The following is a 72089-nucleotide window of genomic DNA, read 5'->3' on the forward strand; positions in this document are numbered from 1 at the left end:
CACCCATTGCCCATCCATTCACGATCTGTTTTTCCGTCATTCATTCAGCCACTCAGAGCCCCCATTCAGAGACCCCGCACACAATTTAGGAATTTCCAAATTAGCCTTGAAAGCAAATCATTGTTGACAAAGCAAACGGGAGTAAAAAAACGATCCCTGCTGACTGACCCCGGGTGGCCTCCACATTGCCCCTGATACTCGTGGTGAACCTGTGGGAATTATTAGAGGGGCTGTTTTTGGTAATGCACCGGCATTTCAGCAGGGTCACTTAAATTGGTCTCTCGTGATACACTTGCAGTCCAAACTGCTCCACTATCAGGGTCCTTAACTGTGATGCTAAAACACTCTAGTTGTAGTTACAAAGCTGTTTTTTTTTGTTACTGTTAGACTTTGTACACTTGTTCCAGATTTTTTCTTTGCAGCCCTCTCTCCCCTATTTTCTACACCAGCAATACTCATGAATAAAAATATTTTTTAAACATGTCTTTTACCAGTTCATAAATCAATGTTAGGATAGTTTTAAAGTAGTTGGTCAGTTTTAAAAGAATTCGGCTTTTATTATTATTTGGTCCATAGGGAATTTGTGTCAGATATCTACTGACACAGTACGGAGAGTTTGCTAAAGGACATGTTTTCATTTCAGACATTTCCTTAAACAAATACTACTGTTAAGTCTATGAATTAAAGCATATGGTGTTGTGCTCCAATTCCAGATGCTATCTCTTATTATTTATAATATCATCATTAATAATACCATCGGCGTCGAATCTCATGAAGCTGTTCCATTCGTATCCGCATTAATCAAGTCTCACATCAACATCATTCTTCTCCTTGAGGTCTGTTTTACCCCCCCAGGCCCATGAAGGCTGAAGACCTCATAACGTCACCTGGGACATTTGTTGTTGCTGTTGTTGGACCGAATATGACCTTTTTTACTGGGATTTAGTCAAACTTGAGACTGAAATGAGGATATAGTGGGATGTTACAGGAATTATTGTATAATTACATGGCTGTATTTTGCTGGTTTTCTAACTTCTATGTACATTTACTGTATGTGAGTTCATTCTTTTTTTCTTTTTTTCTGACAAGTTGATTGTCCAAGATAAGAGTTTTTAATTAAACTATTGGCTTTTTGCTACAGTCCACTGATGAACTAATTTAAGGACACTGAGAAGTCCAATCATAGGGTAATGATTCGTGATGCTTTACAGTGTATCAGCCCCCTCCCTCTGACTCCCACACATCGCTATCATTTACTGTTCATTGAGAAATTTCTCTTTCATCCTGCTCCCTCTCTCCGTCTCCTTCCACAGGGACTGTCCGGGTTCGCTGTCCGTGGTGCTGAAAGCCCCAAACAACTGTCCGTGGTGCTGAAACACTCAAACCAACAACCCTCAGGTATGACTTGTCCCTGTTCTGTGCACTGTTTAGACACTATCTATCTATCTATCTATCTGTGTTGATGTTAGTAGGCCTACTGCAGTGTTTTAGGCTCACATGGGTGGGGGTTAACTTTCAGTTGCAATACACGGCTATACTAAAGGCTAAAGTGAAAAATCTGCTAAACGTTGCAAAAACAGCGCGACTGTCTTGAACGCAGCCCGCCTGGAGTACTACAGTAACACTATCTACAGTTGCTTTCATTTTTTTCATTCTCTTCTCCTCTCTCGTCTCGCGATAGAGCGGCGGAGTGGTTTGACGGGCAGTCGAGGTTGCAGCAGGCAGAGGGAGACGGTGGAAGGTAAAGCAGGGAGGCAGCATCATGGCGGACAGAGACAGTGGCAGTGACCACGGAGGGCCCACCGCAGGCCCCGGCACGCTGCCCCCGGGTGCGATGGGCGCCATGTCCCGGCTGCAGCACGACACCGAGGAGCTCGCCTCCAAGCGCGTCGACATCCAGAACAAGCGCTTCTACCTTGACGTGAAGCAGAATGTTAAAGGCCGCTTCCTAAAGATAGCCGAGGTCGGGGCTGGGGGGAACAAGAGCCGCCTCACTCTCTCCATGTCGGTGGCCGTGGAGTTCCGCGATTATCTCGGGGACTTTATTGAACATTACGCCCAGCTGGGCCCGACCAACCCGGACATAGTGCAGGATGAGCCCCGGCGGGCGCTCAAGAGCGAATTCCTGGTGCGGGAGAATCGGAAATATTACATGGATCTGAAAGAGAACCAGAGGGGGCGGTTCCTGAGGATCCGGCAGACCGTTAATCGGGGGCCCGGATTGGGAAGCGCGCAAGGCCAGACTATCGCTCTGCCGGCGCAAGGTCTCATTGAGTTCCGCGACGCTTTGGCCAAACTCATCGACGACTACGGCGTGGACGAGGAGCCGGCAGAGCTCCCCGAGGGCACCTCGCTCACAGTCGACAACAAGCGCTTCTTCTTTGACGTGGGCTCCAATAAGTACGGGGTCTTCATGCGGGTCAGCGAGGTGAAGCCCACGTACCGGAACTCCATTACGGTTCCGTGCAAAGTGTGGTCCAAATTCGGCAACACCTTCTGTAAATACGCGGAGGAAATGAGAAAGATCCAGGAGAGGAGTAGAGAGAAACGGGCCTCCGAACTGCTACCTGAGGGCCCGCACGGCGGAGATGAGGGCGACGATGACTGACGCGGATTTTAAGAGAGCAGAAATGAAACAACAAAGACAAAACTGAACTCTGAGAGAAAACGAGACTTTGAACCGAAAATTGAAAGAGAATTTCCAAGGGAATCACCCCACACACAACCTCCACAGACATGGCAGCACCTCTGCTGTCTCCTCGCTCATTTTACTGGATGTCACCCCACTTACCACCCATGTGACAGTAAGCCGCTGCTATCAAGGATTGAACTGTAAGATATGAACTGTTTCCTACTTGATTTAAATGACAATGACCAGAGTGTTTATATCTCTATCAAATGACAGATTTTGCACACATCAAAGCTATTTCGAGAAAAAATGTTTAAATGTTTTCAAACTGGTCATATACTAAGATTTAATCAAAAATACAACCAGAGGTCTATTATATAAAATGACAGTCTTCATGTAGAACGAGCATTTGACATCAGCACAAAGAGAATATATTATGGACTTTATGAAACCAAAATCTGATACCAGATGTATAGTTTATTATAAAGGTACGCAGAATAAATATGAAAGCGCTCTAAAAGTGTATGAATTACAGAACGCTGCACTACAGGCCTGTAAACACCTGTCAGCATGCGTTTTGAAAAGAAGTTTGGCAAAGTAGGCTATAGTCTTCAATTTGACCTAAAACGTAGTAGGCTAATGAAAGCATTTCTATCATGCCATTATGGGAAGGTTGAGACTCAAATAAATAAATAAATAAATAGCCTATTTTGTGCTGCCTCAAACAAATGGGATAAATCTCTAAGCTACTATAATGAATATCAACCCTCTTGCACCATGTCCATATAAACGTAAATGAAAAAAGTGCTAACTTAGATGTACTAATTATGATTTTGTGAATCAGCTGTAAAAAATCCTTATTAAGATACCCACGTTTTCTGTGGGTTAAGTTTTTTCTTTGTTACTTTGTTGATTTTTTTCCTCTGGGAGGGTGGGGGATGCAAAAGGATAAGGTCCACTTGTGGGAGCGCAAGGCGTGGAAACAAAACAAAAAAAGACGCGTCAGCGCAGCGTGCGGTGAGGCAGCGCATCCTCTCTGACGTCATTACGACCCGTGCCTTATACACTCCACTCGTTTACGTGTTCTCACGTGGATGGTCTGTGACCTCGACCGCTGTACGTTTTCATTTACGAGTGCAGTTATGTAGGCCGAAATATATACTCACCAGGGCTGCAGGTTTCACACCCCTGTGGTGCATGGAGCATGGGTTGCAACAGCAAAAGTATGCTGAAAGGCTGCTGGGAGCTTGGAGGCCAACTATGGTAGTGGGCAGAAACAGATCGGGCCCTTCAGATAGAGGAAGTGTAATTGTGTGAAACAGGAGGGGGTTCAGTGTGTTATGGCACCCTGGAGCCCAGAATTTTTAGCTTCGCCCCTGGCCTGGTGGCCTCTCTCAGAGTAGAGATGCATCTCTGTGGACCAGGAGTACGACCCAGGATGTACTGCCTGTGGTAGCACTGGGTGTCACCATGGAGATTCATCTGGAGATGTTGCGCGTGGCTTTGCACACCATATGCACCATGATGTAAAAAAACAATAAACAATGAAAAAAACAGCAACAACAACAAAACTAAATCTGGAGCGGCTGGATGAGGCTATTCGTCAGAGCTGAGATGGATGCTGTTAAAGAGCCAGGCAGCCAGCCAGCCATGCAGGCCGGCCGGCCGGTCCCACGCCGTCAGTCTGAGTGCAGTCCAGTGGATGTAGAGGCCTATCAGTGCAGGGCCGAGGCAGTATCTATCTCTTTATGGTGCTACAGCCCCTTGATCGCTCCTTGGGGGCCTCGCCGCTCAGAATATGTCACTTTTATTTTTATTCTGATGCTCTTTTTTTTCCCTTCAAAGTTCTTTTCTCCACATTATGTTGTCCAAAACGTGTCAGGTTTCTCCCTCCCAGGCAGAGAGGAAGACACTGACTAGTGTAGGATGTTTCATATTAGTGTGCAATATTGTGTACGTGCCAATTGCGGCATTGTATCACATGTATAGACTATTAAAAGACGAAAAAATGTATAGGCTATGTGATCAGTAGATGTTCGAAAGCATGACAATGAGGTTGATGCATCTGCATTTTATTTCCGAAATGTGAAGACTTTCTTCTCAAGCACTTGCTCAAAGTGGAAAAAAAAAAAGTCAGACTAGTAGTGGGGTATTTTTCACGTATTTGTCACGTTCTGTAAACCAGTAGGCTGCCTTGTCTGTCATCAGTGCGCGTAGACTAGTTCGGGTGTTTTACGTCCCCCTACGGAGTCACCCCAGAGAAAAACCCTTCCCCTCCTAGTTCCTCCCCTAAGGCACACACACACACACACACACACACACACAACGAAGACAGTTAACACCCTCTAACTGTCTCCATGTCAGGCACTCTGCAGTGGCCTACACTAAGGTTGAATAGTATCTTGGGGCTTGGGTCCAGGGGTGGTTGACTCACACACACACACACACACACACACACACACACACACACACACACAGTCTCTCCCTGTCGAGGCCTCTTGTTGCTATCTGAGTGTTTGGGAGGCCACTAAAGTATTTTGAATGGTGTCTAGAACTGCACAAGGCCTCCCGTCATTAGAATCCAGGAAACTGTGTGTTTGGAGCCTCTCTCACCCGGGACTGCCGATCGCAAGACAGGTGAACTACATTTTGACTTTGGCAGTCACGGGTTTCACTTGAGTTAGGCGATAGGGATCAACTGCAGCAGACCCAAAGGACGGAGGAGTTTGTTGTTTTGACAATGAGGATCACTATGCTTCTTTCTAACATGGGCAGACTCGGATCTCAGGTCTGCTCCTCTCCCCCTCTCGGAATTCAAAGCATTAAAAAGGCCCTGGCTCATTGTCCATGCAGCAAAACATGCCCAAATACGCTCTGTCAGACACACAGTCCATTCCCTCTTTTTGACCCAGTCGACCTCTAGGCTGTCAGTGAAGTGCTAGTTAAAAATCAATATACTCCAAGTGGTTAGTTCACCTATCAGCTTTATTTAAAACAGGTTGGCCTGCCACAGCGGGTATGTCTGAGCCTGGTCCCAGGCCCTGTCAGAGTGGTGGCACTAAGGGGAAACACAGGCTGCATGGATTGCAGCTTTAGCTTCAGCTGGATAAAAGCTGCTAATGTAGTTACAGCCTGGGCCTACCAGACGTGGGATAGCTGAGGCTAGACTGAAGCAGAATTCCCCCAAAGCACACCTGGACTGAAACTGTATCAGAAGTCCCTTGTTTTTAAACGTAGAGCTGCGTTTGATTGGGCGTGCCTGTGGCAATAGAGCCAAGAAAAATGTTCCAGAAAATCCCATCTGTTCCACGCAGGACATTTTTGGCCCAGGTTTGTTTGTTGTTTGAGTGTTGGTGAAAGGCCTGATGAAGCCTGGCACTGCACTGTAGGAGCTTACCAGCGGCAGCCTACCATGACCTACTGACCCGGCTGTCAGTCAGATCCAGTTAGGACTTTTCTCTCTGCTTTGGCGAAGAGCAGGAAATTTCTTTGCCCTCTTGCGGAGATGACAATATTTCCTCACACTGCACAGTGAATTATAAAAAGCCCATTTCCATTAAACACACATAACAAGCCACCTATGACTATGTGCCCAGCAAAGCACATCTGAGGTCAGTCTGAGTTCATCTTGAGTTCAACATGAGTCTGGACTCTCTATTTTGATATAGCACTTGTTCCCTAAAGTGTTCTAGCCTCCAGGAGGCTCATGCTACATGAAGACTGGAAATACAACACTTCCTTTCTGTCTTTCTCTTACTCTGATGGCCAAATATAAGTCGAACCTGCTCGAATGCCTCACTCTGTAAAATGCACACATTTTCTTAAAGATTAAAAGAAGTGTTGATTTGTTTTGTTGTGTTTTGAGAGCAGAACGATCCCATTGTGAAACATGACTCGTCCATTTTGGGTCGTAGCTGTATCTGAGGTACAGAGGAGGAGGGCCACCTGTGATTTTGCTGAAAACAGTGTGATCGAGTCTGATTTCTCAGTTTATGAGAGCTCACCCAATGTCACAGCAAAACCCTGAGTGACCTTGCAGCCATGTTGTGCCCACATTCCACGGTCATCCATTTCTGGGACTCAAATGCAAAATGGTAGGCAGATGTTTTTCGTCTTGTGTTCTGTATAAGCGTCAGTGGTCAAGCTGTGCGCTGTCCCCAGCAGCACTGGCTAAGTTCAGTGTATATGGATGGCGATGCACCGAAGCTGTTAGCATTGACGAGAATTATGTTTTCATTTATTACACAGCGGTAGCCATCGTAGCAATCCCTAATCATGAAGTTATCCTGCCTTTTGTCTGTTACTACTGCAGTGTTCCTTTTGTCTAATTTTATTTAAAGTAGTTTATTTCTTTTGTTGCTTAAACAACAGATGACCAGATCATTCCTTAACATTTCAACTGATGGAAATATAAGATAAAAATATAAAATTACATTGTATACACAACCCAAAAGTAGCTACTTGTTGCATGTACTCAAATGCAGATTGCTATGATGGCTCCAGCTGTAGATGCTTCGTCTGCTTGTTCCTTCTGACAGCATTCAAACAGCCACATGTACATGACTTATAACAGCAAACTTCCACAATTGAAATGTGGGTGGTGGGTACCCGCCTCTACCAAACGGTACAAATACTGACTTAAAACAGACTGAACTTCCATAAAATATTCCAGACAACCAAATCTGCTCTGTTTCTGGTTTCAGTGTTGTAGTCTTTCATTGGCCATTCAGAGTTCCTGGTTAATCACACAGCCAATCGCAGCCTCTGGTCAAAGCCAAGCACTATATGACTCATCACAAACCACTGACAGAGGAGTCCATTCAGCACGTCTTCTGTTTGCACACGCACCGAGTAGTAGGGTCCATCATGTTTGCAGACTGTATAGGCTCCTGTTGTGTATAGTTATAAAGACATTCTTTCAAGATGTTGGGAAATGGATCCTGGATTTCAAGGGGTGGGGTCAATGCACAATGAACATATCCCATGTCACCGTTTGGTCTAAATCCCTTTACCATCCCCATATGAGATAATATGTTGTATCTTTCAAAACTATTTTATCTGTGGCGTGTGTGTGTATGTATATATATATATATATGGTTTGTTATATATGATGCTCCTCCTTTCAGAAAAATATAACATGTAAACAGGAAAAACATATTGCTGTTTTTTTCCTTTGTATTTTATACTTACAAAAGCATTGAATAAAAATGGATAAATACTTGCACTTTAGATATATTAAGAAAAATAAAAATCTGCATATTATTTTTGATAGGGATCTCACATTCAAAGAGTATAAATTACAGGCTTTGTGACTATTGCTGGACAGAGATGTATTGAGTTCTACTTATTGAAGTATATTTTGTCTGTGTGTCAGAAGGTTTACTAAAGTAAATTGCATGATAAAGTAGTGCTACACCGATATTGTTCTCTTTTTTTTTTTAGTTGGTAAAAATGTCTGAAAACTGTGATAACAACCCTCTTGTATCATGTTTAACCTCTCCTCACCCCTTCTAGAATATTTCTTACTGAAATATGGCCTTTCCTGACAACATGACGATGGTGCTTACTTTGGCTTTGACATCAAGCTCATCCTATACATCTCAACATCATCATAACTCGCGTCCTTACACTTCATTACTTTCTGTTATGTACTCTCACTACCTTATTAAATTTCCGTTGATGGCAAAAAAAAGGTGTGCTGTTTTGTACATTGCTGTTTGTTTTAATGTTGGGGGAGCCTTGTTGTCTGAAAAATGACTAATCGCGCAATAAAAAGTCATTCCACACGTCCCTGTCTCTGCACAACTGTCTCAACACTACAGTCAACCATGTTTAGCAGGGATGGACTTACTAAGTAAAATAAGACTGTTGACTTATTATATTGAAAATCTTAAATGTTGAAATAGCCTTTGCTATCTTTATGTAAATTAACATTGTTTAGCCCCGCGACCTGACCCCGGATAAATGGATGAAGATGGATGGAACATTGTTTAGATACTTATATTGATACGGTGTAGATACTGTAATGATGATAATTATTTTATGTTTAAAGGATTTATCTATCAGATGTCCTTGGAAAGCTTCTTTATTAATGAATAAAAAATGCACAGAGCACAATAGGAGGGCAAGAACAGATGGAAACAAAGATCAGATTTTAAACAGTGTACCAGACATCTGCTTTTGACTTCCATGTGGAAATCAAATTTAGAGTGCCGGATTGTTGCCACTGTGGGAAAGAGGACACGCTGTTGACAAAACAGTATTAACTGTTATCGGCCAGGTGAGGATTTTTCAGTTGGCAGTGTAGGCAACAGGTCAGCACACCAAAAGCAATAAAACCAATGGCAATTCACATTAAATTCACATTATAACCAGCAGATTTGGTGACGGTAATATGAAGAACAGAGGGAGCTATGGGAACAAACTGGTAATATATTAGGATGATTCATGTGGTATTTCAACCATAAAATGATTTAGTTCATATTATTAACAAGACACTGCTCAATAATGGACATGTTTTGTAGGAATTTGTGAAGTGCTGTAAACATTTCAAGGAGTGACTCTGACCCTTCCATTATTACATTGACAATAGAGTGGTCATATAGCCTACAGGGGTTTGGTATAGCCATTTCTTAACATTTTCAGAAGGTATCCATTTCATTTGAAAAATAAAGTGCCTGCTTTTTCAATTCTGAGGCCTCTTTGCACTCGTCTGTGCTATATCAAAATAATGCAATTACAGTCTAAGGGGAAGTGAAAGTCAAATTCAATTTAAGTACATTTTGGGTTCATGTATGTGGTCTAGTGTTTGGGCTCTGTTATAAACTAGCTGGGGTTATTTAAAAAGCTTTAAGAGCAGGAACATACTGGGTTCACCTTCCCCTTTAAACACCAAGCTGGCAAATTAACTTACACTTTATTTTGGCACGGTTACATGAAAACACATGCTTTTGACAAAAACCATGTGGATAATAAGACACACTTAAATAAAACAAGCTAGGCGGTCACAACATATTGTGTATCATATTGAATTAAAAAGATAAAGCAATAAAAAAAAACAATTACATTTGATTATTTTCTTAAATTTTTTCACATGATGCAGTTGTTTTTGTGATTTCCAAACGTTGCAGCTGAATAACGGCTCTTGCAACTGCTTTTAATTTTACTAACTATACTGCTACCCTTAAAAGGAACAGAGCCATTGTTAATTTTATTGGTAACATACCTGCAAAGTTTACTCAAGATAGAGTAACAGAGTAAAGCATAAATCTTACTTTCATGCTCTTCCAGCAATTTCGTGACCACAGAGTTATTTTGCTACTTCTTGTTGATAATGTAACGCTAGCTACTGACAGTCTTTTGTAATTGGGTGATAAGCCAGGGATCATCAAGTTTGTTTTGTTTTCTTTGCTTTTTAGGATCATCAAGTTTGTTTGATTCAAAACTGGTAACCAGTGACGTACGTAATGCGTCGCAGCCTGTACCCGACCCCGCCCTCCTACCCGAGCGAGTGAACTTTAATGAGTGGGCAGGTAGGTAAAGACCAAAGCCACGTTTCCACCAGAAGAACCCGGATATAAAACATGTAAAGAATAAACCCATCAGGCGCTGGAAAAGAAGATAGTTAATGAAGGAAAGAAACAACAAGCATAAGGTGTGTTAAGTAATGTAATCCTTACCAGATGATGAACTTCTAGCGACAAAACGCTTCAGTTTTTTAATAAGACCTTTTTAAAAGGTTGTAAACACATGTGGATGCAGGTGTATCCGGTATAGCCACGTCCCGTCTGTCTGTTGGCCTTTCCACAGGGAAAAGTAACGAGATCTTCTGCGTGTGTCCAAAAGCAACAAGGCTCAATAATTACATTTAGTTAGATTAGAAACTAAAACAAATACATACTAAGCATAAAGCTGAATAGATTTACCCCTAATTTACATTAATTAACGAAGCATTATTTTCTGTTTACAATAAATAAATAAAAAAACATATTCAGGAATGAAGTGGGGCTATTTTGGTGATGGTGGAAGAAATGATGAAAGCACTGGTAAGTGAAAATGTCCCCACTGCCTTCATTTTTATATAGTTAATATAATAATAGTTTTGTGTGCAGCCTGTACACTGTGTATTTGTACTCCAGCAAATAAAAATGTGTTTTAATTTTCAGAAATGTTGTTACTATACACTGCCCCTGTCAAATAAAGTAGTAAACTAAACTAAATCACAATTCACTGTTATCTTCTTGTACTTGGATACTGTTGCTGTTAAGTTAACTATAAGTTGCCAATTGTACATTATTAGCCCATGTGTTTATTTACAACAAATTGACCATATGTATGATTAAGATCTAATGATTAATGCTTTAATCTAATCTACCTCAAAATTAATAAACCAACAAATCACAACAAATGTTAATGTTTTTGTTTTATACCAGGCCCATCATCATACCACACTCAAGCTTTGTCCCTATTGACTGGTTCCAGTGATACAGTTGGTAAGCTTCCTGTTTCTTTATCGCTGATGGAAAATTATATTGCATGTGCACAAGTAGCTAAAAATGTTCAAAGTAATTTTACCCCACAGCTGGTAACTGCTGATGAATGCCAGCTGACGTCTGTTTCCGGGAACTTTGCTCCACCTCAAGTGATCCTTGTTCAGTGGCCGTCCAATCTGTCTGACCAAGTAAGGACTGCCTCGGTTTGCAGGGGTCCTTGATTTTAATATATTGCTGATTGAACCTTTTAAATCTTTGCGCGCAGTGTTCTCTTCAGGTTATTGGCCAATTACATTTATTGTGTACAGTAGTGATTTGTATTGTACAGAAGTTCTTTTGCACTTTACATGGGGATTTTCATACTGTGCAGAAATATTACCTTGATGTATAGAGAATGCTGTAAAAAATCAGCATTATCTATACATCAAGGTAATATTTCTGCACAGTATGAAAATGAAATGATACATATAAAATCAAACTAGAATCTTTTATCTTTCTGCTACATCAAAAGTAGATGTTTTAATACTGCAGGTTTGGAGCCGCTTCTTTAAATACAGTCTGTGTGACAAACACAGGTAATTTAAAGGTAAGTTTTCAACACTAAGAACTCAGACAAAAACAAAGTAGAAGTAAAAATGGCATGTGTGGTCAGTCAGTTTTAATTTGAGTGTTTCAGTGAGTGTATTTAATTATCAGTAAAAGAACTGCGACCCATTATGTTGCTAGAGGTACAAATAAAATGCATAAAGGTTATAATTGCAGGTAGCTGGTTCTATGAATACTTCACTATCTCCAAAATGACCCTGCTTAGGGTCACCAGAAGTACAGGGTTGGACATGCTCTCTCCATTCAAATACAAGAGAAGAGATTTTTAACACACCCACTGTTCCAAAAAAATTAATATTGTAGTAATTAAATTTTCTTTCTATATTTTCCTATGCTCTTTCCTTATAGACACACGCGGGTAGCTATATAACCGTCACACTATGTACTTACTATGCTATGGTATTAAAGGTTCAGTGTGTAATATTTATGAGGATCTATTGACAGGAATGCAATATAATATCCATAACAATGATCTCAGTGGTGTATAAAGACATGTTGCCATGTTGCACCGCCATGTCTCTACAGTAGCCCAAATGGACAAACGGCTCTACAGAGTGCATTTTGTCACTAGGTTAAATACCTACAAAGAAGAAGAAGAAGAACAAGAAGTAACGTTAGTAGTACGAGTTGTAGTCGGTTTGTTAGAAGTAAGAAAAGAACATGTGCTACACGCAGAATTTTAAAAGGTGTTATGATGCAGACACCCTTTTTGTGTGAAGTTAATGTAGTTTATTTGTCATGGTATGATACATAACGTAAACCATAACACATTAAATATCATGCTAGGCTAGTTTTGTGAATGTATTCTTCTGACTTGGGTTGCAGCCAAGCGCTGAGATACGTACTGTAAAGGTGAACTCTACAACAGTTCCAGGATGGGTAGACACTGTATGCTCTTACAAACTCACAATTTATTGTCTGTGGCTATTAGGTACTTGAAAGCTTTGGTCAAGTGAACAGCTGTTTTATAATGGATTTGACTAATATGCTAACTTTAAAGCTCTGCAGACTAAGCACATTAATGAGCATCCTCCAGTGCATTTACCCATGTTGGGTAACACAAAGTAATGTCTGTGGCACTCAAATAAGCAATTTTTTTAGCACAGCGTTAACGGTCTTAATAAATCACAACCACAGTCATCTGTATAAAAGCTTACTTTATGAAGCACAGACTAAATATTCAGTAAATATGTCCTTTACATAGTATGAGCATCCTGTCAAAAACAGTTCAGATATACAAACAAACAGACAGATCCAATGCTGACATCAAAGTGCCGAAGTTGTCATTTTTTAAATAAAACATAACAATCAACAAATATTTTTTGTCACAACCCTATATTACAGCACAGGCCTACCCTAGAACATCGGGAAACAATGGTTAGCACAACAGCCAAAGTGACTATAAGGGGAAGTCTCCCTGTAAGAAAGCAGTTATTCATCCTATCAATACAGCTTTATAAAATGGTACTTCCTCTCTGAAAACTCAGCTCCACTTCAGCATTTTGGTCTGTACAAGGATCCGGTTCCAGGATTCCAGCCAAGTCCCAGAAGGATCTCAGATCCCATCAGTCACTATTAATATGATATAGGAAGAAGCAGAAGCGCCGTGTCCAGAGCCAAAGATATGATTGTTCATACGGTCGATATCCACAGCTCTGGTGATGTCAACATGCTTCTGTGCCACACTGAGGCTGAGTGAGGGGCACTAAGCTCACTGATCTACAGTTGTGTCGTAAGCAAATTACATAGAAAGAGGAAAGGTGTGTCTGTGTATGGGTTTGGATCAATTAAGGTGCTCACAAACAGCGATACTCCACCACATCCCCACTGCCTCAGAACGTTTCACAAGTCCTCCTTCCATGAGAAACAAGGTTTAATATATTGTTAGTTTAATATATTGTTAGTTTGGAAAAAGGTGTGCTGGATGTCTGTTTTGCCAGTTCTTGGCTGACAGAGGCGGTCTTACTTAGAAAACCAAACCAGTCTCCTCTTCTTAGAAAAGTCGTCTATTCTCCTCCTCCCCCAGGTAGAGGATGTTTTGATGGCTACTCTGCTTGTAGAGTTGTTTTGCTGCTGTTCCATTCTCCATTCGAGAATGCCGACATGTTTCTTCACCTAAGAACAATATGCTGGAGCAGTCCTGCTGCTACACTCCCCAATCAGCCGGCCTCTGTCTTAAGATTCACCATGGCCTGCTTTCCCAAAAACATCTTCATCTGTTAGGAACAATGGCAGTGGAAGGAGTACACCAATACTAGTAAAATGCCCAATACGAGGCCAAACGAGCTACAATACGTCCACTAAGTTGTTATAATTCAGAACGTGGATTGGTTAGAGGTTATGGTACATCTGTTGTCACAAGGAATGTGGCTGCCCTTTGCGCTGAAGATGATTTTGAGAGATACGGGCCCGGTTGTGACGGCAGTCTTATTCAGCAGAATGCCATTGGATTGTTCCTCACCAAACATGCGCAATAAATTCTTCATACAAAAACATGACCCTGCTATATTTATTTCTTCCTGTTGCCTACAGCGTCTCAACTGGAACCACTTGAAAAGAGCATGCCAATGCACGCACACATGCATGTGCACACACACATACACCAGCTGACCCACTCATACCGTGTGCCTCCCACCCACACCTTCCCGTTCTGCCCTTCATTTCGATCTTTAGAAGCCTCACACCCAACCATTTATTGTTACGCATCAGCTCTATCAGCTCAGTGCACTCTGTCGTGATATAAGAAGAGTGGTTTGTGGGATAAAACAGAACATGGCACGGTGCTTTCATCCAGTCACACACACAGTTATCCTCTTCAGTTCAGATTTGAGTTGTAAGGAAAGCAAACAGAATAATTGAATACATGTCAGTATTTGGGCTAGCGGTGGCTTAAAAGTCTCAGAAACAGACTTGTGATCTCTCTGACAAGTGACTGACTAACACTCTCCAAATCCCTCAACAACTAGTGTCAAGGTGCCCTTGAGTAAGGCACTCAACCTCCAGTTCCTCTGGTGGAGCAGCTTAGTGAACGGCTAAAACCACGGCTGTTCCACTTGGCAGCTCCTTTAAACTTACAAATGAATGTAACTGTATGAATGTCAAGAAGGAAATTGCCGAAAAAGAGCACGCATGCTCAGTGTAAACCCTTCCTGGGGTGAATAAAGGTTTGGAGAATTAAATAAATAAATAAATAATATGTTATACATGGCAAGGACTTGATCCTTCTGAGAAGTTCTTTGAGAGTTTTTGTAACTCTGGGACAGATATGTTGTATCTTCACACACCTCACTCCACCCATACTGTAGGTCCATACACAATCATGTGAGTTGCTGGGTGTGTAAACATGAGTGGGAAAAAAGGCCTAAATGCTACAGTAGTACCATCTTCATCTGAATCGCTGCCTCACTGCAGGACGAGGACAAGACAGGGAGGACCGCGGCAAACCAGTCTGTCTCTGCTTGTTCTATATCTGGATTTAAAATAACACATAAATTACTCAAAGTTCTGCTCTTAACTAACAACACATTTCAACTAAAGAAAGCATCCTTCTGAGTTTCATTTCAAAATAATACTGATGATGTCGTTATAAATAGTGATCACAGTTAGGATCATTTTAATGTGCAATAATAAAAGTTCAAAGAACTGAGGTTTGGCAGGGTTACTTATTGGGTATCAAGTGCGGGGCTCTTCATCATCTTCATCTATTTCTCTAGGACAGAAACTTATCACCAGGGTTGATAAATTCTGGGAAGGATAGTGATAGAGTCATTTCCTCTGTTGCTGCCCACTCTCATACTCGAAGTACAACAGGAGGAACGGAGGAGCCCAAAACACAAAATACTAACAAAAAAAGCCCAATACGAAGTTGGAGGATTAAGCTAGTTTGGCCTGGAGAGGTGTTGGTTTGTGGGCTCTGGTCCTCCTTCCTCCCCTCAGCTCCTCTGTCCTGGGGCAGTGCATCCAATGGCCTTGCCGTTCAGCCCGCCCTGAGCCTGACTGATGGACGGGGAGGACCGCGTCTTACGGAGTTGGCATTCGCGGCTGGCCAGGCCACCCTCCATGATAAGGCCACCCATGAAGCTGGCCTCGATTTTCTCAAGGTCGTCCGTCTCTGCGCGGATTTTCGCCTGCAGGAGGCTGATGTACGTCTCATACCGAGTCTTCTGCTCAGAGAGAGGGGAGGAAAAATAAGACCAAAAGAAGATAAAACAAGAGGCGAATTTCCCGATCTAACAGTTATCCTGAGATCATATATTTGCAACCTGAACGTCTTCCTTGCTACAAATAAAACAACGACAAATGATAATGTAATTAAAAAATAGAATGCATATGAAGAGAAAACAGAAATTATTTTGGTCTCTTAGCTGCTAACTGAAAACAAAACATAAACCTCATAAAAATCAGACATAAAACACCAGACAAATTAACCGAAGCTGTGTAAAGCCTGTACCTCATACGTGAGGTAGTGCTCTTTGAGCCGGTACTCCTCCCACTCGCGGCTTTTGGGGTCGGCTGAGGGCAGGTTTTTCCGGTGCTCCTCCAGCTCTAGGCTCATCTGCTTCAGCTTGCTCTCATGACTCAGCAGCTGATCCTCCTGCACCAATCACAGCCCGGACATAAACCGGAAGACCCCCAAAACAGCCAATCAGATGCAAGTAGACACAAATAGAAGATGTAAAAATGCCCACCCTGTGTAGAGATTTTTCATGTAGAAGGATTTGTGCATACTGCAGTGATAAACTGTATATTATACACAATGCAAAATGTCCGTCATAACTAGATTGTGGTGTTTGATGTTTCTACAGGAAAAATATAAGCCAGTCGAGTGTGATAGCTTATTTTGTTCCTAATGTAGGTCATCTTCTGTGTGTGTGTGTGTGTGTGTGTACCTGATTGAGTCTGGTGGATGAGGACGGCAAGATGGGCCGACAGAATTTCTTCATGGAGCCGATGGCAGCGGGGAAGGCCGGAGCGGAGAACAGCGCTGCCACCAGGTTTATTCGGAATATCCAAGACATCATCTCCTCCTCACTACTGCAAAGAGAGAGAGAGAGACACTGAGAAAAAAACTGAGAAACAGACTGAGTGAACACAGCCTGGCCATAGAAAAGGGTCGCCACAGACAGAGCTGGCTACCACAAGAGGAGAGACTCTGCTCCCAGTGTGACAGGGGACAGGTAGAGACAGAGCTGCACTTTCTAACCTCATGCCCTAAATATAAAATACAAAGACAAAAACACTTTGCATACATTTCCCAAATATACCACGAATTCGAATTCATATCAGACACACAAAAACTCCCCTATTTACTGGGTGAAATGCCCAAATGCGAAATAATTGCTGCAAAATATCTCTCCTCATGCCATGAAGTGAGGACAACCAGTGGAACCTCAGACTAACAAATAATTGTTCAGATTTTCATATTATTATTATTTTGATCATTTGATATTTTAGTAATTGTTTTGTTTTTACATTTGATACTGATTTCTTTTTATTATTTTTTAATCAATTAATTCTTTAAAAAAAAATGGTTTTTTTGTATATTAATATATACACACACACGTTACTGTTTCATTTATTTATTTTATTATATATTTTTTAACACACACACACACTTACTGTTTTAGTCATGCCAATAAAGCTAATTTGAATTGAATTGGAGAGAGAGAGAGAGAGAGAGAGAGAGAGAGAGAGAGAGAGAGAGAGAGAGAGAGAGAGAGAGAGAGAGAGAGAGACCACACTGACACAGGTTCTTCTACATAAAAAAGCCTGACCGGCTGCTGAGTTCACTGAGTGTAATTTGAATTACTTCATCTCTAACTAGAATCTACTATTATTTTGTCGTTACAGTGTATCTAAATTTGAAATCTTTTAGACTTTAAATTTAATGAGGTTTTAAACAAAGACACTGACTTATATCACCGGTGACTGCCTTCTAAGGAGTTTGATTCATACTTTGAAACTTGTAAGTTTGATTAAATCAAAATGACACATTATACACAGAAACACAATAAGATTCATCCTGTCATCATAAATTCCACTGCATGAGAATTGAAATGACAGCGGATTCAGGATTCACCTACTCTATGAAGATGTAATTAATTATTTAGAAAGAGCTCATCATCATTACCATCCATCCTTTCCTCCAGCATACATCAAAATGTTGCATGATCTTTGGGCGATGCCGTAAATTGAAAATGTGAAAAAATTCCTAAACATACATGTATAAAATGTAAAACTCCATCGTATTTATCGTATTTCCTGTACTTTTGCATTTTAACTGTCTGAAGCGAAATGAAAACATCTGAAATTCGACGTGGATGACTCACGGGGCCTGCAGCAGAAAGACTCTCCAGTCTGAGGTTTTCAGCTTAAGTACGTTGGCTTTCTTGCTGTAGTCGGTGGCACGAGTGGCTAAAGCGTGGTGGATCCGCACTGCGTTCTTCAGGTCCACCTCTGAAATGTCAGCGTCAGGCTTGTACTCATCCTTGGTAAGTAACAGAAACAGGAAAAAAGGAATAATATTGATATGTTTCAGTCTGTTTAGTGATTTAGTCTCCTAAAGCAGAGGACAGAAGAGATGCTGTGTATCTGTAGTATACAAATACCTAAATTGACAACTGAGGAGCAGTCCGCATTAAATTAAACAGTAAACCTATAAATTAGCAGCTCCTTTTACATAACTCCATACTTACATAATTAAGGTAAAACATATCACACTGCTTGTGACAGAAATAGAAGCTAATTCAATTCATCCAGGTTGAACATTTCACACCTCACATGTTGTCAGTACAGCCTTTCTACCAGCAGGGGGAGACAAACATGCAGACATGCCTCATTTAATGCTCTCACACCACACACACAGAGCAGCATCCACCACCACCGCTGTCATTGCGGTGGTGGATGTGTGTTTCTATGGTAACGGAGCAGAGGATGAGATGCAGTACCTTCTGGAGATACAAGATCATTCCCTTCAGAACCGCATAGAACTTCTTCCAACCACGGCGACCCCTCGGGGCTGGAAGAGAGAAAAGTAAAGAATGAAAAACCTTTCTGTCAAATTACAATAACTTATTAGGAATTTGGTAACTTCTGTAAAAGTGTGTGTGTGTGTGTGTGTGTGTGTGTATAATCACTCACTGCGTTTGCCGTCCATGTCAGCGTGGCTCTTGCGGGTCAGCACTCCGTGTTTATAGGTTACGGCATTTAAGAGAATGGGAATGGCGATGAAAGGGTTAGTGCCGTCCGTTACCCTGGCAACACGCTTACTCCCACCCTCACATTGCTCCTCCACCAGCTCTGACAGACTCTTCCTCAGCTCCTCCTCTTCACTGCACACACAAATACCCATTCAGATAAACTGGAGTAGCACATAGCCAAGTGTACTTCTAAAAAAACTTGCATACCCCAAATACTTTTCCTTTTCATGAATACAAAATGCATACTCACACTGCCCACTCAAGCTTCTCATTCTTGATTGAGTTGTACAAAACCTGTGCGGGCAAAACAATTTGAAGACATACTTCAATTCAATTAATCAAGCAGACAGATAGCTGAGCTCTCTCAGGAGGAGACCTGTACCTTTAATAAGTCTTTAGGGAAGTCTTCGCCATTGTTGAGGCCATCTAGATTACTGATAAACTGTTGGCAAGACATCTTCTTCCCAATGTTCTGAGGAGAGGAGAACAACCAACAACAAACAAAACTATCAGTTCAAATTTCACCTTGACAAAATACTTGGCAAAGATTTTTCCTTTATGTGTTTGGAGCCTAACTGGTCAATCTTAAGCTCAGCTCAGTATCGACAGAAGCAGACAAATACTCTAAAGCAGCTGTATTTCAACCCTCTTTTATCTGTGCCAACCTGAAAGCAGTTTTGCAACCATCCACTGGGTGTCAGTGTTGTGCTGCTAGTTCTACTAGTAGTGGTGGTGAGCGTGGATCCACCTCTGTTAGAGGTTGTCAGGTTATGTGTTTACCATAGCTTTCCTATTGTTTTAACCTGTAATTATGATGCATCATGGGGTAGGATGAAACCATGGGCAGGTTTCGGTGTGTTTCTATCCCTTTCTGCCTAAATCAACCCTGTAACCGAAACAGATACAGATGTGAAGCTATTTGAATTTCGATATTAAACTGTACAGGGATAAAAGGAACAGATCAATTACATTTCTTATTGCTAATCCCACTTATTTTAAGAAGAATAAATATCAACCAAAAATCAGCCACTGACCATTTATCTTTGGTAAAAAAATATTTAAGCAGCCATTATATGTCAATGTCAAACAACAATGATTTATAGATTAATGTGTCATTGTGTGTGCCTAATTTTAATATTATGACTCAAATTCTATTGTTAGTTGAAAAGAAGAGGCACGGATGGCAATGAGGACAGCATCAGTACTATAATTGTACTTACCACCTGCAGGGGCAGAGAGATACCAGGGGGCCAGATTTGGTTAGCAGGGGAAGGATTTGTAAGGGAGGAAAAGGACAGTGAAGGAGAGAAAGGATATTAGTTAGAGGAGGGATATTCACAAAAAAAAAACTATTAGCATGAACTGCGTCGAGTTGAGCAGGAGGCTCGAGGAAAAGCAAAGCACAGGACCTATGATACTGATCGTGTTATGTTGCCTAGACCACAGTGCTCCAGTTTAAAACTGAACAGATAAGACTATTCGAGGAGAGGAGAGACAGAAACAGGTCAGAAAGTAGGACGCGGAGGAGAAGGAAAGAAAAAGAGGAAAGCGTAGACAGAAAGACAGGGAAAGAACAAGAAATGGAAGTAAATGGAGACATGCCATTGCTGACAAAGGATTGCAGGAATGGGAATCCCGCCCAACCAGTCCAAGATAGAGAACTACAGTACATACATGTCCGTGTAGATCAGTGTTGAGCAGCATGAGGGCACAGGTTAATGTGTGAGCTCCATCTGCAACCGGACAATACACAAGGCCGTGGTCAGCTGAATGTTACAGCACTCCTCTACACACACACACACACACACACACACACAAATGCAATGCCATACATTCCTTTAACATACATGCAGACAGATCACAAACACATCTGCAGAGCTGCATGAAAAGCCTGCTTGCTAGTGTTGATCTGAATAGATTTGGTATTTACATTTGAGACGCAAATATTTGAAGGTTTATGCATATAGCACCAACGGGGGTCAATATGGAAAACTGTGATAGTAATAAATATAATAATTTTACAATATCGTCTTTCATTACCATCATTGTCAACATCATCACCATCGTTGCTCTGACCTTCAGAGGTGGGTGTCTGTGGGTTGCACTGGCAGAAGCGCCTGGAGAAATGTACAAGGACCCTCTCTCTCTCCTGGGTCTCTCCCATCAGTGGAAAGGCCTTTAAGAAGTTCCTGTCACAAAAATGACACCCCGAGGTCAACAGGAGATCAAACGTTTCACAGCAATGCAACGCTGGAAAATATCTGATTTAATCACTTCTGGCAGTACAGACAATTTGCAGAGGAAAGCAGCTTTGTTGAAAACCTTTTGAAACATTTTACTCTAAGAGAACTGCACTTAACCAAATTATAAATGCAACAGCATTTCCATTTTCTGAAAGCTGAGTCTGACATCCCAGTTCCTGCATGGCCAACATATGCACCAGGCAAGTCACCCATTGAGCATGTTTGGGATGCTCTGGATCGGCGTATACGACAGCGTGTTTCAGGTCCTGCCAATATTCAGCAACTTTTCACAGCCATTGAAGAGGAGTGGACCAACATTTCACAGGCTACAATCTACAACCCGATCAACTCTATGTGAAGGAGATGTGTTGCACTGCGTGAGGCAAATGGTGGTCACACCAGATACTGACTGGTTTCCCGACCCCCCGGACCCCACTTATATAGTGATACTGCACATTTTCGAGTGGCATTTTATTGTGGCCAGCCTAAGGCACACCTGTGCAATACCCATGCTGTCTGATCAGCATCTTGATATGCCACACCTGTGAGGTGGCTGAATTATCTTGGCAGAGGAGAAATGCTCACTAACACACACTCTGACAGATTTGTGAACAATATTTGAGAGAAATAGGCCTTTTGTGTATATAGAGAAAGTCTTAGATCTTTGCGTTCAGGTCATGATGAATGAGGGCAAAAACCGTTGCGTTTATAATTGTGTTCAGTGTATAACAGCCAAGCCTGTCTTTTAAAACTCTGCAGCATATTTTCACAAGGAAAGATTGTGTCATCTTTTTGTCTGTGTGTGTATCTTATTTTGAGAACTGGCTGCAAATAACGGATTTGATTTTGTAACTTTATGCCAGAATCAACAGGTTTCATATAGGTTGTACTCCCACTTTTATATTGTGCTTTCTGAGGTCCAAACACAGTCTATTTATCAATTAGACAGTAAAATACCACAATTATTATTCTATAATTGAAATTCTAGCTTTTGTTATTTTCATTTCATTTGTTATTTTTGGGATTTGGACTTTTGATATGAAGACATCACTTTGGAGTGAATCTATTTAATCAATAATTAAAATAATCCTTTCCTACATTAATTCTCCCAATTTTAAATTTGTTGTAGAAAATAATACTGATTGAAGTCATTTCTAGCCGTCAGTTTAATGCAGACAACTACAGTAACTTTCATTAAAATCAATTATATAATAAAATCTAACCATTATGATGAGACGTTAACAAGAATATTTAATTTCTACCAGACATTATTATGGCTGACATCAGTGTGAAGACCTAATGAAGAAAATGATAAGGAGTCTAAATTGCCAAGATTCAAACAATACCCAAATGAATGTCACATGTTACTTTCTAACAACAGTATGCTAATCTACCCCAGTCTGAACTGCGTTAGGCCTCTAAACTGAAGGCAGTGGTTTGAGACAGCAACATGTCAGGTACAAGGCAGTGATGTACTCCGCAGCTGTCAGCCTCACTGGCTAACTGTACTCAACACGACAGCTTGATTAGCACAACGCTAACGGCTTGTGAAGAGGCAAAGTGAAGAGTACACATACAGATGAATGTGTATCGATGTCTACATTACACACTCATCACTTCCAAAGTGCTGACTGCGCATTACCTCAGGGCTCGATCCAGCGACAGGCCGGTGAAATCAAAGAAACTCAGGTATTCTGATGCCACCAACTGGCTGAACTCGTTACTGCAGAGGGACAGAAAGAGAGAGTCAGCACATCAACGTGGCACTGAAGACGTATGAATGTGTTATATAATGTTTTCCTGACACCGCTGTATTAGACAATGCTCTCCAAGTGACGCTTTGAGAAGTAAGTAAGCTTGTGCAGATGTCTTTGATTATGTGTTCACAAATCAATCTAGTATTCTTACATGTACATCTGTGTGTCTGTCTCATGTGCGTGTTCAAACGCACCAAACATATGTAACTATGTAAATATGTTTTCCTCTGTTTCTGGTGATTTATCAGTCCGTCCGTCATCGTGTGTGTGCATGTGTTACTGTGTGCATGTATGCTCACTTTTTGCCCAGGTGTCTGGCCACATCACAGCGTTTGAAGCCCTCGAGGTGATAGAGGCGCTTGGCCAGCCTCTTGGCGGCCTCACAGTCGGCTCGGCAGCCATTGGCCAGAGTGTCGGTGCTGCCGCGCTCCAAACGCTCCAGACTGCCCAAATCACACTCCTCTGAGTCAGACAGCACGTCTGTGAGGTTGGCATCACTGGAGGAGAAGAGAACATACGCATACAAACACAAACACACAAGTAGGTGCCTAGGTTAATGAATGGAACACATGTCCGTGGTTTCTCGCCCACTCACTTAAAACTAGACAGAGAAAACTGAACTGCTGTGCATGAAACTCAATCACACAAACATATGTTCACAAACAAAAGTCAAATGAGGTTTAAATGAGTTGTTTGACACTGACCCAGTTTCACTGTCACTTCATTTCCTACTTTAATGCAGTGAATCTACTGACTGATGATAATGCTGAAGCAGCTTTTACCTGCTACAAATCTCTTCTTAAAAGCTCCACTAATCCCAGACTCTTAACCTCTAACATAATTTGAATTAAAGTGCTATAATATAAAAAAAAACCCGAAAACCTCAACTTTTCTGTTCCTGTATTTCAGGCAGATGTAGTTTGGAAGTTGGAAAAGTGGGTTTTTACATTTTTCCGCAATGCTCTCTCTGGCTATGAAAACTCATCAACTTGCCCTTGAGCAAAACAGTAAATTGTCCATCTCGTGCTCATTGTCTATGACTAGGCTGTCTATCCCAGCTGCAAATGGGTGTATCTGTGTGACTATTAGCAGGGCAAAACACTGAATGTACTCAATCACCCCTGCAGGAACAGTTAAGGTTAAGAAAAAATAATATAAGTTGCCAAATATTTGAAGAGAGTGAACACGCAGCTTTAAGAAATGACTTGCAAAGTCTGCATGAATGAGAGTTGTTCGTGAACCCTATTTGTCTCAAACTCACATGCACTGAAAAGTTGTTTAAATTAACTGCAAACTATAGGTGATTATTATGAAACCAGCTTCACTCGCAATGCTACTGAGTGAAAATAATGTTTGTAGAACAGCTTACTCATTTAAAAAGAAAAGACTACTTGAAGGCTTAACATTAAGAAATAAGGCCATCACTGCAGACTACGACGCAGTGTCTTGCTGAAGGACACAGTTTGATGAACTGTCTAATCAGGCCAAGGTCGCACACTCTGTGTAACTGTTTATGTAGCATCAAGAGAACATCGATGCAGAGTATTAATTAGCATCATACTTATTTATGACTAAATGAGGTAGTTTGATTAAGATATTGAGCTGTATCCACTGTGCTGCATTGCACAGTATACTTGACTTTACGCTACAATCCATCAGTGGGAAGTTAATTAGCCTTTTTATTGTACTTTTATTGTACATCCAGTGCTGATGGTTTGGTTTTGATTACAAGTTAAAACAACATTTATTACTTTTGCTACTTCACTCACTTGTGAAGCAAGAACCCTTTCTAAGCCTCATTGACATTTCTGAAGTGTTGTCTACACATCTTATTTACAGTGTCCATAATGCATTCTTCCAACCCAACAGACAATGCTGAGAGCAACAAACTCAAACCGTACATGTGCTGCATTTATCAGTAAATCAGCACAAAACAGCAAACTATCTCAGATTTATTTCTTAACAAAGAGACAGCATACGTTCACCTCCATCTGCCTAAATGGCATTTCCTCCTTTCTTGTCTATGTGTGCATCTGCGTGGCACCATCAGCATACTCGCCAGATGATTCAGATGTTTTTTACATAATCTGATCAGCCTAATTGCATTACCCTCACAAATTCAATACATTACACACTGTTGTCGAAAGGGATTTGCTAGTTACCATGGATACAGCGGAAGCCAAATGTCCTGTACTAGAAGTAAGAAGTAAAGACGTTGTGAACCACCTTAAGGCTGGCAATCGCAACTTTGCATTGTGTGGCAGAAACAGGCATCAGGCAGAAAACAGAGTAATACAAAAGATCGACAAATAAACAAAAACACAAACAACAACACATTTTCATGGCCAGGAGTCAGTCCCTTGCCTTCACATGCTGAATGGCTGACTGCTACACTGTCCCAGCTGACCTCTACACAGGGCCCTCATTCACTTCACAGGGCAAGGTTACACTGTCCTGTCTTAGCTGATTCATTAGGCTCTAAGATTTACTCTTCATCTGGTCCCTGACCTTGTACAAATTTGCCTTGGGAGACGCTACAAGTAGCTACTGCTCCGAGCAACACAGTTACCGGGGTCACAGGGACACATAAACCCTCCACCATGATGAGGTGGGTCATGCAAACTCCTGCACCTTATTGAGGCGGAGCAAGAATGACAATAAAATTGCAGATATAGTCGGGGAAAGCAGTTTCATTTGCAGGGTGCCATGCCTTATCCTTGGGGACAGGGTGGGGAGTTTGTATATCCGGAAGGAGTAAAACCACTACTCTTTCATGTGGAGAAGAAGCCGGTTGAGGTGATTTGGGGATCTGATAACAATGCTTCCTGTGCAGCTCCCTCTGGGGGTATTCTGGACCTGTCCAACAGAGAGCAGACCTCTGGGCAGACCCAGACCCTGCTAAATGGATTACATATCCCACCTAACCTAGGAAAGTCACAGGAATCCCCTTTGTGACCCAGAAAAGTGGTAGAAAATGTAAATATGCGTGGATGAAAATATATACACACAACACACACGCACATGTGACACACACAAAATAAAACGAGTCTGTGGTAATCCATCAAAACAATATCTAGCCCGGTGTTTGCAGTGAAATTGCTTTCGCGTCTGACCATCACTAGGCCTCATAAATCATTCAAAACTCATAGCAGTCATGGAGCTAAAATGATGCCGGGCTCCCCCAATCCACTGCTGTCTGGCAATAAGAGAACCAACACACACACATAAACACACACGCTCAAAAGCACAAAATAATAGTGAGAGAGACACAATATGAAGTGTCAGATATCTAGCGCAAGCCCTTTTATGCCAAGATACTTTGCGATATAGAGGGGCACACAGTAAACCTATTTGTCTATCTAAAGGCACAATTCTGTATCCCCAGGCCACACATATTCACTCAATGTGACCGCCACTCCAGTCTGACTATGTAAGTGAGTCAGAGAAAGAAGGCATGATGGTGCATGCCAGTGACTCACATGCTAATCACTTAGGCTGTGCACCGCCGGTACCCACACCTACAAGGTGTGTCTGCCTGCAAGGTGTGTGTGTGTGTGTGTGTGTGTGTGTGTGTGTGTGTGTGTGTGTGTGTGTGTGTGTGTGTGTGTGTGTGTGTGGGTGATGGGAGGAAGGGGAGGGTTTTAAAGGCATCTTCCATCAGGGTAATCAACTATTTGGGGATTAACTGGATTATGAAATTCTGTTATTTCACAGACTTTTCATTTATTTAAATATATTTTGATAGTGAGTGTGGTAGACATACCATAGAAACACACACATAGAGGAACTCTTTGTGTGTGTTTGTGCAAGTGTGTCAGCCAGGTCACCTGCTGCGGCATGTAGATGCAATCTCTGCAAAAAACACTGTTGCTATATTGGACTCTTGTAAAACAAACACCTCCAGCCATAAAAGTGACACAAAGTTACATGTGCATTAATTGCATTTTGTTTTTTACACTCTTTACTGACACTGTTGGGTCATCCACTGAGGCTGTGATGGGTAAAGACTTGGCTCATGTTGACTCTGTAACTGCAGTTCAAAGTTCAAGTCAGTCATGAAAATAACCATAACCAATAAGTCTATAGCTACAAGTCCAAATGTAATGCATTACAATATAATTAGAGCTGAAACAATAATCCATTAATAGATTAGTCCCTGAATAATAATTGATAATTGATTTAAGTCATACATTTCAGGATGTTTCATTCTTTATTATATTAATTGTATTAATTATTATTATCTTATTAATTATTATATACAACAATAATTGTAAACAGAATAGTTTTGGGTTTTAGACAGTTTCAAGCAATTTGAAGACATCACCTTGAGCTCTGGGAACTTGAGATGGGCATTTGTCACTATTATCATTGAAGAATTGACTGATCAAAAATATAATTGATTTATTAATAATGAATGTAATTAAGTTAAGTGCAGCCCTAACCTCAAAATCACATTTTATTGCAAATAGTCATGGGTAACTTGTGGAAAAATAACTATAGCAACCTCATAACTCTTGACTTCACTACATGCCATTTAAAATTAGAAGTCCTGATCAAGATCAAATGCATCTAAATCGCGGTTTACGTAATTTTTAATCTCAATTTTGTTATCATAATCCCTGAATAAATACTACATAAGTAGCCCACTGTAGTGATTTTTCGTCAGATTACCTCACTATTTCCATTTTGCCACGCAGCATAATGTTAATGGTCCCACCCATTTGGACGTGAAAGCTTAAACCAATTCCTGGTCTGTTGAAGTGTTAAACTTACAGGAGTTGCAGCAAGAAGTCGAAATGAACATCATATTCCTCTTTCCACATCGTCTCACGGATCTTGAAAATCAGCGGTTAAAGGCGCGCGACGGTCCGACCGCCTCATCATCCAGTGGTCGGTAAAATCTGCATTGGCCCGGGTTGTTATTAAACTTCGAGCCAAATCAGATTTCTTCAAGCGGAAGTCAGATCACATATAAGTACAGCCTATTCTGAGATGAAAAGATGAGACTGGCGCGTTGTTTCACCATAGTGTCAACAGGCAGGGAATGTGTTTTGAGGGTTTTCCTTGAACTTTCTTGGCTGTCTAAACGCTCCGGAGGAGAGGATGTTGGGGGCGGGGCGAACGACTTGCCTGATGAATTACTGTTCCTAGTGGTGGCTTTACAATGGCTCTGTGTGTCCCAGCCAACACAACTTCCTCTGCATTTAAGTGAAGGGCTCTGAGCCAGCAGATCAGTTCAATATCAGTGGGACGTCCTGTATTTGGACTTTTGAAGTTTTACAATGCTGCTTTCCAGCATGTGGTCATTTTACTGTATGTGGCTGTATCTGTAGCCTACATTCCTCCCCTACATATTTTTAAAAAGCTCTATTTTGCAAGAGTTTACCACTGATGAGGGTGAAAAGAGGACGTCAAATTAGGTGCTTAGCTAAAATGTTATGGGGCAGGATATAAGCATAAATGTATTAGCTCATTAAGGTCACTGACTGGAGGTCAGTACCTAGGCTACCTTTTTTATGTACATCTGCATTAATGTAAATAATGTACAGCAATACAAGGCAGAAAAATAATCATCACACACTAGGTGGATTATGCCCCCAAGGCACACACAAACATAGATTTTTATAAGACACACTGACACATGCCTGCATGCTAAACCCCCCATCTAAATCCCTCCTTCCTCTTTCTGATTTGGTGGAAAGAAGAAAAATAGAAAAAGCAGAGGACAGAGAGGCATCTGAAGTCAAAACTTTGTCAAAAGTACAAAATTTGGGGGATGAAATGGAAGATGAGAATAGAGACAAAACCCTGGAGGAAGTTTGATTGGTATTTGGACAGGCGAACACTCTACGAGATTCACTGCAACCTGGTTCTGCACATTATTAGGTACAGACAACAACAATGACTAAATTTCCTTGACGACAACAAAACAGAAATTCAGTCAGCACTGGGACCAGAATACTATTTTGGACCAAGTGGATGCTGCTGAATACCGATCACACGTTAGTTTTTTGAGCAGCTTACAACCATGACTCATGGATAACCATTGTCAACCATGATTTTTTTTACAGACAGCAGAATATATAAACCTGTTATGGCACTGATATGATGTTCTCGTGGCAGCCAGCACATGGGGAAAAACTGATTTAGGGTATTGAGCAGTTAGCCAGAGGAGGGTACAGGAGATAAGTGCTCCAGTTGAGGAGGTCATCCAGTTTTGCTCCATCTAGCTGTGACCTAGAAATCAAAGAATGCAATTCAGAAAAAACACAAAATAATTAATTACAGCAACAATCCCAGTCAGGCGAGAGACTACATGGAGACACTGCACTATGGGCCCACCACCCGCAGAGATAGGCATTGGGGTGCATTATAAGCTGGGTGGCAGGCAAAGGCGGGGGCCTAGGTGAGCTGACCTTGCAGACTGGTTCTAGAGACTTGGAACAACCTCTCTCTGGCAGGGAAGGAACCAGAGCTACCGTGGGAGATGGAGCGGTACCAACTAGATATATTGGGCTCAACTCTATGCACTCAATGCCTTGGGATCCCAGACAAGAAGCTGGAAAATGTTGCTGGGGAAAGGGACGTCTAGATTGCCTTGCTTAGTTTGCTGCCACCAGTATAAGCGGCAGAAAAAAAGAATAAAGGAATAGTTTTGTAACTGTAATATCTGGAGCCAGTATCAACCACTGTTGATGTTAAACATTTATATCAAACATAAAATATGTTGTAGATTATACTACAGCCTTCAAGATAGGCAATTTTAAAAAAGATTATATAATGACAACTAAATACTGTACCTTAAAATGTCTCTTATAACTCAAGTAATAATAGGTAAATCACTAATTGATTTATCTAGTTTGTGAATTTACAAGACACACCTGAATTGGTGGTGTATTTAACCATTGCAGTTCTCTACGAAAACTCAGACTAATATCACATCAGTATAGACTGACCCAAAATAAGTACTAATATCAAATATAACACTAAAAGTACAACTGAATGTAAAAATGCTTTTTCATTCTAGTTATACCAGCAGAAAAAGGGCTGTTACTTATAAACAGATAACAGAAATCTCAGGAAATGCAATCAGTTACTTTAAAGACTTGGGCCCAATATTGTGGTGTGGTTTGTTTTCTGTCTCCTTCTGTCTCTTTCTTGCACACACATAAACACACACACACAAGACCCAAAAAAACACCTACTCAGCGTCAGACAATGGACAATGGTGACCCCTTTCGGCTGGGTGAGACTAATTGTGGTCAGGTGCGGGATTGTATTTGGGGAAGCACTGAACAGCTTCATCTGACAACAAAATCAGCTATGGATTCAAGGGAAAGACACAAATGTTTTGTAGAGTCTGACTCGACTTCCACTCGACACATACAGGAAGTGTTGACAGACGCCTCAGAGGAGAGAAGCCTGTGGTTAGAAGAACCTCATTCAGCCCAAACTGTCAGTGGTACAGTAAGACTGTGGGATGTGTCAGAAAACATAGAGTCGAGCTATAAATAGGCAGGGATAAATCTGTCGGTGCTGAAATGATTCAGTTAGTGTGTGTGTGTCTGTGCTAAGAGGGTAAAAGAGAGAATTTGTATGTATCACTGCTTGTGTTGCAAAAGGGTATACACATATATTTATGTCTATGTGTGTGTCCATATCGCTGCCTGACAGAGAGCCAGGAAAGGATAATCTGCAGGATGTTTAAACAGTGCTATAGATCCACGCTAAGGGTTTTATTCCCACAGTGACATCCTGAATGATGTGTGTGTGTGTGTGTGTGTGTGTGTGTATGTGTGTAAGTGAGAAACAGAATGGGGAGGGGAAAGAGTGAGAGCGATAGATATGAAAGCTCCTACATCTGTGTCATGAGTGAGAATTAGGGTGTGCAAGCTATTTGCACATTTTTGTTTACGCATGCATGTAGCTGGCCCATGTGTCTTTTATGTGTGTGTGCGTTTCTGCACTTGACAGTGTATATGAAAGAGATTAGTCCACACGGCAGAGCTGCTTCTCTGATATGGAAACAACTGCGCCTGGCTTTTATCAGCTCTGCTTGGGCTTGGATCTGGTAGGGTCGCAAGCTAGGGGGAAGAACACACACTCACAGCGTGTTTCCCACACGGATACACATAGTAACACGTGCATGCATGTAAATGAGCAGCCAGAGTTATTGCACACATGTACATGCGTACAAAAGGATGTGATTTGATGTGTTTTGATGTGACTCATAATTGTCTGAAGTGGCATCTATATGTCAGTTTGTCTCTTTTCTCTTTAGCATTTCTCTGTATGTGTATCGACTACACCACAGGTTGCATTATCACATAAGCAGCATTACATTAGTTGGCTGGGTAAAGTAGAAAGCTGCCAGACAGACAGACAGACAGACAGACAGACAGACAGAGAGTGTGTTTTCATGGCGAATTCAGTAGCCTTTATGGATTAAGGTTAAGCTTCAATGTCAGTGGCTGTTCCTACAGGGCACAGATGAACACTACCATTAAAGTAACAGATTGATTGACAAACTACCAAACGTGATTGACAGTCAAATCTAAAATACAACCTGATTGACTGACTTACAAACTGCATGATGTACACACTGAAATGCTTCAGAACAATCAAGCAGGTTTACTGACTGGCACAACACTGAGAGCTTGAAAGAAACCCCACACTTCTTATTTCCCTGTGTTGGAAGGCTTACCTACAACATTTACAATACTTGCCAGTGTTTTCTATATCCCCGTGGCTAGCTGCCTACTTTACTTTCTTCACCCACTGATGTCAGAATAATCAGCAGTAGCAGGGAGAGGATCTACAGGGAGAGTTTGGGTGAGGTAAGATTAGGTTTCTTTTCTCTGCCCGAGGCATCATCAAAGCTCCGCCTGTTATGGAAGCTGAAGTCTCAATTTTGGACAGAGTCTGTGTGCTCTAGGGTCAAAAACAGTGATGTAAGGTTTGAAAGCCCTCTGTACCTTTCTGAATATTCTGATTAGATGAAAATCACAGTGTGTATTTTCATTGATGCACTACAAAACAAACTGTTTTTTACAGCTAAGAAATCTGTAAAATAAGATCATAATCATAATAATAAGAATAACTGAGGTAACACATGGAGTATTATGATTTCAGTTTCAGGACGTTAGACATGTGTCCAACTGATTTATGACTCTAACAGACTTTCTGCACCATTTTGAGACACATATGGTGATCCAACTGCTTTACGCTGCATGCCAATGTTTTCCTGAGAAGGCACACTGCTCTCTGTCTCTTCCACTGTTTTGTCCTTTTCATAAACTCTCTATCACCAGTAATAACACACACTCTTGTTGTGTGCCCATGTTCACTGCTATTTGTCGAATCATCTTTGTTCATAGACTCTAATGTATCTGTTCATCTAGTAAAAGCATGGCTTGTAACACAGTTTTTACCACACTAGCAATGTGACCCTATGGATGGCAACGTCTTTTGGTCCACCTCTTTGATTCAGACTACAATATGTCATAAACTGACTTTACCTCTAGCACCACCATGAGGGCCATAGCGACTATTGGATTACCATGAAATTGGCTTTAAAATCCCTCTAGCACCACCATTAGTTCAAAATAAAAATTTGTCCAATACACTGGCAAAACTAATGGCTTTACCATCCACCTCCGCTGTACTTTTAGCTAATGTAGTGAAAATGGTAACAATCATACCTGCAAAACATCAGGATGTTAGCATTGTCATTGTGACTACGTTAGCATGTTGACAAAGCACTGCTGTTACAGCCTCACAAAGCTGCTAGCTCTTAGTCTTGTTTTCCAATGTTAAGTCGGGCTATGCTCTGTAGCATGTGAATGTAAGTATGAGTAGTTCTATCTACAAGCAAACTAACAAGTGATAACTGTAAAATGCAGTGTATAAATACCACGGACACAGCATTTTAAATTTAAAGAATCACAACATTATCGACAACAAAATGTCTGCCTAGTTGATTGACTGGCTGATCAACTTGGCATTTTTATCCATTGCTGTGCAGCTGCTTTGCCCTGCAGTGAAAAAGACTAGTTGTCCATGACGACTGAAGTGCCAAAATGTGTAACTGTGCCAATTCTGTGGCTACCCACTGGGAAGAATGGAGGTAGAGAGAAGAGAGGAATGAAAGATAAGAAGCAGCAGCAGGAGAGCACTGTAGGGGAAATGGAAGAGGAGGTGATGCAAAGAAGAAAGGAGGAGGACGGCAGGGTGGTGGGGGGGGAGATAAAGTGAGATAAGACGATTAAAGTGGAGAAATGAATACAGAGGCAGGAGGTGAGATGAGATGAAGCAGACAAAGAGATGGAGTGACAGAGTGAAAGAGAGAAAATAAGAAAAGAAATACATGTTAAAATGGACGATATAACGTAGAAGCCTTTATAGCTTGTATTGTTTTGTGATATGAATCTTTAAAAGCTAAGGTGTGATTTTTAAAATTATAAAAGTCTATTCGCAATGAGCTGTGTGTTTATCCAAAAAACAATACATCCACTGGTTTTTATTATTAGCATTTTTAGTGTGCAAGGTCAAGCTACTTCAATTCAATTGGGTGAAAAAGCAATTCTGTTAAAATCAAACATGCTCCCTCTGGATAAACAACTAAACATTTGATTGTGCTTCAGCTGTAATTCTGTTTTAGTAATGGCCTTGCACTAGAATTACTAATATTTGCAACTTCTCCCTTTTAATATCCTAAAAAACTAAAGTTGCATGTGCATCAAGGACTTCCAGTTCATGATAAATTGGATACTGTGAGTAAAACTTAAACTATCCCTTTAAGACTGACTAGCAGATGTATCCACTCTAGATTTAAGTGCTCAAATGTCTGGCAAGCTGGCTAGCATAGAGCAATAATCGCTCACTTATACACACACTAAAACCCTGCTGGGCAGAGGAAAGCTGAAAATGATGATGTCATGACAAACAATAGCTCATTCAGCTTGGCGCTGGTGGTCAGGAAGCAAGACCGTGCTTAAAGGACAACATCTGTAGACGGTGGGAGACAGAGAGAGAGAGAAGGGAAAGAGAAGGAGAGCAGACATCTTGAATCCTCGGTTCATCCCATAACTCATACTGAGCTGTAGAAGCACCAGGAGAGTTTGTGAACAAATCCCAGCAGTTAGCTGAGCTGATCATGTTGGAGGTCTGTGCATCTATTTGGCATTCCAGTAGGTTAGTGACTGAAACTATGCAGTGCTGGAGAACAAGTCACAGGGATTGTATACAGGCCAGCCAACCAGAGCTGTAGCCATAGTTCAAGTTACATGGCTTTTCCCATATGGTTCCTGTTACCACCTCCCCCTTCAGTGGCTCTGCGCTGTCTTCCTCAACCCTCTTTAGTGCTATTAAGGTAATTAAATGTAAGAAAGTAGTGTCAGCTGTTGCTGTATTGCCACAATTCCTTGGGGTCTATGCAAACAATGGACTGAGATGAGTTAGAGGTCATAGCGTAAAATCTCCGCATTGTCATAAATATCAGTTGGCTATCTGAGACAAAGAGGATACTCCTCTGTTCTGTCATATGTTCATACGGCTCTATACATTGCAAGTGTTAATCTCCCATATCAAACCACCACTCCTACAAATTCTGTTTTTGTTCATGGAAGGTCTCTTATCATGCATAAACCTTTTGTAATTTGGCAGCACAAGGTTTATCTCTCCCTACTGTGCAAGTATGCTTAAAGCAAAATGGTTGAAGAAAGCAAATACCCGAGCCACAATCTCCAGGTCTGCTTCATGAACTGGTGTCTGGATTTACCAGGCTCTTAGTCAGTACCAACAGGGGAAGGAGCTGTTTCATTTCAAATGCACAAATCCCGCTTAAACAGTCCCACTGACTCCATAAAAATGTAAAAGCTCTCCTTCTGCAACTTTGCTTTTTTTTCAGTACTGCCTTTTTGTTTGCTTGTTGCTGTTTAAGCCTGTTGTGCAAACGTTAAGGTTCACACTGAAGTGATACGCAGGATTTTACTATAAGATGAGTAACATCAGACTAGATTTTCTTTCAGCACCATGTATTTCCTGTTTGTTGGGTAGATTGGTAAGGATTTGCATGTATGGACAAACGACTTTCTTTCAAACAGCCAGACCACTGCATTCACCCCCAACCAACCACCCTGCCCCCTCTCTAAGGGCCCACAGCTCTGTCTCACTCTGCTCTCGCCACCTGCTGGTTAAGCCAAGGTCACAGGGTATTACAGTAATTACTCTTCAGGACGCCATCTACCTATGATATCTACACAAAGGGCGCACACTGGAATCTGTCTTCAGTAATCTAAACTCAATACTAAAATGTATGTGGTGGAACAAGTGTTACTGTGCCACTGTTAAATATGTTGTTAAATCTTTCTTCAGGGGTACAGTGTGTATTAGCTGTTACAATTGCATGAAAGTTCAGTCAGGTTTAAAGAATGACGCTTGAGGTGCTACCTGAATGTTATCATCTGAACAATACGGAAAGAATCACAATTGCGACCTTTCTAATATGTGTATCTGTATTTGTATTGAGATATCTAAGTATAATCAAAGTTCATCACAAGGACCTGCATCGTGACAGGACATATCCCTTTTTTCATTTAGAGTATCAGTATATATTTTTTTACATGATTCTCAGTATTAAAAAACTCCCAGGAAAGTAACACACAATACAGTAAATTATCAATTTCTGTACATTGTCAAATGAATACACAAACTCATGTCAGTTGCTTTACAGCACAACTGATGATATTGGAAATTTGGAAAATTGTTGTATAGTATATTGTTGGACTTTCAAGTACTTTCAATCTTATTGTGTGTAGGATTTGAAGGTTTCTGACTTTGGCCACTGGTAGTCACACATAGACAGCAGCAAGGCACACAGATAACATACCCTCTCACCCCAATATATCTGACCTGGAAATGCAGAATAAAAAGCTGAAAGAAGTACGTAAACGGCACCAATTTTCACCTGGATTGTCTAATTTATCTCAAAACTAAACTCACTCCTTCAGAATACTTTTAATGATGCTGTAAATACAAACATATCCAAACATAAGGGCTTAAATAACCTTAAAGTGGCTTCTTTACCTGACAGAGTTGATCATGGCTCCACAACCTTCTATGGCTCCCTGGGAGTCTTTATGGTATCCATTAGGGATGGCCCAGCGTCCTGGCTGGCTCAGCACAAACTCTGATCTGCTCCCTGGTATGGTGGTCCTCAGTGGGCTTCCTCCTACTCCAGCCACAGCTCCGGCTCCATGGAGGGCGCTCTCCCCGGCTGTGAGATCACCACCTGGGGCGTCTGGTCCAGCCTCAGCCCCTTCTTGCTCCTGAACAGTTGCCAGCTCCAGCTCCAGGGGTTCAGGACCCTGTAACAGCGCCCTCTGTTGGATGAGTGGGGTCAGTGGTGCCTCAAAGCTGACGCAGCTGTCCGTCTCATCTGTGAGTGACAGCACGTCCAGAGAGTCCAGGCTGCTGTAACAGGTCCCGCCCCTCAGCAAGGCAGACTCTACAATACGCTCGAATGTAGAGCTGAAGCCGTCTTTGTTGTCCACACTACCTTTCTCTCTCTCCTCCTCCAACTCCCTCTCCTCTTCCTCCTCTTCCTCCTCCTGAACATCAACCTGCTCAACAATCTGCTCAAACGCTGAGCTGAAGCTGTCCTGGTTCTCTATCCCAACTTCCTCTTTCTGGACCTCTTCCTCTTCTTCCTCCACTTCTGTGTCGGCCTGTTCTACAGTAGTCTCAAAGTTAGAGCTGAAAGTGTCCAAGTGTGTATGAGCCCCCCCCTCATCTCCCACCTTGTCCTCCTCACCCGCTTCATCATCATCTTCATTCCCACCTAGGCCATTTGCCAGTCTGTTTCAACACGGGGAAAGAAAAGAAAAGGAGAATGTGAAATTATCTTTAGCAGATCATTCATATTCATTGCAGAAATCATTCTTCATTCAGGAGAAGTATGCACAATGGGCAAATATTTCAGCTTGAATAGCCACACTGACAACTGAAGCAAGATGAAAGTTAAAAAATCACGGTCCCATTTGGTACTTTGTCAATAGTGGAAGCTCATCTTCGCTCGTCTGCCAAACCGCCACTATTTCCTCCCTTGTATTTGTGAGAATATGAATCTATTGTAGCGCTCTGTGTTTGCTGCTGCTGGACAGAAAATACCCACAAAATTAGTTTCATCAAAGAGGGATGTGAAACAGCTTAATTTACGTGTATGTTAATTGTATTTCTGTGTTGTATGTATATCATAAAACAACCACCAATGTATCATTTTCTTATCTATTATTATGTGGGTTTTTTTCTCTCATTTAGCAAAGCACTAATTAACAGACATGTCATATTTCAAACTTTTCACCTACTGCCCTTTACTATCTTTGCTGGTTTAGAATTGGCTTCCTGGGTCCTCCGGCTCTTTGAAAATTAGACCATTTTCTCTCTGTTTGTTTTCCTTTCAGCTCATTTAGTTTATGCTTTTTTCCTATTCGTTTTGTAAAATGCAAATTAGGCTAATTATGTACCACAGAACCACACTGAGAAAACAAATTGCCACTAAAACTATTCAGCACGGAAAAGTGGCATTTTATTATGATATCACATGACCATGGTCTGCCCAACCACAAACAACAGTCTTAGGTTACTATAATAAGTAAGTCTTCAGAAAGCTGTGTGTGTGTGTGTGTGTGTGTGTGTGTGTGTGTAAGTCTACTTGATGATTCTCATGTAAAGACACAACTAAAACAGGAAAGTCTGTTGGTGGATCTAAGGGGTACAGGAGAGTCCTGCCAGTTTTCATTTTATTTCATCCTTTGACACCTAAAGGTCAAAAGATGTAGTCACAAGATGTTCATACGCTATCAGCAAAACATATCTCGAGTGCGACAGATGATTTAGTGAACTAACCGCCCAGCTTCTTGAGGGTGAGATGCCTCTTCCTCCATAGACAGTTGCTTCTCATCACTTTCCTCCTCTTCTTCTTTCATCCCCTCCGCCTCACGTGCTGCCTCTTCCCCCGAGCTTACCTCTACATTTATACATCCTTCCCCTTTCGTCCCTTCCCTCTCTCCCTCCGCCCCTCCGTCTGTCTGTTGATCCTCATCACCAGTGCCATCTACTCTCTCCTCTTTCAACTCACCCTCTCCTCCCTCATCCTTTACTTCTCCCCTCCCCTCTCTTTCCCCGTGTGTCTCTCCCTGTGCCTCTTCCTCTTCTTCTTCTTGTTTCCCCTCCTCTGTCTTGTCCGCCCCCCTGGCCCCCAGCTTGTCCTGCTCTGCATGGTTGTGTGTGTCTGCGCGCGGGTCAGTGGTGCTGGTGGCTGTATTGGGCTCCACTGGGTTCTCTGGTGGGGTGGGAGAGGGCAGAGCCTGCCCCTCCTGGGTCATGGTGCTCTTCAACTGAGGGGAGGGGCTGTCCAAACCAGGGAGGATCCTTTACAGAGACACAGAGACACAGAAGAGAGAGAAAAATCAGCATGAAATGAAGACAAAGTACCAAGTGAAAACGAGGAGAAGAAGGCAGTGTTATAAAATTATAAACACGGCAGATACTGATCCAGTCATTTGATTATTTTTATAGTCTTAACCGCGAGTCACAGGGTCACCTTCAACAAAAGTGTGTGTTGCAGTGTGTTACTAGGTGTGTATGTGTGTTAGAGAGAGAGAGGTGCATATGTCTGGGACACCTCTGCACCAGATGATCCCAAAACATCTCTGAAAGGAGGGCAGGGAAAGGTAGACAGAGTAGAAAGCAGAGGAATACAGGCAGACAGGCACAGAGAGAGATTTGTTTAATAAAGCTCAACAGATCCCTGTCAGAATGATCCTGCCAGCTCATCCGGTCTCTGTCTATGTGGAGATTTCACAGCTGAATAAGGATCTGTTTCCATCCATCCAGCTGGGACTGCACTTTGTGTAAATGCATGATAGTAACCTTTGATATGAACATGTATCTTAATGTTTTACTGTGACGCTCATTTGCACTGTTGGCTGAGCAGCCGCGACCTCTGTGCAGCAAGTCTTCCTCTATCCTTTCTGAGGCTCAAGGGCAAATGGTAATGAGCAGCTCTTAATTACTGTTCTGCAGAACTAGTTATGTTTGAATTAGCTGAGATATCATTATTTTTAATGAAAAATAAGATTTTTTTGTGAGTATAGAAAATGAAATGAATCCTTTTTTTGAAGAATTTGACTACTGCTGAAATGATTATCCAATTAATTTTTAATTTTAAAATAGGAGATTAATCCTTCAAGCAAACCCATAAAACATTTGTTGATTACAGCTTCTCAAATCAAATCTGTATGGGAATTTAGTCTTTATTCTGTTTTATATTCTTGTAAATACAATGTCTTTGGGTTTGTGGCAGTTGAAGACATCAGCTTGGGCTCTGGGAAATTGCGATGTGCATTCTTAACTATTAGATTTTTATATAGAAGGATTACTTAAATAATTTAATCTGACACTGATTGTTAGTTGCAGCCTAAATTTAATGAGTTGGGATATGGCTGAAATCAATGACCTTGGTAACAGCAGTTGGCAAAACAATTTCAACACAAGGTCCACTAGTAGCTGTTCTGGAGCTTTTGATTGAATCACGCAATCTTCAAGGTCAAGAATGAACTTTAAATCTTTTCTTATAAACCAACATGGACAAAAAGTCCTTTTTCTGCTCAGAAAAACACAAAACAAAAAAAACATCTACAAGTGGGCAAACTTTATCTGCTGGGGTGGATTGCGTGATTCGATCGAAAGCTTCAGCTCCAGCTATTAATGGAACTTTGAAATAGTTTCGCCTGTTTCCAACTTTCAATCTCATTTGATTTTACATACTGTACATGTGCGATGTTCTGCCATGTAACCGCTATCATAAATATCTTCTTATTAATATGAAGACTAAACCGTGAGGCCCAACCCAGTAGATAATAAACAATAATTTTGAATTATTATCCAGTCTATTGTTGCATTTCCCTTTGTCTCATCTGACTGTTATGTGACGTAACTGTACATAATAACAGTACAATGTCAGGAGAGAACAGTAAAGGTAAATAAAGTGTGTATGTATGTTATTATTACAATTCAGTTTGATATGGCATCAATCAAGCCACAGTGCAGTTGGCATAATAACATCTTATTGAGCACAAACCTGCATTGGTGAAGTAGATGTTTGGATTCTAATATTGTGATATTGAGTGCGGCCAGTAAGCAGCCCTGTCTGCCTGATACAGACAGAGTCCTTAGCCACATCACATCTCTGCTCTGCTGAATCATCTGCAGCAGGAGACTTACATCACAACTGCAGCAAAAATGTTTACTGGGATTCAAAGGTTTTCTCATGGCATGCAGATGCAGGTAAGAACCTAGTTAGGCTGAAATGAACATACTGAATCCTGCCAACACAACTCTGTGGTTTTCTCAGGGGAAATTTATAGCATCATTTCTGCCTTATTTTGATATCAAACTATGTTGAAAAATCAGGATCAAGTTAGAGAGGAACGATTTATGGCAGGGTAGGATGTCAGCCAAATTTATATCTATGATGTTGCAAGTGCTTTGGCTTAGCCCCTGAGCACTAGGACACCACAGGCCAACTAAATGTTTCATCAGAGCTGCAAAAAGATGATGCAAACTATGCAGAACCCGGAAAGTAAAGCAAATTGCTCCCTTATTTCAAGCGTGTCTCCTAATTACAGCAGACCTTTTTTAGGACTTTATGTTGTCAAATGCAATGGTAGCTACTGAGTGCTCCGTCTCAATCCCTGCGGCAAATGTTATTATTGGAGCACTCAAAGCCAAGAATAAGCCGAACACATCGGCTTTACGCTATCATCCTCCTCATCACATTACAGTTTCAATAAGTGAAAACTGTCTTCAGTCACTCTGAGAAATGCAAGCAGTGTTATGTTTTAAAAATACAGTTTAACATCAGCACTTGTGTGTTTTTTCACAACCAAGCAGTTTGTCTCTGCTAGCATCTTCTAATCCTTCTCACTCTGACTGCTGTTCAAAGTGCGATGATCTCAAAGGACACTCTAATCCCCAAGAAATTCTTTCTGAAAGTGTGATCAATGATTTGCAAACTCATTCTTCTTTCTTTCTTTTTTTTGGTGATGAGAAGGAACATGGGAATCATTTGCATTATCTCTTTTTCACTTTGTTTCAGCGTATTCCATATGCAGAAAACGTGATGTACTGCATTATGAAATACTAATACAGGTAAATCTCAAATGATTTTCATGACTAAACACTTTCAGGATCAGTATGTGCTTCCCTTGATTAGCATGCGCTCAAATAATCCTAAAGTCAGACACTGAATATTTAAAATAAAAGATTTCAATCGGAGCCTGTTGGAGCTCATGTTCACACATGTACTAGGCAATATGCAAACAAGCACAATTTGCATCCCTTTACGCAATTGCACAAAGATGCATTTGCACATATTAACACACAGTCGAATACACGCACACACGAACAAAACAGTGACACATCTCCATAAATGGAAACAGGGAACAGTTATGAAACCAGACACGGAAAGTGGGAATTCTCTCTCTCTCTCTCTGTCAGCTTGTCTCCAGTGTCCTGTTTTTCTCTCACTCACTCCTCTTCATCTGTTCTACATTATGTTTTCTGCTATCTCACTGTCTAACGCCGCTCTGTCGTTTCTCTGTCTCAGCCTTTCATTTTGCAGTAATTGAGGTAAATGGGTCTTAGCCAGCAGGAAAAAAGACAACTGTGGAAGTGAGCAACACTATGAATCTACTGAGGAGAGAGAGCAGATGTGCTCCAACACCCCACATAGATGGATTGAGAAAACACAGCCAATGATAGAGAAAGCATGTGTGTGGGGCTATCAGACTCTGTGTGTGTCTCAGTCTTTGTGTCTCTGTGTGTACAATGGCTATCAGGAGAGACTTACTGCATTTCACTTCTGTCAGCAGAACACTGGGGATCTTAAGCCTTATCAATTTCCTTTAATTGTGATCGGACCATCTGCCAATCATGTGAGTGACACACAAACACACATCTGAAACATGCCCATCCAGGCTTATAAATCACCAATCCAGTGAGGAAGACGTTGGATAAAAGGCCAAGTCGCCATTAAATAGCTTCTTTCTGTCTCTGGTGCCTTTTATATCTCTTTCTCCATCTCTCTGCCTGTCTTCCTGTCTCACTCAGACAAACACACACTATCTGATACACACACAAAAACACACCACAATGCGCACACATAGACACGCATCATGGTATCATTTATTGATCCCTGAGACATAGAGCCACAGCCCACTGGGAGTCCTCAGCAATAAGCATCACTGGTCTCTATAGGCGGAAAGATGCCAAAGAAACACTACTGAGGTAATCAGACGGGATGCTTCAAAAATAAGAGAAAACACTTCTCCAGAGCATGCAAGGAAGCACGGCTGCTGCATTGTGTCTTCAAGTTCAATGTGATTCAACTTTAAATTGTGTCATGTGTTCTGCAATGCTCATTTGAATGTTTATGGAAAATACTATTTGACTTGGTTTGAACAAAACAAGTAACTTTGCTGTGACAGACTGTTAAAGGGTTACTTCAGTACTTCCATGAAGTTGGTGGACCCACAGGAGATAGATTTAGCTCTAACATTTCGCATAACACAAAGTTATTGCATAGAGTGTTCATTCAGACGATAATCAAGAGCAGCCAAGGCAGAAAAGATGTTCAAATCAGCTGGATACTTCTGTGCTTTTTAGCAGGACCCTTAACACCTTTTCTATTAAAGTTGCGCCAGATGTTAGTGGCTGTGACTGAATGTAACATGGCGAGGTGCAGAGGATTACCCAGCATTCCCTGAGAGTTTATCGAATAACAGAGCTACACAACAGGCAAGAAAAAGCATGTTGCAGGGTTGCAATATGAAGTGATTAAATTACAGCCACATCGTATTATAGAAACTCGTGTTCTGAATAAAGCCTTAATCTCTTTCATCCTTAATCTCTATCTATCTATCTATCTATCTATCTATCTATCTATCTATCTATCTATCTATCTATCTATCCATCCATCCATCCATCCATCCATCCATCCATCCATCCATCCATCTATCTATCCATCCATCCATCCATCCATCCATCCATCCATCCATCCATCTATCTATCTATCTATCTATCTATCTATCCATCCATCTATCTATCTATCTATCTATCTATCTTTTCATAGCAAGTCTTTTTGAAAGCACTACTCTGCCTGCAGACATTCACGTTGGGCATCACTGCACCACCTTTTTAGTTTAAGTGGCGGAACAGGCAGCCAATTGACCACTTTTATCCCGTCTGATCTCATTATGTTTGTAGCGCTGTCCACAATTCATTTTAAATAGAAAAACATTTGTGCAGTTCTTTTGTTTGCGCTGTATGTCATCCTGAGGGTTTCTTACTGAAAGGCTTCAACACAGTATTGACAAGTGATGTGAAGGACATAGTGTTGGTGCTTCCCTGCAGTCATTGACATTGAGTTGATAATCTCATCTTCTAAAATGTAAACTATGTCCACATAGAGATACAATACCAGTTCAGTGTTATACTTTTGTTATTTTTGCACTATTATAGCTTTCACAAAAGAAAAGGGGGAAATGAAACACAACAAAAAAAAAGGTTTCAAACCTAACAGAGGATGTCGTAATAGACACCTTAACCCACTACGACCACCAGGGCAACCCTCTAAACACTCTTCATAAAGAGCTAATTAGTAATCAAAATGAATTTATGAAGCTAACAGCTGAGTACTGATGGATGATAATCAGATCTGAATACTAAGGACACAGAAGGAAGCCCCCCCTTCCCCTCTTCCTCTGTCTATCAGAGAGACAGGCTCAGAAAAAACACTGCAGTCTATACTATAAATGACCTACTGACCCTGTTCATAATATGCTAGGTGCAGCACTGCACCACATACACACAGTGCAGAGATTGAGTCACCTTTAAAAAATGCTGTTGTTACAACAAGCACAGATGCAGACAGAGAGGAAGAAAAATCATTTCCTGGTTGTATAGCCTGAGACAGGAAAGCAGGAAGATGTGGGGTTGGAAGTAGTCCAGCGTGTTTTTCTAGCCTGCCTGCCTACAAGTCACACCAGCATGGCAACGGAGCCTCCAACTAGCCACACCAGCTTATTGGAGCGTTAACATTCAGCCAGCTCACCCAAATCACCCCAATATGTCACTTCTATGCTGTCAAGGTCAACCATCCACTCGCATTGTGTCACTCTAAATGCTTACGTCTAAATACATGTTCACAGTAATGTGGTGATTTATCTTGTTTTGGGCTATTTCCCTCAGCACTTCCATTTTGTCATGCAAATTCACTCTTTATTACACAACATGCCGTTCCTTTTGTTAATATAAATGAATGAAATAACCCTTAGGAGTGCTATTTTAGCCTGTATTAAACACTTTTTATTTTGCCTTTATTTAGCCAACCTTAAATCATGTTTTCTCAATCTAGCGTATGAAATGTAAACACAAGTTGCAAATATGAATATAAAAAGGTAAAACTGAGATAACATCAAACTGTGAGTGGGTTAATAGGTCTCACATGTTTGCAATCCAAATCATATATTTTCTAAACATCAACCATTGTGTCAATAACCTAAAAAAGAGAAGGACAATAAGAGAGAGGATCAGGAGAAGAGATAGTTCAGGGTTAGCTGGGTTAGCTTGTGTGTCTAGATGTCTGACACCTTCAGTTTAAGATGATTACATTGGAGAGAGCTGCACTTTTGCCTGGGAGAGCCCACAGTTGTATTGGGGAATGAATTACAATGGATCTAGACTAGATATGTAAATGTCTATAATTAAGATAATAATTAGTTTGCTTGGGGGGTGAAAAATAAGAGCTATCAAACACCTGTTTTAAATAAGCCACCCACATCCTGTACAGGAAAAGATAAATCTAGGCCAGAAGCTCTGTCTTACATTAGGCTTCAGTTTTCTTGTACAGTGTAGGCTTTTGGACTGTGCCTGCAGCAGTCCATGTTAGGCATTTAGTGATCTTAAAGGTCTTTTTTTCTTCATCTGTGGTCAACCTATAATTTCTATGGGAGATTGCAGAAAACCTTTGCTTTCAAATGTGCATAGGATAACAGGATACCCCTTAAACTGTATAATAAGGTTCCTGTGTGCCCGGTTCTTTCTCCAAACTGTCTCCCAACACACTTAAAAAGACATAAACAAACACAGACATGGCTTTTTGTGTGTGTCTCTCTCCCTGTGTGTGTGTGTGTGTGAGAGAGAGAGAGAGAGAGAGAGAGAGAGAAAGAGACAGCACCGCGCGAGACAGCCATGTTCCCCCAGCCTCCCCGATCCAGTAACCATGACAACAGGATGGCTGGGAGACACGGTTCAAGCTCAATTGAGGCCGGTGTCTTTCTTTTCCTCCAAAATAGACCTTGGTCGCGTTTCAAGATCGACTTGTCCTCCCTTAAAGCGGAAAGGAAACGCTTTTCTCTTCCTCTTCTCGGGGGACAGAGGGAGAGAAAAAAACACACACCTCCATAAAATCCCACGGCCCGCGCGGCGCAGATCGTCCAGCCTGTCCTAAAGCCTGCCGGTACGAGCAGGCTGCTGTCTGTATATGTTTGGTCACAGCAACAAAAACAGGACGCGAACCCTCAGCCTCCACGGGAAGAGCGTTTGCTCGTCTCGCTAATAAAATAAAATAACCTACATGGTCTCTAAGCACGGGCTACGTTACAATTGTCAGTTAAACATGTATTTTAGCGCTAACGCAGCCCTACTAGCTTAAAAAAGATACTATTTTGACAACGTATGGTTTCCTCACTCACCGGTAAAATGCGTTCAGTCAGAGGCTGAAAAGGAGAGTTTGCGGCGGTGGTCCTCACACCCCTGTGTCTCTCTACATCCACATCGGGGAATAACACTGACAGACGGGCTCTCTTTTCTCTCCACGCTGAGCGTCCTTCCCAGCTGCCCCCCTCTCGCCGGTATGCGCGTGCGACTGTTGTTCGCGGCCGCCGCCGACAGACCGAGGCTCGTGGTGTAGTCTCGCGCCTCCGCGCAGGCTGGTAGGGGCACGCGGGAGGTCCAGGCAGCAGAGAGCGATTACTGAGCGGATTGATGAATGGACGGACGAACGGAGGCGCCCTCCTCGTCTCCTCCTCTCTGTGGAGCCTGTGTGTGTTTGAGAGGCAGCTGAGATTGTGTAATTGCGCTCCTCGGGCTGCTCGGGAGCACCATCACTCTCCTGTGGTCAGTGCGCGGTGTGAACGGGACGTGTCTGGACGGCCTGTTGATATCAGACACTGTAGCCTGCAGTGAAGATTAGTTGTCAGAAGTCCTTCTCCTCTCTGACCAGTGATGATAAAACTGACCAGACCTAGAATTAAAACATTGTTAAATCGGCTAGGCTTTAACTTTATCACAAGATCTGGATGCAGAGTAGCCTCAGTAAAGGTTGCCAAGTAGACTGAGGTCCAGAGATGCCCGAAGGACCTTGGGAGGGTTTCAGGATGTCCTCAGAAGGGTTGGTTATAGGCCTACAACTTGACTTAATTTATTTCACCAGATACTAGCCTTGGGAACACGTGTTGCTAGGAGAAAAGTTTGGGAATTGACCAGAAAAACAGTTTGTGCAGATGATTTACAGGCAGTCAAATAGTGCTGTCCAAGGTCTAAAGTCCTGCAGCTGTCATATGCTGGATGTAGCATTGGTCATGCTGTAGCTTGGTTTAGATAGGAATTTGATGCCTGCAAGGGAAAACATGACCCATGAAACAGTCAATATCCTGCTTTTAGATTGTTAGATATGTTACTCAGTGAAACAAATCATTGAAAATCTAATTATGCCCAAACAAACGAGAACACCTAAAGCTTAGTTAGTGCTTGAATTGTAAGTAACAAATGATGTAGAACACAGATTTACCTGGCGTGATAGGGTGCCCATAAAATCATTTTCAGTTGTTTGTGTTACATTTTAGTATGTTGTAATTCTATGTGTTTTTGTTGCAGCAATGTGGGCCTGACCTTTGACCTGTTGTCCTTGTTAGCCTGTGATGTTGGTGAACAAAAGATAGGCTACTAGCCAGGATAGCAGCATTAGCAATATTCAAGCAATGTTATTTCAGAAAACAAAGTTCTCTATCCATTCATATAGACCCACTTAGCCTTGTGCAGGGCCAAAGTCAGTTCCACTCTGGGGAGAAGTTGGGTACACCCTGTCAGACATCACAGACATAACTTTCACACACAGAAATTTCACACACAGAAATTTCTTGTGGTCAAATCGTGTCGTATTTACATCGACAGTTACTCAAACCACAGCCGACACTCATTACTTGTGGTATTTACAGTATTTTCTGCTTTGTCAGCTCCTCTTTTCCAAAGGTGCTTGTCATTCTGGAGGAGACTGTCAATATGCCTTCCTTTGTGGTGGGACTATAATTATAGTCTATCCAAAAGAGAAATACCACAAAGATATGTTATTAATATAGTATATATATATATATATGTATATAAAAACATTATATACACATAGAGAGAGAGAGAGAGAGAGAGAGAGCGAGAGAGAGAGAGAGTGATAAACAAGACATGGTTTGAAATATCTGTGATTGTGCTGTCAAAAAGCAAAATGACGCCTGCTCTGAGCCTGTGATGATGCCGCCATGTTTGATCTGTTGGATGGCAGAGGAACATTTCTAACACAAAATGCTAAAAGTTTCGGCCATAATGACGGACGAGCACTTTATATTATCTGCCAGCACATACTATAAATTAGCCTCTGTCCACTTTGCCCTTGACAAAGCATAGAGGACATCGCTATATGCCCACCAACCATTTTTTACTCCTTTTAAACCTGCTCTTTCACTCTCATTCATCTCCCACATGTGAAACCAGCACAGTCAAGCCAAGAGGTAGTTCAAACCATATGTCTTACAGTTGTGCTCTGAGGTATACTGGTGCACCTCAAGGTCATAAACAACAGTATACAATCACACATATGGCTCTGTGTTGTCTGCTGCCAAAATTTTACAGTGTTTTCTTTAGGGATCTTGAAAACAGCCCTTAAAATGCACAGCTGTGCCAAGCTTTAATGTTATGTCTGCATGTATTGAGAACCTCAGACTCCAATCCAGTGATCTCCACTGATCAATAGCACATTAAAAGGAGACAGAAGAAGAGGTGGATGAGTGTGGATGTGGACAGAACAAAAGAGCCTGGTGAGTGTTTGAAGACAAGGGGAGGAGAAGGTTAGAGAGGCGAGGCCCATAGCGAGACAGGTAGAGGGGGGTTTTGCAAGGAGAGGAGAGAGACAGGGAGGGGAGGGGAAGGGGGAGCAGAGGGTTGAAGATGACAAAGAGAGTTCAGAACATGCACAGATGACCGGAGAGAGAGTGGTAGAAATAGTTTGGGGAAACCCACTGCAGACGCAATGTCAATCCTAATTACTTATTCATTAACCTGCCCAGCTCCCTTCCCCCTCTGTAGCCACACACACAAACACACACACACAGAGACAGCCACACACCCACATGCACTCACTGCTCCCCGTTCTGTCCCTCCTCCGTGTCCCACGAGAGGCGAAGGGATGGATGGAGAAATGAAGAGGTGTGTCTGCAGCTAAGTGACATCTGCAGGGCCATGATGGCGGCAACGTGTTGGGAACACTGGAAATCCCTGATGTGACAATGGGAGGGAGGGAGGGAGCGAGGGAAGGGAGGGACGTGGGAGGTAGCTGGTGAAGAGAAAAGCTAACAGCTTGTATTTTGGTTTGTTGGGGTGGGTGGTCTCCTGTGATGGCGCACATAAGTGTGTTAATGTGCTGTGGTGCATGTATGTGTGCTATGATGCCATGCATTTACCTGTGAATGTGTGTGCAATCACAAGGTGTGCTGGCATGAATTGTGTGTGTGTGCGCGTGTAAGCATATTAAATGAGAGCAGGTAGTGGGGAAGATTCATCAATATGCTGATGCTGGTGTGCTCAAATAATAACATTGTGAGTGTAATCAAAGCAAGGGGGAGGTGCTAGACAGACTGATGGTGTGTGTCTTTAGCCTCTGCTGCAAGACTCCCAGCTCTTTGTGTGTGTGTGTGGGGGGGGGGGGGGGGGGGGCTGAAGTGCATATAGATGTGAGCATCCACACACAACAAAAACTCCTGCAGCATTCCTCTGCTCACACAGACAACTCAATATGAAGATAGAGATACAAATGTGCACACACAAGGACACGTATTCACACACACACACACACACAAAGAAGAGGATGCATTGCTGCTGACTGAGGTGGAATTAAACAGAGAAATCCTCCAAACGAGCATCGATCCACAGAGTTTACTGCATTGGCTCCGTCTGCCACGGCAGGCCAAACAACAGGGAGCTCTCTGAGACAGCTGGGGCACACACACTTACACACACACACACACACACACACACACACACTGCAGAATGTATGTGCACATGCTGTGGGCCTTTGATTTTGATCAGAGGACTTCACAGCAGAATGGGCTTTTGAGTGTAAAAGCATATGTGCATCTCTGACATCTGATGTTAAATTAATGTGTGTGTGTGTGTGTGTGTGTGTGTGTGCGTGTGTGTGCACAGATTCACTGCTGAAAATTAACTCCAATGGCATGAGTTGCTTCAAAATCTTTACAAGCTGGTTTCACAAATTGCAAATCAAACCTCCCATGACAACATTCAAGATGTTTCTTCGAAAACTTTTAATAAACAATTTCAAAATCCTGTTTTGCAGAAATGATGAGAGATGTTTACCATTTAGCAACTAAAGAGCAATATATTTCCCTCAGTAGATGGTGAAGAGCAAAACAGAGCTAATAGGAGAGTGAATATTGGACTTAATGTCCAAATGAATGCCAGATGTGCAAATAGGCAACTGACTTCTTACAAGTTTGCCAAATCAACTTTAAAAGGTATGTTTGTGTTGTGTTTACAGCTTGTTTCCACTGCCCCAAGCAGCAAAAATATCAACTAATGCAGTTTAAAGGAATGGTTAGAGATTTATTCCCTTCTTTCTAAGAGTTAGATGAGTAGATTCATACCATTAGTATAACGGGGAAACAGTTCAACCTGGATTTGTTCAAAGTTAAAAAACACACCCATCACAACTCTAAAAACACACTTATTAACATATGTTGTTTGTTTACACATAATGTAAAACATACAATTTGTGATTATAAAGGGAGTTACGTCGTGTAACTATTTCTTGACGCACAACACCTTATCTCTCCGCCCAGCCAGTGCTTTCTAAGACATAGTTACACTATCTACTAATTTCCCTCAAACCACAAATTGATATTTTATGTTTGTGTACCACTCAAACAAAGATACAAGATGTTAATTAGTAAGCCTTAGAAGTGTTTGTAAGTATATTTTTTAGAGCTAGACTAGCTGTTGCCAGTATTTATGCTAAGCCAAGCTAAACTAATCACCTCTGTTTTAGCTTAGTGCTTAATGTGCAAACTGGAAAGTGGCACTGATCTTCTCATCTAGATCCAGAAGCAAAGCGAATAAGCGTATTTCCTAAAATGTCAAACTACTTCTTCAATGCTAACAGTAGATGGTTGTGAAGTTGTTTAATGCAAACCTGTGGGTGTTATAAGGTCATCAGTGCCTTCACAACATGTTGTTTTTTAATGGTGGTTATCTACCTTGAACTGAAATGTGTATTCTTTTCATTCATAACATTTTGGGAAAATGAGTGCAGCATAAGCCAGATATTTCAGCACATCATCAGTAACATAATGGTCTTGTTCTACAACATTTATCTTTCGGTCTCACATGAATGTAACATTCAGGAAAAAACAAAAAAGAAACATCATTCTTACCTTCAGTGTGGACATCATTATTTAGCTGCACGGCTATGTGTTGATTCCCCTGACTACCTCATCAGCATCATTACCACTGAAGAGGAGGGGGACACGACATGTCAGCACTTGTGTGTGTGTGCGAAAACATGTCAGTGTATGTGTGTGGCTCTCATGTGGGTCATTATATCCACAGGCATGAAAAAGCAGGTTACACTGACACACATCTCTCCATGTGACAGAGGCAAAAAGAAAGGGGGAAGGTCTTCATCTGAGGTCTATCTATCTATCTATAAAGAAAGAAAACCTACAGATGCAAACATCTTGAAGAGCTACATGTTTTTTATGGAGAAACGCATTCTCTGTTCATTTGTGTTCACGTGTGCGTGCGTGTGTGTGTATGCGCATGCATGCGGGACAGAAGAGAAAGAGGAAACACTGGCGACCTTGCCAACATAGTGAGTGAATGTGCCGTGTGTGTATATGCGTGTGTGTGTGTGTGTGTGTGTGTGTGTGTGTGTGTGTGTGCCAACTATGAGTCTGCTGGGCAGCCAGGTCAACAGACAGACCGGTCACCATAGCAACAGTGCCACACTCTGCCCCTCTGTGCCAAATTGTAAATATGGACGTCGTATAGGAAAATGGAAGTCTGACCATCTCTGGAAAAATGAAAAGTGTCAGGACGGCAGGATGCTAATACCCAGGAGGAGTGTTTCCCTCTGATGAGGCAACATATGCTGTTTGAACGATGCTATTACAGTATGTGAACCACCTTCTAGCCTATCATCAGATTTTATAGTGCAGGAATAGTGCAGTCAGTACAACTTCCATCGAAGAAACTGATATTTGCTACGTTGTAGTTATGTTTGGTGGTATAGCTCTGTTCTGGGATCTCCCTACCCTTCCACGTGCCTACATGGAAAGCCATAAGGCAGGGAGAGCACACCTCTTTGCCCTTCCACGTGCCTATGTGGAAAAGCCATATGGCTTTCTCATGGTAGCACGTTACATCGACAACCCAAGGGTGCGTGCTCCAGCACAGCTTGTTCTGCCAGTTACATTACTTTGGGGACTAAAGCAATATTTCTTTGCTGCCTGTTTAACAACAAACATCTCTCATGTGAATCCATGCTAATGCGCATCCACTTCACTGAGCAGGCTCCATGTCTGTGGGGTCCATCCATGGGGAGGTTGAGGGGAGAACATACTGGAAATCAATAATTTTGCCATGAAAAATCTGCAGGATCATGTTGTTGAAAATGGCCTCCATGAGCATAATGGGAAGTACAATCTTGTGGTTAAAAGAGAAAACTCAGCAAGTGCTGTTGGTGTCACTTGAGACATATTGTAATTCAGATTTTTGAGTTGTATTTAGATGTACAATTAGTTAAAAACAGCATACGGAGACACTGAAACAAAATAGATTATGCAGATTTGGTCTCAGCAGAGATCAGAGACATATTGGATGCCTCTGCTTGGTTTCTGTCTTAGGATGCATGTTCAATATCATTGACTGTGTATTTCTGGTGACTTAATTGCAAAATGGACTGAGACTGTACCTGATATGGGTCCCCTGGCAAAGATGAGCACCCCCCTGTGTTGCACAATTTACTTACAGTTTTTCTCAGTTGCTTTGGTACATTTCTCAAATCATCCTTAACATTTGCAAAACAGTAAGTACATTTCTCGAAACAGGTAGTACAAACGGCAAAACACAGTGGTTTACCTGCTCCCTTGCTCAAAATCCTTAGTCTATCTCCAAAAAGCAAATCTTTATGTCATTGAACTTGTCAGTGCCATCAGAACGACAAGTCCTTGTGTCTTGTTTATGAACAAGCAAGTCAAAATGTTTAGCCATCTTGTCAATATAACAGTGTAGTCTGAAAGTATTTTCTGATGTACACTTTGGCTAAGATTTTGATGATTGAAAATGCACATGGCTGCACTTTCTTTTGGCATATATCACTTTCACCAGTACAAAGTTATACATTGCAGGAGTGAGAAAGAAAAGAAAGAGACAGGACTGTTGCATGGGATACACCCCTTTGGCTGAAGTTCCGGTCTGTTGTATCACAGATTCTCTTCCACATCACAACAGATATCTTCATCAATTCAGGACACATTTACAAATAAATTCTAATAGACATGCACATTCATATATATATACAGAAGCCCTAATCAAATATTTTTTTACTCATCATTTTCTCATGATTTCGAGATAACCATAATGGTAATTATAGTGCAAGTTGTTGTATCATTGGTTAACTCACTTGGTAGAGCACAGGACTTAAAGTTGTGTGTTCAATCCTCACTGAAGACTAAATTTTTCTTTTTTATATTTTTCATAATCCTCTTCAACAAAGTTCTTATGAAAAGACTGTTTCACATGCTCACATTACTGTAAAGCACATGCTGGACTCGTTCTTGGTCCACATCCACCAGCCTATGGACTTTTCATTTCCCCATCATTCCCAGGCAGAGGAAATTCCTTCTCTTTCAGGGGAATCCATGTAACATTACACATTTCCTGACGGCTTTCAGAACCTTTGAAATAGCCGTCGGGAAACATGTGATTGGATTCCCCTCAATCTCTTCATAACAATTTTGCTGAAGAGGATTTATTTTTTTTATTTTAACTTTTATTTTTGATAGTGTGTTCAACCATTTTGCATGTAGTGACTAATGCAATGAAATTGTGCCTAGATTTTTTGGGGGGTAAGATTATTCAACAGAGAACCGGTATAATTCATTGTGATCAGCATGACACAAGCAATTGATAATGTAGGAAACAGCAGACAATTGTACATAATCATTTGCATCAGTGTCAAGTCATTTGCATTTTTTTTTCAAAACAATGAGAAAGCGCTTTTATGATGTGCACAAGTGATGAGATGATGTGGATTAGTTTTGAGAATTTCAATTCTGATCTGAGAAATGCACCAAAGCAACTAAGAAAAACTGTATACTAAGAAAAAAGAGAAAGTGTTAGTGCCTGCACAGATCCTTTGTCATATATTTTAATTTTAAATTGTAGTTTGTTTGTTTATTTATTTATTTTTGCCCCACAACAAAACTGCAATATTAGGCAAAAATGAAGGAGCCAATTTAGTTTGTATTAATCACTTGATCAAATTACCACAAGCTAATTGTCACAGAGTGGTATGTTGGTAATCCAGCTTTGTTTATTAGCTCTGATGGATCTGAGGAGGGCTCAAACATTGACGTAACAAAAGTAGTAAAATATGGAAGCATTTAAAGGAATAGCTCACCCGAAAATGAAAAAACAACTCAACTTCCATGACAATTGAAACTCTACACAGTTTAATTTCAGTGGCCTTTCAAACTAAATGTGTTTGTGTTGTCTCTTTACTGCTCTAAAAACAACATAAAATGTCGTTTCATATTCAGTTTAACAATAACCAGCCCATGTAAAATGAGGTAAATATTACTGGTATTGGTATTGGGAATTACAGAGCTAATTGTACTATATATATATATATATATATATATATATATATATATATATATATATATATATATATAATAGTTTTTATTTAGATTACTATTATTTTAGTCACACTACAAGACATAGTTGTTACATGATTTCAAAGTTGTCGGTTTACATGTTAGGAATCAATTAACCCTAAAAGAAATGACATATTTTTGAATATGACTACAAACATCTTCTTGTCTGCCTTAACACATTGGGATCCTTATTGACTTGATATTTTCCCTTCTTCCAGCAGAGGGTGCTGTTCATGCATAATACCATTTGAATGTGACCACATTGTCTCGTTCTCTCCACGTGAATTCAGATAAAGCCACAATCTATTGGTGACTGTAGGTGTGCCATGTCGAGAAACTCGAAAGATAAGATATTCTGTAGAAAAATATTTCCTGGCACTTAATAATTCCTGTTAATAGCACCAGGGGATTTCAAAAGGTGAGGCCGGAGATCTGATTAGAAAAAACACATGTTCACATTCACCTCATTGACCATGTATATAATTAAAATTACAACATGTGTATGCACCTAAATACACAGATAGCTCTTCTTAAACTGACCAAGAACGTCTCCTGCTGGTATATGATTAATTGATTTCACACATATGTAGATCACTGCTTTGTTTCCCACTGGCCCTTATCACACAGGGTAAGAGGAAGAAAGGAGATTGTGTTTGCTTATGTATGCATGCTCTTATTTTTATCTTTATGAGAACCGCATGTCTTCAGGCCAATATTGAGAAAAGGAAAAGAGTAAGTGAAAAATGTCCTTTGCCCAATTTAAGACTGAGGGATATTGTTACACCATTGGGTTGATTGTTGGCCAAGTTTAGAGTTAATCTTATGATTGACTAAAGGAATCAAAATTAACTCCAAAAACAAAAATAATAGTCCTCACAAAAATAGCAGAACAAATCTGTGCGTATTCGTGTGTCTCTGTGTGTAGACCTTGAGCTTTCTGCCCTGATACCAGTGACAGACCACGAGACAAACATGTGGGTGTCGGGTATCACTGAAACACTGGTTTATTTGGAAACTCAAATGTATTGGCTGATCAGCTTTGGTTTCATTTGGCGTAATTCCAAGTGTAATGGACATTTGAGGTAATTCTGAACTTGTATCATCTTGTTGTTTTTACTCCAACTGAAACCAAAAGTCTGTTCAACGTTTTAATGATTTTTAATCTTTTCTTAATAATGCATTTGTTAGTTATTATATACGTAATTAGAGCAGTTTAAGACAATGTACTATAATCATACTCACTCTTACACAGTTCAAAATGGACCTTCGTAGCAGATATGTAATATAAAGCTTGTCTAAATATCTAGCATTACGAGTTATGACTCAATCTTTCGTACCATTTTATAGTGAGAATGTGTGACTGTGTAGATTTTGAAAGAAGAAAGAATACATATTGACTCTTACACATGAAGAGTTAGATTCAAAAGCGATGAATTGCAAGCTTGCCCAATTAAATACGGTCAGGGCCCACTACAGTCCTACAGCTAGGACTAGCTTTCATTGGCTCATGTTAGCTACTGTTTGCTTACTTTACTGCTTAACTGACTTTATTGACCCAGTTTTCTGACTTCATAACTTAGCTATTCTTTTTCAGTGACCCATGGTTTTCAAATAGTTTACTTGGAAGTGTCCAAAAAAACACTAACTTGGTACACATAAAGAAATAAGCCTGAAGAGTCTTTTAGTCAGGGCAAAAGAGGTAACGATAGGTAATTTTATATTATTATTACTCACACACTAGGTCACACCCACCCAGACAGGTCAATGAAACAGGTTTGTCATTGACATATGAATGTAATACACATTGATGTTTTTAGCCACAATTACTCAGAGGCATGTGACATTTACTCCACCCAACTGGACTCGTATAATTTGGCACCGTGGGGCGGAGTGAACACAACACAATGACTGCTGGCATGGTAAGTGTGTCAACAACCTGTTGACGGAAAAAAACCTGTGGAAAAAATATCCAGATTCCTTCCTGCACATGTGGTGCTGTGTTTAATGGTTTCACACAAAGTCAGCAGGACTTCCTTGGAGGAAGAAAAAGAAATAAGGGGTGGGGGGGATGCGCAGCTAGGCTACGCAGAGGTTGTCAGTCAGACAGAATTAAAACAGTCAATTCAGAAAGAGACAGAGAAACACTCCTATTTCCTTTGCTGCTACATATGGAAAGGTTACAGAATCAATAAAGTTCACATTGTCCGCAGTTAAATGACACAAGGCAGCAAGTTAAAAACATTAAGCTATGAAGATATTTATAGCAATGGATAAACAGGGAAACATTTTTACCTATGATAATATTTAACCTATGGCTGTCGTGTTATTTTTTTGTGCATTGTAGGAATGTCAATGAGAGAAGAGAAGAAAGTGAAGCAGAGAGAAGGAAGGGGGAAGGAGGTGAGAAAAAGATAAGTGATGTCAGTCCGTCCCACTCCTATCCAGTACAAATGCAGCAGAACGGGGCTGAGCCTGCATACCACTGCTGCTGACGATCCCACACAAACACACACAAAGGGACTCTCTTACACACTCTCACATCTCATTCACTCATCATACCACACTCACAAAGGCTCTGAATCTCAGACCAGTGCTGAGGGATGCTACCGGCTGGCAAACACTGAGTAAGTCCACTTTCCCTCCTCTGTGCTCTTCTTTCTTTCTTTCCCTGTCTGTCTTTGTTGTGATTGCCATTCTACGGCCCGTCTAAGTTCATTTATCTCTCACACTCTCCTCTGTTGCTGTGAAATGGCCAGTGTTTTGTCAGACTGGGAGACTTTTCAAACTTTTCTCTCAGTATGCCAGGCACATAACTTTCTCTCCTCTCCCTGCCTTTCTTTCTTTTCCCTGCATGTGAGCGGAGGCAGCAGCAAATCCCGGACCTATTTGCATGTTGGCACAGAGCCAGACCTGGATGCCTTTATATTAGAATAACAGTGCATGGATGTTGATCTGCTGTATTCTCATTTTGCTCTTGTGTGATTTCCATTTTCCGAGGCATGTTTATATCTTGATTTAAGTCATTCTTTTGTGCTGCAATTCCAGGGTTCAAATGTGCACAGTTAATTACAGAAGCTGTCATGCAGGTATACTGCTCAGAGGTGTGATTCTTTTATAGAGTAATTGAGCAATTTGCCACTGAGTGGGCTGTTTGGATGTAAATCTTCAAATTAGGTCCACTGTATTTGCATTGCTCTTTATCACAGAGTCTTCACAACTCCTACATTGTGAAACAATGAATGAAGAAAACATCCCCTTCCATCTTTAGACAATAGAAGTGAACAAGAACATGGATCACAAAAACCTCACTTGGAAAAACTATTGAAAGAGACTTGAAAAGCACTGTACAAGTCAATGAATGAATGAACACTGGTTGTAAGACTAGTAACCTAGCGCAATTCTGCTGTCTATAAATGTAAAAGTAAATTAATTCAAACTACAGTAAGCTAAGAGTCTGGCTAATGTTTTACCACTTAAATACGAAGATTGCAAACAGTGAATTGAGAGCCTGGTGCCTGGTTCAGAGATTTATCAGCTGCTGCATTTTTAATACCACAATAAAATTCATTGTAAGCATCTTTATAATATTTATTTAAAGCAAAGATGCCCCTTCAGTGGTTTGCCTCTCTTAAAGTAATAGTTTGACATTTTGGGAAATACGCTTCTTCGCCTTATTGCCAAGAGTTAGAGGAGAAGATCAATAGTACTCTCATTGCTGTATGATAAAAAGGAAGCTACAGCCAGGAGATGGTTAGTTTAGCTTCGCATAAAGACTAGAAACGGGCGACAAGGTTCACAACCCCCAGTAAAACCATTACCAGTCATTTATACACTTTGGTTGCTTTATGGATTTAACTCACAAGATCTAACCTGTTACTCAGTGAGGTTTTGTCATCCTGGTAGAGGACAGAGCCATGCTAGCTGTTTTGCAGTCTTTCTGCAAAGCCAACATAACTGTCTCTCTGCTGTATCTTCATATTTATCATGCAGACGTCAGACTTTCATCAATCTTCTCCTCTAACTCTTGTCAATTAAGCAATTGCATTCCCGCATTTCCCAAAATGTCAAAATGATTTCTTTAAATATATATATATTTTTTGTTTGTTTTTTTTTACATTTTTCACAACATTTGCATTCAGTTCTGCATCAGCTGTTAGGGGCTGAATATGATGGTTTTACTGCTCAGTTTAGGCTGAAACCATAGACTGCAGGTCTAGTGTGAGGTTTAGCTTTATTCTATGGTCTGACATCTGCCACACCCGAAACACTGACATTTAACTTTTATCAGTGTCTACTGCTTTACTTTAATATTAGACCACCCTAAAGTACACATTTAAACTGTTGTTACAGACACAAACCCTATTGGCTCTTGCTCAGCGACTCACTGTTTCACATCTTTCAAATGTGTGTGGAGGGCGGGGAATGCTTTATTCTGTGTGTTTACTGACAGTTTAAGGTCAAGGTTGTTTTGTGACTTACTGACTAAGTTATAACATGTCACGTGTGTTGATAAGGTGCTAAATAAAGTCAAAGTGGTGTGTGTCCTGTTGTGTGTGTGTCTGTGCGTGAGACAGAGAGAGAGAGAGATACTGGTAATGCAGAAATTCAAGTGAACTATAGGTGTATGTTGCTATCTGTGTCTGTTACCCCCAGATAGCAGTTATTAACGCCCTATGTGTGTGTGTGTGTGTGTGTGTGTTGACATACTGAACGTGCCTCTGTTTGCCTTTCAATGTTTGAAAACACAGCGGCATTCTCGCTGCCTACTGTATGCAACACACACACACACACACTACATTTGGCATTGTGGCTTATTTGCTTAGGGCCTATTGTGTTCTGCCAGCCAGAACAGGATTGAATGGAGGGGAACAAAACAATAAAATAGATATAATCTCTCTCTCTCTCTCTCTCTCTCTCTCTCTCTCTCTCTCTCTAAAAAACACAACAGCAACCTTCAGAGCTCAGAGTTGATGCACACACACTGTGCCTTCACCTCCTGCTGCACCGGGGAAGAACACTAGACAGAGGACACTACAGTGACGACCAGCAGTTAGACTGCACCTGATCCCACATCCTTCAAAGAAAAGGGAACCTGACTCTGGAGCAGGAAAAAGGAGCGATCATACCCCACCACTGAAACACGACCCACTGGACGGAGAGACAGAGGGGCTGACGGCCGTTTCTATCACCCTGGGAAAAGAGACAGGATGCTGGCAAAAATCCTTGAGGAGATGTGGGTGGATCCTGAGGTGCTGGAGGCCCTCAGTGAGGAGCAGAAGAGGATCCTCTTCTTGAAGATGAGAGAGGAGCAGGTACGCCGCTGGAGAGAGCGGCAGGAAAGGGAGGAGAGGGAAGGAAGAGACGACAACAACACCCGGCCAAAGAAAGGTAGAGTGCCACACTGGCTTTTCTGGTTACACTGGTGGAAAATACCAGTACATAGAGAACACACACGTCTCATTCCATGACAGACAGTACAAGTATGATTTTCAGTGAAGCAAGAGAAGAGGGAAACCCTGACTAAAGTAGCAACACGGTTTTGTAGCAGGAAGGAACAAGGTTTCTGGGAAATGTGGCCTTCAAGTTAACAATAACATTACACTGACACAAGGTTAAAGCTGCTAGCTTCTCTAACATGGGGACATTCCTCACAAAATTACAGACCACAGTGCATTTACAAGTATCTGTACCTTGAATCAGATATTTCTTCAACATGCACATAAAGATTACTGCCTTTGTGAAGTTAAAAAATGGATGTCAAATAATTTCCTCCAGCTGAACTCAGACAAAACAGTATGTTTTAGAATTGACTTTAAAATTCTATTGATCACTTTTAAAGCTCTTCATGGCCTCTCGCCTTGTTATATTTCTGACCTTTTAGTCCCATACGCACCAGCACGTACCTTGAGATCCTCAGGCAGAGGTCTGTTGTCTGTTCCAGAGTCTCGACTGAAAACTAAAGGGGACAGAGCGTTTGCTGTCAGGGCCCCGAGGCTCTGGAACAGCCTGCCCGAGGAAATCAGGTCAGCTGAGTCAGTGAACTCTTTTAAGTCCCTTCTTAAAACATACTTTTATAGGAGAGCTTTTCCCGATCTTATTTGACTTTATTTTATCCCTTTTATTTTATTGTATTTTACTAATTTTATATAAAATTTTCATGCTCTTATCTTTTTTTGTATTATTCTTTACACTTGTTAAAGCACTTTGTAACTTGTTTTTGAAAAGTGCTCTACAAATAAGGATTATTATTATTATTATATTACGCTTAAAGTCTCCTTTAAAGCAATAGTTGGGAAATGTACTCCTTTGCTTTCTTGTTGAGATGATGATTAATGCCACTTGCTGTCATCAATCAATGCCATCTGCTAAATAATGGTGCACAGGACAGTAATATGGATCACGTTAGCTGGTGAAGTTAATGGCAAGCCATGCAACTATAGTTTTTTGCAACAAGAACATTTGCAACTGGTCGGCATTAGCAAGAAGCTAATTATTTCTTACTTGAGCCAACTAAAGTACAAAAGCACAATATATTTCACATGCTTTGTAGCCGTGTCAATCCTAGTTCACACTTGCCTGATTGGCAAGTCTCCTGGCTGTGGCCCCATCCACACTACTGCGTATTTGAATTAAAACGGAGACCTTTTGCTACATTTGCACCTCCCGTCCAGACTAAAAGGGCAAAAACGAAGACCTAAAACGAAGAAGTTTGGAAACGCTGCTGACCTTGTTTTGCATTTCGAGGACTTTAGAAACGATGACGCAGACGCTCATGCTTGGCTCTCTTATTGGGGCTTAATAGCCATGCAAAGCAGAAACACAATGCTACTGACAGAGTTTTTGAGTTGGTATTTTTCTTAAAATATTCTGTACCATGCAAATAACCCGTAGGCCTATCTGCCTACACTTGTAGACTACCGTGCATGTCGCCGTATACTTTGCAATGACTCCCAGTCTGTTTTCCGTGCTATATTCAGTAACAGTCCCAGCTCGTTATTGGTGCATGCAAAAAAAATCTAGTTTGATTCTTTGTCTGCATTTCTTTATTCTTTCGCCAAATATTCTGTAACTGCGGAATAGACCATCTGCTTCATGTTTACACGCGCATGCCCAGTGCACCTGAATAGATGTGCCAATATATGTGCGTTTTCAGTCATTTTAATGTAGACGGAGATCAACTCTGACACGCAGCTAAAACGCTGGTGTGGATGGAGATCGTATTCATTTTAATTCTCCGTTTGTAAACTAGAACGGAGTAGTGTGGATGGGGCCTGTGATTGGGGGCAAATCAGTGAGAGATCGGCATTCGACAGTCGTTATGTGTGAACTATGACGTAGCTACTTTTTCACTACAAAACATTTTTTACTCACAGACAGTCTGCTGACTGTGTGTGCTAATCCATTCTTTTACCCATATTCTTTGTGTTTATAATGTTATCTGTATAATAATAAACAACTCCTGTTTTGCGCATGGTTTTGCATCATTTCCTGTGCCACATTTCACGTGGTGGTCAGCACATGTAGTGTGAACACCACAACGACTTCAAGACTCCCGTTACAAGACAGCAAGTCCTGTAGTCTGAACAGCATAGCGATATGCCGGCTGCGCTAGGCTTCAGTTTACCTGTCCATTAGGAAGAAAACCAGCTCTGGGTCAGTTTTTACGTCCAAAACAAAGCGGAGCTCCCTCCTGACTCAAACGCCTTTCCAATGTAGACCGTGTTTTTGCCTGACGTTGATCTGATTCTTGTTTAGCCTGACGAGCTGCAGCACATAAAATCTTTTTGTTATTTTTTTATCCTTATGTGGAGTTTGTGTTGTGCTGGGAGGCGGTTGTTTTTTGGTGTTAGTGGACTTCATTTTGTTGCCTCTGTGTGTACAGTTCAGAATCAGTAAGCAAGAGGCTCTTGAGCAAGCATGAACGTCGCAGCCTGCGCAAATCAATGGATTTTGCCGAAAATCCGACCAGATTTCTTCATATAGTAAGCAGCATAGTGGCTCTTCCAAGGGATCAAGAAAGCAGGAGTGTGGTTCATTCTAATGTGAAGTTACAAACATTTCCCAATGATCAATTTCATAAAAAAAAAAACATATAGGCCCTTTAAGGTTGACCAATTAAACTTCTAAACTCTGAGTGCACGCAATAAACAAGCTGTGCAGTAACACCCTCTCAGGTTATTGTGTTTGAATTATACCCAAAGAAATCTTTTCATTGCTCTGTTACTAACCCATGTGACCGTCTGCTCCTTTCACCCACACTTCCTCCATTTAATGTGTTTATCTGACTCACTCAGACCCTGTCACCTCCACTGGTTCTGCTGCACAATGAGAGTGTGTGACAGATAGCCTCTATCACCGCCACTCGAATCGCTGTACGGGCTGAAAGCTGAATAAGATTGAGTAAGCCCTGTGGTATGGGGCGTCACCACACTTTAAACCACTTATTAAGTTACCGTCTTTGTTTACCCAATCTCTGCCATGTCACCTGAGAGGGAACCGAGTGTGTGTTTTCTGCGTGTTTGCCTTACACAACATACATTCCAGTTAGGAATCTTTCATTCCCTGTTCGCTGCGCTGTGGCCGGGAAAAGCAATAATTACGTGTACATGCATGCCTATAAATGTCACATAAACACACCTTCTACCTCACCTGGGAATAAAGATTCCGATTGTGTGCTGCTTTTCTGGTTAATTTGCAGGTGTGGGAGCAATAAAGACACAAACATCAGTTCTGGCCTCAATGTCTTGTAATCACAGTTGTCACTCAGGGGACCGTGCGAACATAAAGGTGTGTTGCACAGACAGACTCATGTCAGAGATGTTCTTTAGTCAGGTGAAATCAGACTGAGACGTCTACACAATGCAGACTTATGTACTGGGTGAAATATGAACAGAAACAGAGCCGCCTTTGTTAGCTGGTTTCTAAAAAATCAGAATAGTCAGTTCACTGTTTGGAGGTGATTGTTTCTATCGACTCCTACAGTGTCTGTTCGTTCAGCCTACGGTGTCTTTTGAAGGGTAAATCTGCATTGAGTTCCAAACCCGTGCATCTCTGAGGGTTTGAATTTTCAAGCCACACCCCAGCTAGTGATGTCATGGCAGGTGTTTCACCTTTATCTGGTACTGTCATGGAAAACACCTTGTTATCACACACTGGGGAATGAGTTAATTTCTCCTTACCGTGTCATGATGAAGTAACACCTAAAAATACCCTGTTTTCCAGGATGCAAAGAACAAAATATATAATGCATTACATTATTACAGCATGTATTATTATAATATTCATTATAAATATTGTCATTGGTATTATTAATTCTAAAATTAAGAGAGTATAAAACGGTTTTGCTCCTCAATTGAGTCGATGCAGTGTGTAACAAAACTAAACGTTGGCACAGCGAGATGTTGGCTGCTCTCAATTCAAACTTTATAGGGATGAGGTCACTGTTATTTACTATTTTCCTTTCCTTTTGTAATGATGCCATTTAATTTATCAGTATTTCGCCATGAAGAAAACTTTGCAATGAAACACAATTAATTTGCTCCAATGGGAAGGCAGAAAAGACAGCGAAGGAGACTACAGAGAATACAGAATAAAGAATAAAAGAGAGAGCACAGATGGGGAATATGGGAAGAGTATGAGAGGACATATTCCATGCTGTTGGTGTTGTGAGGTTCCCCTTGCTGCATACTTAATAGGACAGCACCACCTTCTGGAGAAAAGCCAGAATAACAATTTAGCGATTATGTTTTTATAAGAATCTTACTGAGAAATAGTACCTGGCACAAAATATATCTCCAGTAAGCTTACCCATTTCTGTTTTTTCTCTTTTTCCTCCCCAGCCTTCAATAAACATGTGAGGTGGCTGCTCGGTAGGGACGGAGATGTGAGCGTCAGTGTAATCGGAGACGTGGACGAGTTCAGGTCCTCCAAGCTCCTGCAGAGTCTCATGAACAACAGGTAGACACACAAAGAACTAATTTTAAAATTTCACATTGTGAGCTATCACTGATTGACTGATTGTTTCTTTTTGCCATAAATAGAAAAAGGAAGTGCAGAAGCAGACTGCACTGTTTTGTTACTTTAGAAGTCAAGTAACACACGGCCACTTTGTTTTGCAGCAGCATGTTGAAGAGAACAAACTGTAGTTGATGTTTTAATTAATTAAATAAAATACATCTGCTCCACCATGTCCAGGCAGAACCCAACACATTGAAATTACTAATTTCTTGCACACAGTGGATAATAAGGTTTTTGTTATTTATTTTTCACAAGAGCCTTGTTTTTTATTTTTTGAGAGATGGACTGACAGCCTTTTTCATCCACCAGTGCCACATGTTTCTGAACACATAAGAACATCCTCACTGGTTTCTCCCACCTTAATAAAGGCTCTAGTCCCTTCAACAAATTACATAACTCTGAATGTCTTTGATAAGATGAACAGTGAACTAAAGAGTTTCAGTCAGCTGGCCGTCTCCTCCCAATTATAGAAGTTATCTGCCGTATGACTAGCCGGAGAATTGATTCAAAGGTTGGGGCGGCTTTCTGGGGGACTAATGGACGTCTTTGTCTTCCAGAGTCCACAGTGATGATATGAATGGCATCCAGACAGCGGACTTGCTGCCAGGAAGAGAGGCCCAGCAGCTTGGCTTTAAAGAAGACGTCCAGCTGTCCTTCGCAGATGTTGATGTGAGTTCATGTGTTTTGTATGTGGGTTTGAAGTTGGGAGGGTGAGACGGACAGCGTATCAGAGTCTGACCATCAAATTGTGTCCCCCTCACCCACAGGATGGCCCAGCTTCACCAAACAGACAGTTATCTGAGGAGGACATGGACTCTGGCAGCGCGGATGACGACCCGAAGGACAGCGACAGTGAGTCAGGCAGCAGCTCGGACAACCACGGCGACTGGACTCTCCACAGGCCCCATCTTAGTAGCAATGGCAACCAGCCGCCACTCAAAGCCCAGCTGTCAGACACAGAGAGGGCCGGCCCACAGGACAGAGGTGACAAAACAAGAGCTGATGATAAATGTCTATGATCCTCATTTTTTTTGACTCTAACTACTAAAGGTAGAAATACTACCACATTGTAAATATTCGCCATTACAAGAAAAACAAAAACAAAGAATAAAGAATTTAACACCAAAATAAATAATAAGAGTACATGAATGTACATCTACTGAACATCTCCTATACAAATAAGTAATAATAAATACTACAATGGTAAATTTATTATTTAAACAGAACAGCCTTTTTCATAGTGTTATATTGCTATTTTATTATTGGATTATTATCACTAATGCATTATTATGGAAATCTTTGTCTCCTTAGTAAGTAACTACTATAGCTGTGAAATAAATGCAGTGGCAGGTCCAAGTTAGTGTCCAGCACTGCTTGCATTGTGTGTGATTTGTTGTCATCTATCTGTTTATCATCGTTGTCCAGTGACAACAAGGTCTCTATTTTCAGTTTAGTTTTTCAGATAACCTGAAAGATTGAATGTCCTTCATTGGTTTTTAAGATAAGTGAACCATTTAAAATCCCATTGTATAGGCCTAATCCGGACAATGTGTTGTCACAAAAAGCTTTAAAAGGGGGTCTGTTTGTCTTTGCTAGTGAAAACAGCAACGTTATATAGAATATAGATGCTTTATGGTGAGCTGCCAACTGAAGGGGCATTAATACTGAATAAAGTCAATTATTAGACTTCAGACGTTCAGCTCAGAGGGAACACTGATCCTGAATCAAACCTGCAGACGTGATATTACTCAGATTTTGTGAATTCACATGCCTTTCTCCCCTTCCCAGGGACTGTTTCCGAACATGGAGGTCGCGTGGCGCAGCTCAGGAAGGCCTTCACTGACGATCCCCGCAGCACACCATCTGCCTACTCCAAACCTCCTTTACCTGCTAAACCTGTTCACCTACAGAAAAGAAGCACACCCTTAATCCATTAAGGCTGACGGTGTGTCCAGCCTGCTGCAAGACTATACTTGACCCCAAAGAGGCAGAGCGTGCTGCACCGCGTGCAGACAATAATGGCTCAGCTAGACACTGTTGGTCCAGGCTGAGGCCACACACATATGAAGAAAAGGATCCTTACTTGAAACCGAGCAGTGAACTGAGATACACTTCGTCAGGCTTCCATTCAAGGGCCGACCCATAGGCAGAAAAAACATCTGGGAGGGAGGTGGAGTGAGAGAAAGACTTGAAAGCTTTTGAACTGAAGTCAACCTGAATGATAAAACGGAGCGGCTTTGATGTTGCTGAGTTCAAATGCGCTCACATACTTTCTGTGATTGACTGGCAGACGCAGAGAGAGATGTCCAGAGAGACACAGACGCACAGACTATTGACTACAGGTGTAAAAAACCCCACTGCGGTTCACCTGTTAAATCGGTGTTAATGAAGTTTTATTATTCACATGTCATAAGCAGAGGTTATTGGGAAGTGAAAGATTTATTTGATAAAAATTATACTCGGGTCCCTTTGTACTCTTCAAAAGGTTTAAACTGTTTTAAATGTAGTCCATGTAACTTTGTCACTGTACTGTTTTAACACCACTGCCTTTCATCTGCATTGACAACCTCTTCATTCAGCGTATCATCTATAGTCACAATGGTGCCGGGGGGTTTGGGGGGATAAAATAAAACGATTGAATTTGTGGTAAATGATAAACAGACTGTATCTATAGTGACTTTTAAAAGCAGCTGCATCACCTGAGCTTACTGTTTACATATGTGTCTCTAGACCCTTGAGCCACACCTTTAATAGTCTACTTTCTACATAAGGAGTGCCTTTTTATATGTGAATGAGTGAACAGGATAGAATGATGTCACAACTACAACCATGATTTGCCAAGACTGTGGGGGATCACAGAATTGAACCCACAGTGCAGTATCTGGACAGAGAATATCTGACTCATATCTTAACACTGACAGTGTTTACATCCACAGGAACTGAGGAATTGTAGCTTTTTTTATTATCTATTATATTTATTCTTTGGACCCAAATATCTAAACTACTTGTTCATGTTACACTTTGGTGATCCCTTGACTATTGCTCTAGAGCCACCATCTGGTCCAATATTTTGTTTTTTGACAAAGCACCTAATGACATTCCCACCGGCTTCAGTAACATTTTTGTTTAGTGCTAATGACCAAATATTAGCATTCTATCGCATTAGCACTGGCATTGTGACCATGTTAGCAATCTTAGCATTTAGCTCAAAGCATGGCTGTAGATTCTCAGTCTTGATATACTAAGCGCTCTGATTTTAGTGGACCAAAAGTAATTTGACAGATAAATTTTAATAATAGTAATTTTATTTAATTGGCCTTAATAAATAGCAGTTTAACAAAAAAAAAGCTCATCACAAGGTCCACTTAGATTGTTTTTCAGCCACATCTCACATCTGTTGTCATCTCAACGAAGGAATCTTCATAGACATCTGTTGTCATGTGACTGAAAATCCATATCTGATAAGGTCACATGATAACAAGTAAACCATCTTCTTGAGAACTGATACCACAGTACGTGGCTGCAAGCTGTGGAAATCAAGTGCACCTTGTGATGATATTTTACGTTAAACATCAAATGTAATTTTGGGCTGCAAATCCTACGACCCAGTGACATCAACACTTAACAGCTTCGCATCTTGCTTGTTTTGGGACCTTTGTGCTTTCAGTTAGTGAAACATCAGTTAAGTTCAGATCAGTTGGACTGAGGTCAGACAGCGCGTGGTCAGGTGACAGACTTGGCTAGGCAAGAAAATGACACTTTTTGGACCTTATAATCTGCTATGTTTAGGATGACGGCATTATCTTAAAAACTGAGGGCCTGTGTATGAAAAGCGCTCCATGGTGTTCAGCCAACAAGCATTTGAACACCTTCACACACTCCTACAGCTTTGAGTCAGCACTTTAACCTTATTGTTTCATTTCGATCCTGGTGTCCAAGAGTGCAGACCTATTGTAAAAGAATGAAAAAGGTGTCCCTGGACAAATATTCACATACTGCACTGTAGCTCTAAAGGGACGTCAGATGCAGGAAACTGTAGAAAAACAGCAGCTCGTTCTTGTAAGAACATGTGTTGCCATGAGAGATTAACTGTACTTCATTTTTAAGGTTGGAGTGTTTTGAGCTGTAGTTACTACCTAACTTTTAACTATCACATATTCCCTGTACTTGGTCACTAATTCCCTGCTAAAACTTCGCTTCTGCTGACACTTTGACTTATTGTTTGTTTCATCTTTCCTATTTGTATTGTGTATTTGCCTAAAATTTATTTTCTTGGTGTGGAAAAAGCAAAAATGAACGCAACTAAAACACTGATTTGATCTTGCTTTTTTGCATCTAACACAGTCGGGTCTGTTCACATGGTTACAGCATGCATTCCTTATGGGGGGGTTGCTGATAGGGGAAGACACAGAGAAGTTGTTGATGCCGGTCACTTACACAATGATTATCTATTCAGCGGGATGCGTCACAAAACAGCCCATCAGAGATCAAACAGAGAGCACAGAAAGCTGATTAGCATGTGGTTTATACTGAGACAGGGGGCGAGACACTCGGAGAGACAGAGCCAGGTCATGGGAAGCAACGCGTCAGAGTCAACTCAATAAAACATTCCCCCCACCGCCTCAGCCCTGACTGTGTGTGTGCTTCTGTATGTGAAGGCAGAGCATGTGTGTCTGTGTGTGTGTATCCCCCCCATATATCTTGAATCATGTGACTTGACACGAGCACTCATGCACAGTGTGAAAAGCCCTGCTATATATAGTAGGCCAGTGTTGGGTTTCCCAGCAAAGCATTGTAGGAGTGTGCTCATCTTTGTCCCATAAGGAAGCGCATGTGAATGACTTGTAATGTTTCTATCTACTGTAGGTGTTAATAGTCTACTGGTGCTCCTGATTATTTTCTGTCCAGGCTGGAAGGTGATATTAGGACACGAGAAGCACAAGTGTCATGTGTGCTCTTCAGACTAACAGCCTGTATGTTAGTAAGGAGATTATAACAACATACTGTAGATCTGAGACCAATAAAACATCTCTTATCTCCTTTTCTGAATGAAGTCATTGTGAAGAGATATAATGAGTCAGGAGATCAGACAGTCAGTTAGCAGCTCTGTACTTAATGTATAACAACACCTCAGCAGTGGCATCATAAGATTTGGCGCTAAAGGCCAACGGTTTTTTAATTTATAACCTCGGTGTTGGTAAAAAAATTTTTAAAAACTTAACTTAACTGTTAATGTGAGCAGAGAATTCAACTTTTTGGTAAAAAGGTGTACAGAGTAGTAAACTTCTGAATTTAATAATATATTATAATATATATATATTGAATAATATATTAGACAAATGAATAAAACTTAAATTATAAACCCTTTCACATTTCAATATTTTGTATTTAAAATATTTTATATCCTAAGCCTCATCTCACAGAAAAGTAATACTTTAATACACTGATACTGTCTGATATGTAGAAAGAGGTTGCACACCGTTTTGGCCTTCACCAGTGTTTACAGAAAAGAAAGTAAAAACATGACTAACCTAAGTGTAACCATGTGATTGTTATTTTTTTCCTAAACACAATAACAAAGAATGGTCAAGAACGAAACAGAGGCCAAGATATCCTGACTTTTAGTCCCTAGTATGGGTCAGGGCTCCACAAACACTGAATCCTACATTTCCCAGAATGCAATAAATATGTTTGCATCCTGTCTCCAGTAAATGCCCATGTCTTTCAAAATTCAGTGTGTAATGCAGGCTCTCTTTTAAAATCCTACTGTCTTGATGACCATCATGGTTGACATAACTCCTCCAGAGACACAAAAGACATGCAAATGTGTCCAGAGGCTGAAAACTCATGACCAGTGACATTTATGTGTGAAATTGGTTCCCCGAGTTCCCCTTTGAAACACCTGGGAACTAAACCAAAACATAAGAAACAGATGTTACAACATTTTAGACCAATTAGATGAAAATACAGTAATATATCTACAGATCAGTATTAAGTTGGTAAAAAATTTCCACTTTTAGCCGTGCAAGCGATGTGGCTCTACGGATGGCAATGTTGGCCTGACGGTCCACCACTTTGGTCCAGACTGAAATATCTCAGCAACTGCTGGTTAAACTATTTTGAAATTTGGTCCAGCCATTCATGTCGCCCAAAGGATGAATTGTAATCACTGGTGTTCCCAATACGTTTTATCTGGTGCCATTATGAGGTCAAATTTTCAATTAGTTCAGTGCTTTGGTTTATGAATAAATAACTGCAAAATGAATGACATTAGCCAGAGCTGTACTTGTTTAATGTGAGTTATCAACTGATAGCATGCTAAGACAGTAAACTAAGATGGTAACCAATTCAAACATTATACTGGTGTAACATCAGCACATAAGCGCTGTCACTGTGAGCATGTTAGCATGCTGACGTTAGCATTTGGCTCAAAGCACCGCTGTATGTAAGTACAGCCTCACAGAGCAGCTTGCATGGCCGTTGACTCTTAGTCATGTTTCCTTAACACAAAACAGTTACACACTGAGATGGGATTGGACACATCCCAGTTTGAGCCATTACGAATCTGTAGCTGTGTTGGGACCAGTGGAGATTAAATGAAAATGCTACATTGAAGCTTTTTCTTAATAGCCTGAAATATGAGTCAGGTCATTCCAAGTGTTCCAGTATTTGAGATTATGAGGCAAATTAATATTGTGTGACTCAAAAGGTGAGCTAGTTATTGCTGCAATTCAGTATAATTGATTATTATTTGTTTCATTCATCAATCATTTAGTTGAATATTGAAATTCATAGGCAGTACCTTAAGAATCAAAGTTAAAGACCTCATGCAACTGACACTACAGCTCTGGTCACAATGAGCTGCTCTGATTAGAAGGTAGGAATCAAGCAAATTAAACATTGCAAGCAAATTCTAGCTCAGTGCTCAATAGCAACAATCAATTCCACATCATGAGGTGGCGTGAAAAGAGGCTGTGATGAAATATCACTGCAGGCAGACTTTATCACCATGCTTTGCCTAACTTCCTGGAACCACAGTGCTTTTTTTGAAATCAGCAGCAAGCTAAAGATTAACAGAATATTGTGTACACATTACCTCCGAAACGAACACTGTGTGAACCCGCTTGAGGACCAAAACGTCAGGATGTTTTGAGAGCTAATTTTCTTTTGTACCCGATTTTATGGGTATGTTTGGGTTTAGACTGATAGCAGCCCAGGAAAGTTTTTAATTTCACAGGGACCAAAATGTGGGAGTTACATGTTTAATTTTAATGCTTTTTAACAGCCTTTGTGCTTGTTTTTCATAAAAGACCAAACCAGAAATAGAGTGCTGTTTATAGAGTTTGGTCTATCCTGAAACCACCTTTAACAGCTTTAAGGGTCAAAGGTCAAGAGTCCCCTTTGACCCCTGTGTCACCAAAATACAACCTGAGGGCAGATGAGCCTGAGCTTTTCAAGGATGTGAGAAACCATTGTATTTCTGTTTGGAGGAACATGTTTGCCATGTGTATGAAAGTGAACACAAATGAATAACAGAGGCGTAATGAGGAGTGATCTCAGAAAGATGCTGTTTCTGCAAAGCTGTTACACATTTTCAAACACTGGGGATACAGCCAGTGGAGGAAGAAAAAAATTCACAATGAGACACAGTGTCTCCAAGCAGACGCAGTGGCCAAAATTTCAAAGGTCTGGCTCATGAGTGAGGGTCCGCCCAGCTCCAGTGCAGGTTGCCTTGGGCTGGCAGGTTTGTTCCACTGCAGTGTGTGTGAGAGCAGTTTTTCTCCAGAGTGGGCAGGGCCACCGGTG

General features: G+C 41.1%; 3 protein-coding genes across 5 annotated transcripts; 2 read left to right on the forward strand and 1 right to left on the reverse strand.

The window, feature by feature from the left end:
* Positions 1-1676: 1676 nt before the first annotated feature.
* Positions 1677-12930, forward strand: purab (purine-rich element binding protein Ab). The gene is made up of 4 exons (XM_038699497.1): positions 1677-2832; positions 10048-10161; positions 11062-11121; positions 11211-12930. The coding sequence occupies exon 1, from the start codon at positions 1763-1765 to the stop codon at positions 2606-2608; it is 846 nt and encodes a 281-aa protein (XP_038555425.1). The 5' UTR covers positions 1677-1762; the 3' UTR covers positions 2609-2832; positions 10048-10161; positions 11062-11121; positions 11211-12930.
* An 870-nt stretch (positions 12931-13800) lies between these two features.
* On the reverse strand, positions 13801-46528 carry psd2 (pleckstrin and Sec7 domain containing 2). Of its 3 annotated transcripts, none has more exons than XM_038699492.1 (15): positions 45744-46528; positions 37834-38358; positions 36013-36783; positions 23226-23423; positions 22812-22892; positions 20967-21115; positions 20599-20659; positions 19309-19399; positions 19177-19220; positions 18868-19058; positions 18675-18745; positions 18057-18214; positions 16617-16758; positions 16178-16321; positions 13801-15890 (listed from the first exon to the last, which is right to left on the reverse strand). In XM_038699492.1, the coding sequence occupies exons 2-15, from the start codon at positions 38310-38312 to the stop codon at positions 15660-15662; spliced, it is 2811 nt and encodes a 936-aa protein (XP_038555420.1). In that variant the 5' UTR covers positions 38313-38358; positions 45744-46528; the 3' UTR covers positions 13801-15659. The 3 variants fall into 3 exon arrangements, with proteins under 3 accessions (XP_038555420.1, XP_038555419.1, XP_038555421.1); XM_038699491.1 differs by having other exon boundaries at positions 16617-16761; positions 45744-46527; XM_038699493.1 differs by having other exon boundaries at positions 15660-15890; positions 16617-16761; positions 19309-19398; positions 20601-20659; positions 21003-21115.
* Positions 46529-56620: 10092 nt separating this feature from the next.
* Positions 56621-68597, forward strand: zgc:92242 (uncharacterized protein LOC436899 homolog). The gene is made up of 6 exons (XM_038699583.1): positions 56621-56890; positions 59215-59654; positions 64106-64223; positions 64841-64952; positions 65051-65267; positions 66072-68597. Exons 2-6 carry the CDS (start codon positions 59474-59476, stop codon positions 66218-66220), a joined length of 777 nt encoding a protein of 258 aa, XP_038555511.1. The 5' UTR covers positions 56621-56890; positions 59215-59473; the 3' UTR covers positions 66221-68597.
* Positions 68598-72089: the final 3492 nt, after the last annotated feature.

Source organism: Micropterus salmoides, unplaced genomic scaffold, assembly GCF_014851395.1.
Source record: "Micropterus salmoides isolate LMB-PRFRI ecotype aquatic unplaced genomic scaffold, ASM1485139v1 Ms_hic_scaffold_5, whole genome shotgun sequence".
Taxonomy (NCBI): domain Eukaryota; kingdom Metazoa; phylum Chordata; class Actinopteri; order Centrarchiformes; family Centrarchidae; genus Micropterus; species Micropterus salmoides.

What these genes read in the sequence shown, in the direction of transcription:
- psd2 (XM_038699491.1), bottom strand. Translation starts at nt 38,312, where the DNA reads ATGACCCAGGAGGGGCAGGCTCTGCCCTCTCCCACCCCACCAGAGAAC. An exon ending in ACTGATCTACACGGACATGT is followed by an intron (nt 19,400 to 20,598) that starts ATGTACTGTAGT and finishes CTCCTCTCCTCA; the next exon opens with GAACATTGGGAAGAAGATGT. An exon ending in TGATCTTGTATCTCCAGAAG is followed by an intron (nt 18,215 to 18,674) that starts GTACTGCATCTC and finishes TTACTTACCAAG; the next exon opens with GATGAGTACAAGCCTGACGC.
- zgc:92242 (XM_038699583.1), top strand. Translation starts at nt 59,474, where the DNA reads ATGCTGGCAAAAATCCTTGAGGAGATGTGGGTGGATCCTGAGGTGCTG. An exon ending in CAACACCCGGCCAAAGAAAG is followed by an intron (nt 59,655 to 64,105) that starts GTAGAGTGCCAC and finishes TTTCCTCCCCAG; the next exon opens with CCTTCAATAAACATGTGAGG. An exon ending in GGCCGGCCCACAGGACAGAG is followed by an intron (nt 65,268 to 66,071) that starts GTGACAAAACAA and finishes TCCCCTTCCCAG; the next exon opens with GGACTGTTTCCGAACATGGA.
- purab (XM_038699497.1), top strand. Translation starts at nt 1,763, where the DNA reads ATGGCGGACAGAGACAGTGGCAGTGACCACGGAGGGCCCACCGCAGGC.